The sequence below is a fragment of the Mercenaria mercenaria genome, chromosome 3, assembly GCF_021730395.1.
Source record: "Mercenaria mercenaria strain notata chromosome 3, MADL_Memer_1, whole genome shotgun sequence".
Lineage (NCBI taxonomy): Eukaryota > Metazoa > Mollusca > Bivalvia > Venerida > Veneridae > Mercenaria > Mercenaria mercenaria.
In genome coordinates, this window is record NC_069363.1 from 76133444 (window position 1) to 76203348 (window position 69905).

Below are 69905 nucleotides of genomic sequence, written 5' to 3' on the forward strand. Positions count from 1 at the left end.
ATATGAATTTTGCACCTGATGAGAAGTAAACACAGTTAGTGTGGCATATTTTTCAGTCCATAACAGCTGTACGAGATGAAAATATGAAGCATCATGGGGGTACCTGAGGTTTAAAAACATTCGTAAAATACTGCATATTACAGAACAATTCAAAGGGGAATTATTAAATTCTTTAAGGGAAAATATAAGTTTTAGGGAAAAAAGAAATTGTTTTTGGCCAGGGGAAACAACCTATATTCGACTGTAAAACAGCCAAAAATGAGAAAAAAAGTTACGTTTTTTTTTATGGTTGTTATATTATCTAGGTAGATGATTGGATGGCATTCAAGTACAAGTCAAAACCTCCTGACAGAAACCAATATCCTGGAAGTAGACTTCCAATCTATTATGGACATTGGCTGACACAAGAGTACACATCATTGGGAAAGGATGAAGACTACAATGAATTTGACACTTTGATTCATGCTACCTCAATCTCTAATGCTGAAAAGATATTTGAAAATGGCGGACTAAAGCAACAAGTTGTTGCAGATACGTCCATAACAAATCCAGATATAACATTTTACAGATATGACAGATTGGAAGTAGTAGAGTTTAAGTATATTCATCCAATGTTTAAAACTGAGGTTGTATGGTATGGTCCTTATAAGAGAGAAAATCTTAGAACATCAGAACCAAAAATTGAAAGATATGGAAATGCTGTATTTTCTTTGAAAACTCTTTATGGTCTTGAGGGAATTGTTAGAGAACCGGGTGATTTTAATTTTTATTTTGTTGAGATATTAGACTTCCTAGGTCAATCCGCTTGTCGAATTTTGATAACAAAAAAGGAATATCCTGAGTTATTAAAGTATGACCCATATATAAAAGGGGGACCTTGGTACATTGACGAAAACGGTAAGCATTTTCACCTGACATATATACGAAATGCATCAGGAAAGTATGTTTCAAATACATTAGAATTCATGAGAGAGGAAGAAGAGTCCTTTAGATTGATGTGGTTGACTAATCATGACATCTCTTATAAGCCTTGTCAATCGAAACATCTTAGAAAGGGTGTTTCTATTTCAAATAATGATCGCAGCGATAGATTGAAATTAGCCCTGGGCTTACTGGCCTACAAGATGAAATATAAAAACAATTTTGTTTTACAACAATGGTGTTTCCTTAATGGGGAGGAAGACATACTTGACATTCTGAATGACATGGTAAAATTAAACATAAATTTGTATACAAAGAGGATCCAGGAAGGAAAATATGCAGAAATTGAATATGACGGACCTGATGCTGTGGAATTCAACTGGTTGAAACATCAGTCAGATGAAGATGACTGTTTCGATATAGAGGTAAATGTATATGAATGGCTGAAACCACAGATAGATATGAATGTCTTTGATATCACGAAATTTATTGAATTTCTTCTTATCTTTTACAATGAAAACCTCTCTTTCTTCTTAGTGAATTTTGATATACAGTGGATAGAAATGTTTTTTATGTATATCTTTCCTCGACACATACCAGTTTTCCTAGAAACACTTGTAGGGATAATACAGGAAAACCTTGTTCACACATACAGTGGACACAGTCCTGACTATAAGGAAGTTACTGGGATGCCAGTAGGACAGAATCATTTCAGTAGATTCAGTCTTAAATGCGCTCAAAGACTAACAAATAAAGAAGTCATCCATTGCTGGCTTCCAGATGACTGTACAAAGTTTGGGAATGAAGAAGATTATCAAGAATTTGACACACTTGCACACACTACATCTCTGGTGGATGCGTATGAAATCTTTGAGGGAGGACAACTCATCCAATCTATTGTGTCTACCAAGTCTGTAGTATCTGAAGGATGTTCTGAAGAACTGAGACAATGCAGACATCCATTAGCAGATGTTAAGTTGACGCATTATCGTCCTGGATCACGTGATAGAATGAAAGACGGACATTTTTCTGATCATCATGATGTAAATATCATATTTGCATTGAAAAGATTAGATGACCATGGAGGAATTGTTGACAGAAAAGGTGAAACAATCTTTCATTACTATTTTGTTGAAATAGTAGAAAATGGCGATACTTGTATTTGTAGAATACTAGTGACCAAAAGGGTGTATCCACAACTCTATTTATATGACCCATATAAAAAAGGCGGGCCATGGTATGTTGAAAATGGAAAACATTACCATTTAGTGAAGATACAAAATTCAGAAGGAGAACAGGTTAGCAACAAAGTTGAGTTCTACAGAGAAGAACACAACGAAACATTGACAAGCTGGTTGACCAATCATGAGATACTGTATAACGGAGACAAGAATGAAAGTAATTCAAATGGCATGCTTAGGTTAGCCCTCGGTTTACTTGCCTGTAAAATGGCACAACCTGACAACCCAGTTTTGCTGCATTGGTTTTTGGTAGAAGGAGCCACTGACATCTATGAGGCATTGAAAAACATTCACATAAACATTCAAGCAGAGCTGTCTGACTGTAGAAAGGAAATTGATAGACCTTGTCCAGATCATTTCACAAAGATTATAGCACAGGTTATATCAAAATGTCATTTTGGACAAAATGGTGAAGAAGTATTTCGTCTGTATGATGAAATGAGCAAACATATGGATTTTGACAACATAGATATGACAGGCTTTGTTCAGGGCATCTTGAAGTTTTATCGGAAATTTTTTTTTCTTAAAGAAATGGAACTACACACTGTTTACAAGAAACTGTTGTCATTGGTTAATCCCGAATGTTCATTGTTATTTGTAGAGGAGCTGAAACGGGCACTTCAAGATCATGTATTACACAGAATACACAGGAAAGTAATAGTAAGAACAGGAACAAGACAAAATTGGACAGACTTTTCATATTACATCGAACATCCTAGATCATCTAAAAGCAAAGGCAGCGTTTATGTTCGACACTGGCTTCCCAAGGACTGCACGGACTTACTTCCGGATGACGATGCTGCTTCAGACATGACGTATTACAAAGAATTTGATGTATTGATAAAATCGCCTGATGAAAGGAGTTATTTAAAAAACAGAAAGATCAGAGAGAAACAGTTTGAGCCAGTGTTACATAAGATCAATGGCCTTTCTGTAGCAAACAGAAGAAATAGGTTATATGATGATAGGTGTGAAAGAGAAGGTACACACTATCATTACAAACACCCTTTGATTCATGCAGATGTATATTGTTACATGGCAGATTTATTGGAAAATGTTGAAAATGAATCTAAGAGAAAAGAAAAATATGGAGAGGATACATTTAGAATGAGGTCTGTGTGGGGAAATGAAGGTATATACAGAGAGATAAACCAGTTTAATCATTATTTGATTGAAGTAATCGATTTGCCAGATGAATCTATCTGTCGGATTTTAGCAACGTATTATAACATATATCCAGAGCTGTTGAAGATTGATTCAATGACTAAAGGTGGGCCATTCTATTTGGTTAAAGACAAATATTTCTATCTTGGCATGATAAGAAATCACGAAGGACGAAAAGTTAGAAATAAGATAGAAGTTTTAAGAGAAGTTGGACACAGACAAAGAGGTTATGAGTATGAAAATTGGCTTGATAACCATAAAAGTTTCCGTTAAGGTAACTGATAACAGTGAAAGCAATGATGTACATCTTTTTGCATAAAAACAAACGCAGAGTAAGTTTATTTAGTTGAGCTCAAATAAGTAGCCTTCACCTGAAAAAAAGGCTGTAAAGATGATCTTCAAATCACTCGCCCCTCATCAATCTGGGTTCGAGCCTCACTCGGGGTGTTGAATTCTTCATATTAGGAAACCATCAAGCTGGCTAACGGAAGGTTGGTGGTTCTACCCAGGTGCCCGCTTGTGATGAAATAACGCATGGAGAGACACCTTGGGTCTTCCTTCACCATCAAAGCTGAAAAGTCGCCATATGTCCTGTAATTGTGTCGGTGCTACTTTAAACCAGACAAAATAAAATAGAATAGAATAAAGACAATCTTACATCTGGAATGGACAAATTAAGACTGAATATGTAAATTGGGCTTATTCAGTTTGTAAACTTAGAATTGAATCTGTAAAATAGTGCAGCCAAAATATAAAGTTTAGATGAAGGTATAAAAAATAAACTGTTTTTGATAATCTAACAGTAACACAGAACAGGACGCTTGCCAGTACCCGAAACCTATATAGACACCACTCTCCTTAAGATCCGCTACAGATAAAGAATGAACTAGATGCAGAAAATATTGTTTCAGCCATTTTGACTGATGACAGATTTGGCAAAGTCAGTTAATTTTTGAAACAATTTTTGAGTATACTTAAAATTCAGAAACTGCTCTCAACATAGACGTGTCAGATAAGATCTATGTACAAGATCAAGATTAAATTTACACTTATAAGTATTGCAGATTAAAAAATAACTGCGAAAGTTAAGTGTTTCACAAGATGCTGGAGGCTTGTTAAGCAGAAAAGAAGGCAAAGCTAGTCAGACACAAACTCCTTATGATCAATTTATTTTATAAACATGTCCATATAACTGATGATATTGAATATTAAAAGAGTTATTTTATCTGAGAATGTCATCTAACTGCCCTGACGATGAAGGCTTAATATCTTGTTTACAATTCCACTGTTAAACTTGGGAAGTGATAATTTTGTATAAGAATGGTATGAGTAATCTCAATACTTAGTACAGAGTCATTTAAATTGAAATAAGAGGGGTCGCATGGTGATTAAAATCACATCAATATTGATGTCACAGTAACGATATATTCTGAATATGTTTCAACCATTATAATGTACATCGTTTATTGGTGTCTATTGTTGTTCTAAGACATTCTCAATATTGTGGAATATCTGTATTTGCTGAAAAGATGTTGTATGATTTTAGAAGATTCCAACTGTTCTGAATATAGGGAATTTTGTTATAGAGTGTAAACTGTATCACGAATTCCATGGGATTGAGCGTTAACTTTGAGATAACAAAAATTTGACTGTAATACTACTAGATTAGTTATTTTATGTTTAAATGGTGTTTCACACTTTTTCAAGAAGTGAGTTCAAAATAAGAGTTTCGTGAGTTTCATTTTATATTTGCTCTATTTTGCCAGACAAAAGCTCATTGTATAGGTTTGTAGAAAGCAACTGCAGAAATAGAAGTGTTTGTATATAATGTATTTCAGTACAAGTGACAATGATGAAAAAGGCTTAAATATATAAATTAGTTATAATGTTGTACAGTGTGTATATATGTTTAAAATTTGTTGTAATAGCAGATAGTTGACCATTGGCTTCTTTTGATGGTTCAGATATGTATGTGTTTCTGATTTGCCTGATACTTTTATAATAGGCTACTGCAGAAATAGAAGGTAAGTGCATCCGCAATTTATTTAAGTAAAATTGACGATAATGGAAAATGGTTCAAATTATTAGAATGTTTAATATACGCTAGAAAATTGTACAGTATGTGAACTTGTGTAAAATATTGTTTTATAGCATGTGTGTTTAATTTTGTTACAATTATATCTGCTGAAAAAGGATGGAACAACTCGCACCGTTATTTTATTATGTATTAACTATGTGACTATTTACATTAAACAATATTCAGACTTTTTCATTGTTGTTTGTATCTGACACGGTATTATTTTCCTACTGTGAGAAAGGAAAGATCATTAACGTTAAAACCATTACACATATTCAATTAAAATAACTAGTTATGGACAGTGTCAGGCATTTTTTATTGAAAATAAAACAGTCAAGAGGTGTTGTTGCTTCTTTTTTTAAGAATTTGAATATAAGGATATGATACTAAAGAATTTTAGATTATTCACATATATTGCTGAAGGTTATCATCATTAGTTGTGTTTTTTTCATTTTTCATATTTTCAGCAAATTTGTAATGATTACTGTGAAATCATTAATATTCGTGGGGGACTAATTTTCGTAGATTTCGTGGTTAAGTCAATCCACGAAATTTAATCAAAACGAACAAGTAAAATTCCAATTCAATTTATGTTCAAAAGTTGAAATCCACGAATTTATATCCCCACTTTATTAGTTTTGAAATGGTTTTTTTATCAATTGTCTGTCCAGGTGAGTAGATTTAAAAATATTGAAATGTATCATTAAATTTTGTTATATGAATCAAGTTTAAAACATGATGCCATTTTTATTGTTGAAGCCATTTTTTCAATGGTTTGAGGAAAATTTGTTCACCTTCATATATTTTGTTTGGCTTGAATTAATAGAAATCTATGCTTGAATCAATTATGAAATGCATTTGCAAATTTAGCAAAGTATTTTAAGGCACCATTTCAAAGAAATGAAACTAACTGAATAGTTTGTTTTAATGTTTACAGTGTTACATCTGATTAATACAATCAAACATTTCTATATTGTACTATTTTACATAAATGTATTATCCACCATATATTTATTTGATTATGACTATGTACATATATTTATGTAACATCATATTGTTAGTTTGTGATGAATAATTACATAGATGTATGAACCAATGGTATCGTGTAGATATTGATGATGAATATGTATATAGATTTATATATAGATTTATGAACAAGAATGTAGTAAATTGATTATGAAAATGTGCATAGATATATGAACCAGAATGCAGTAAATTGATTATGAAAATGTGCACAGATTTATGAACCAGAAGGTAGTAAATTGATTATGAACATGTGCACAGATTTATGAACCAGAATGTAGTAAATTGATTATGAAAAATTACATAGATTTATGAACCAGAATGTAGTAAATTGATTATGAAAAATTTACATAGATTTATGAACCAGAATGTAGTAAATTGATTGTGAAAAATTACATAGATTTATGAACCAGAATGTAGTAAATTGATTATGAAAAATTACATAGATATATGAACCGGAATGTAGTAAATTGAATATGAATAAATTACATAGATCTATGAACCAGAATGTAGTAAATTGATGATGAATATGGACCAGAATGTAGAAAATTGATGATGAATATATGTACATAGATTTCTGAACAACCATGTAGTTAAATGATGGTTATTATATACTTTATATAAATTCTGGTGAAAATACTGCTTGTATTTCACAAGTAAATATGAACAGGCAAAAAAAATCCGTATTGCATCTTTTGTATTGTATGTTGCCAGACTATTTTTTATTTAATATGTATGATCTACACAGTTCTGTAAATATCAAACACAAAAGTTTCACTCAATGTATTTTACATCGATAAACAATGGAGATTTGGTTCGTAAAAATATTTAAAAAAAAAACGGCAAACAAAAAGGAGGAGGTATATAATTAAAGGGTTACTATCTAATCTGGGAATTTTTATTCTGCTCTCGTGGACTTTGCTTACATGGATCATACTCTGCTCATGCCAAATACAGCGTTCCAGATCTAGCTACTGCTTTAATAACCCTACTAAATCTTTGAACCGCCATGTTGTTAATTGATGATGAATATGTACATAGATTTATAAACCAGAATGTAGTTAACTGATAATGAATATGTACATATAGATTAATGAACCATCATGTAGATAACTGATGACGAATATGTATATATTTATGACCGCCCATATAATGAATTGTTTATGAATATGTACAAGAACCAGATGTTTAAGATACCATATTGTTATTGATGATTATATACATTGATGTAAGAACCATCATATAGTTATTTTGTGATGAATATTTACATATAGTCATTGCTGATGATACGTTTGGATATTTAAAAAAGTTCTTTTTGCTACTGTCTTTCATTTTAATAAACACTTGGTCATTGTCATCGGGAGCAACGTTAATGAAATAAGACACAAAAAGCCTAATTCTGAGTGTCGTGAACATTATGATAATTTTTTAATGTTTCACAATCTCCCAGAAAACCTTCCTAAAAAAACTGTAGGGATTGTATCCTTAATTCATTCAGAATTACAACTTTGTTATTGTTTGCCAGGCATCATTAGTAAATTTATTGCAGCTAAACCAAGAAATAGATATATATGACTCTTTTAAATATAATTAGAAACTCTAAGTACACAAAGTGTGTTATTTTATGTTACTGATAGCAGTGTATGCATAAAAGGTTAAGATCCCTGACCTTGAATCACTTGCTGCTCATCAATGTAAGTCAAAAGCGAGCGTTGGCTGTAAAATTTATTCTTGTGAGGAAGCCATCCAGTTTGCATATGGAAGTTAATGGTTCATATATCCAAGTGTCCGCCCAAGCTTAAAGAATTTCCGGAGGGGCACCTTGGGGTCTTCTGTCCAAACCAGATCCTGGAAATTTGTTATATGACCAGTAATTTTGATAGTGTTACATAAAACCCTTTATGAATTAGGCTTAAGCATATTTTTACTGTTTTAATGTTTAATTGCTTCAGTTAATAGTATGATTATATTGTTTAAATTCACCATGTCTGTTTTAATTTATCAGTGTTAAATAGCTTCAGTCAGTAGTATGGTTATATTTTATACTCACTATGACGATATTGTCATAGTCATTATGATGATAATGTCAAAGTCATTATGATGATATTATGATAGTCATTATGATGATATTGTTCATAGTCATTATGATGATAATGTTCATAGTCATTATGAGATAATGTCATAGTCATTATGGAAGCATAGTCATTATGATGATATTGTCATAGTCATTTTGATGATATTGTCATGATCATTTTGACGATATTGTCATAGTCATTATGACGATAATGTTCATAGTCATTATGACGATAATGTTCATAGTCATTTTGATGATTGTTCGTAGTCATAATGATGATATTCATATTCATTGTGCTAATATTGTTCATTTTTGGTGATATTGTTCTATATTCATTATGTTGATGTGGTTTAAATTTATTGTGATGATATTATCCATATTCATTGTGCTGATAATGTTCATAATGGTTATGATGATAGTGTTTAAATTCCTTATCATTATATTGATTATATGAACTTTGCTGATATTTTGGGTTGTTTGTTGAAAGTGTAGGTCTGTCTTGTAATCAGATGAAGATCGTATTAAATATTATCATATAGGTGGCTTGAAAATGTAAGATCTGTTGTAGAGCTTCTGTTGTTACCATTTCCACGCTGTTTGGTCACAGACATCTTGTATGCAGTATTTTCTAAAACCAGACCAAAATTCTTTCCAACTTCTGCCATCTCTTTGACATCTTTGGGTGACCTTACAGGACAAGTTTTATATCGCTAGCTTTTATTTTGTCAAAATTACGCACATCTTTACTTAGAAATTTTGATAAAAGTGTTGCATTTATGCAGGTTTCGCAAAAACTGTGAAGCAAAATATTTTATAACTTTACACATGTATTGGGCATCAAAATTTGACCCAAAAGAGTAAGTTATATTACGCTAGATTTCAATTTGGCAAAATTTTGCCCTATTTTAACATAGACATTTTTTGAAAGTTTTGCACTTAAGCATATTTCACAGGAGCTACTTGACCAAATATTTTAAGATTCGTATTATCTTATCTTATATCTTTGACCTTATGAGATGACTTCACATGGCAGGTTTAATCATTTTGGTTTACAATTTTGCAAAATTTTGCCCTTTATTCACATTAGAAAATTTTGTTCAAACTTTGTATATAAGCAAGTGTAAATGGAAAGACTTCAAGATGTTGAGTGCATTGTCATAAGACAGCACTTATTATTTCATGTCTTTTCAATGGTTTAAAGAAGACCTTGCTCATCTTGTAGAGTTAAAAACAAATGACAAACATTTGGTAATTTTCTATATGACATTGCCAGATATATTCAAACTTTGATAATTCAATATATAATTCACCGAAAAATACGCAATATATGTTTCATGATTCACTTATCAATACATGAATTATTTATTATTTTAAATGTGTCCGTTAGTATTTTACTGAATGGTCAGCTCTTTTGATCATTAAAGCTTATTTTGACCAAAAGCAAACTTTCTCTTCCGAGAATTAATAGAGATGCAACTTGATTTGATTTTAAGACCGCCTGCACCAAAAGTTTAGAGTGAGTTATAAGGTTCAAAGGTATAGGTTAGGCAAGCAGAATAAGGTGTCATCGCCCTCAAAGTTTGTTTTGTAATATGCTTTGGTAGTTAGATTCATAAATTAATCAGTGTCGATATTTTCTCAATTTTTGGTGAAAGAAGTGAATATTATTTGCAACGACAGTCGTCTTTTTATTTTGGAGTTTCCTTTACGACATTTTTGAATTCCAAATTTATAATTTGAAAGAAGCTGATTAGAGTTATATTGTCACTGTTTGTTGTTATGGTAAATCATGTTAATGTCATGCTATTCGTAATTACTATAATGTACATATTTCACAAAGAACTTTTCGAATTTTGCAAAACCACATGCATTGTTAGAATTTCTCTCAAAAATTTACTCGCCCAAATGGCGGGTGAAATGTTTCGACATACATTTTCACCATGTTTGGCAAATAATGTAGATGTATATATGGCACTGAAAATGATAAAGTGGGTGAAAATGACAGTAGAATCTATAGTTTCTGAATTATTTCAAAAGTGTTGTGCACAACGGTTTACTACCTTTTGTACAATATGTTTGGATATTCATTAGAATATTTTGCAAAAATCTTTTGCCAGTTATTTTCGGAGTATTCATTTTTTTTTATAAATTTTTGAGAGAAATTATTTTTCGACTGTTAAACGTTTATTTAGTCCCTTTAAATACACGATATATTTAGGATTTTAAAGAGAGTTAAGCCTCATTCTGACTGAAAATAGAGCCTCTCGTGTATCTTGCATTAATATCCAAAAGCCTAAAAGGACAAACCGATGGTGATTATGAATATACTTTAAACTGATATAAAATCGTTTTTGCTTGACAGATTAGTAGGCAGCATTACCTAAAAAAAAATACTGTTAAACCGACAATAACTTATTTATAAGTCATAAATTAGATTTATGTACTCTCTTGATCATCTCAGTATCGTTTAAGGTCGATCCACACCTTAGGACCGGAATGTAGAAGTTTGACGGAAAAGCATGAAATTTGGTTCAGATATAGATCAAGCTCTGTATTTTCAGAATGTGTTTCTTTCTCGATTTTACGTTTGTGCATTTACGTTAAAAGCGCCACCTGGTGGCACCCGATTTTTCACGTCAATTGCTCGTTTTCTGTCATAATTTCAATAATATTTTGGCGATTTTTTTTTTCGATTGCGCATTTAGTTGTCTGTTCCAATGTATTTGACGAAATCATAATGTATTTATTGCATTATAAGACCGTCAGTTTTCCGAAACACTTGACTTAAATGTAGATGTATTAAAATGTTTAGATTGTTATTCATAATTTCATACATGTGTATTGTTTGTATTAAATGATCGTAATGAAATAGCTTTTGTCATCAATTTTATTTGGTTTATTATTATTGAACAAAAAAATGATGAGTTATTGTCATCACTTGATCAGTGTAGGCGTCGGCGTTGCCTGGTTAAGTTCTATGTTTAGGTCACCATCAGTAGTTGACCCTGTACAGCAAGAAACATAACTCCATACTGCTTTTTGCAAGAATTATGACCCCTTTTTGACTTAGAAGATATCAGATTTCTTGGTTAAGTTTATCAGCTTTTCTCCTAAGCTATCAAAGCTATTGCTTTGAAACTTGCAACACTTGTTCACCATCATAAGCTGACCCTGTACATTAGGAAACATAACTCTTCCCTGCTTTTTGCAAGAATTATTGCCCTTTTTGGACTTAGAAAATCAGATTTCTTGGTTAAGTTTTATGTTTAGGTCAGCTTTTCTCATAAACTATCATAGGTATTGCTTTGAAACTTGCAACACTTGTTCACCATCAATAGCTGACCCTTTACAGCAAGAAACAACTCTGTCATGCTTTTTGCAAGAATTATGGCCCCTTTTTGACTTTGAAAATATCAGACTTCTTGGTTAAGTTTTATGTTTAGGTCAAATTTTCTCCTAAACTATCAAAGCTATTGCTTTGAAACTTGCAACACTTATTCACCATCATAAGCTGATCCCGCACATTAGGAAACATAACTCTGTCCTGCTTTTTGCAAGAATTATTGCCCTTTTTGGACTTAGAAAATCAGATTTCTTGGTTAAGGTTTATGTTTAGGTCAGCTTTTATCATAAACTATCAAAGCTATTGCTTTGAAACTTACAACTGTTATTCACCATCATAAGCTGATACTGTACAGCAAGAAACGTAACTCTGTCCTGCTTTTTGCAAGAATTATTGCCCTTTTTGGACTTAGAAAATCATGGGTAGGACAATGTTCCTATTATACAGAAAAGCAGATGAGCGTCAGCACCCGCAAGGCTGTGCTCTTGTTTATATATCTGCTAACGCAACAGTGTAATGCTTATCCCGAGTCTAAATGCACTGGCATACGTATCCTGACCCCTGTAACAGTGCCATGCCCATCATGTGCCTAAATGCAGAGAAACACATATCCTAACTCTTTAATATTGTAATGTCCATTCTTATCCTAAATGAAGTGAAAAACATATCTGGACCCTGGTGCATTGTCTAATTGCATGTAAATATATTATTCTGACTGCTAACAATGTCGTGCCCTTTTTTATTCTAAATGCAGTGAAACACATACCCGGACCCTAAGCATTGTATTACACCTCCTAAGTCTAAATGCAGTAAAACAAATATCCCGATACCTGTTATAGTGCTGTGCCCATACTGATCCTAACTGCAGTGAAACATACCCTGACCATATAATATTGTTGCACCCATCCTAAGCCTAAATGCATTAAAACATGTACCCCTACCCCTATAACATTGTTGCGCTAGTTCTGAGACTAAATGCAGTGAAACAAATATCCTGACGGTAACGCTCCCAGAGACTAAATGCAGTGAAAAACATTCTGACCTCTCATATTGTTGCGTCCTTGCTCACCCTAATGCACGGAAACAGATATTCTGACCCTGTACACTGTCGTGCCTATCCTTATCCTAACTGCAGTGAAATAAACCCTGACCATGTAATATTGTCGCGACCATCCTAAGCCTAAATGCATCGAAACACGTATCTTGACCCCTATAACATTGTCGCGCTCATTTTGATTCAAACTTCAGCGATGCACATATTTCGAACCCTGTAACATTGCTGCATCTATTTTGAGACTAAATACAGTGAAACGCATATCCTGACGGTAACGCTCCCATCCCGAGACAAAATGCAGTGAAAAACATTCTGACCTCTAATATTGTCGCATTCTTGTCACCCTTAAGGCATTGAAACATATATCCTGACCCTGTGAAAATGTCGTGCCAAGCCTGAGCCTAAATGTAGTGAAACACGTATCCCGACACCTGCTACACTGTCGAGCAAAACCTGAACCTGAATGCATTGAAACACATATCCTGACCCTGTGAAACTGTCGTGCCCCGCCTCCGATTCATGTGGGGAAGTTGGCAGTTACTTGCGGAGAACAGGTTTGTACTGGTACAGAATCAATAAGCACTGGTTAGGTTAACTCCCCGCCGTTACATGACTGAAATACTGTTGATAAACGGCCTTATAAACCCAACACAAACAAAAAACAAAATAATATAGTGAATCACGTATCCTGATACCTGTTACATGTACCTATCTTGACCCTTACACATTGTGCGCCCATCCTGATCCTTAATATAGTGAAACACAACCTAACCATTATAATAATGTCGGGTCCATTGCTGATCATAAATGCAATCAAATACATGTCCTGACCCAAATAACATTGTCGCGCCCATGCTGATCCTAAATGCCGCGAAAAATGTATCCTGAGCCTTGAAACAGTATCGTGCATCCTGATTCTAAATGCTATTACATACGTATCCTGACCGTGTAACAGTGACGCACTATGAAAAAAAATCAGTGGAACTTTGATTGAAGTTGTATGGTTCGATAGGTACGATAATGAAAACGCGATGGCACGATGATGAAACAACGATTGTACAATGGTGAAAATACGATGGCACGATGATGAAATCGCGCTGATGCGATGGTATGATAGTGAAATGTCGATCTAATACCGCGGTTTCGTCATCATGCCATCGCGTTTTCACCACTATACCACCGTAACATTGCGGTTGCATCATCGTGCCATCGCGTTTTCACCATCGTGTTAGCGCGTTTTCACCATCGTACCATCGCGTTATCACCATCTTACCATCACATTTCCACCTTCCGGTGGTCATGCACAGTGATACAGTATATGTGTCCGTAAAATACAGGCTTGATAAATCTCACTTTCACATTGCACTATATATGTACCTTTTACAGCCTTACAAGAATAGGCTGAGTTTGAAAAAAAATCATGTGACTATTACACCCAGCATTTTATTTAATTTCATGCATACATGAAATACAAAGGACATTGCCTTGAAGATTTTACACAGTTTTAATGAACTAAGCACTGAACATTTTGTTAATCATTTTGCAAAATAGCAAATTCTAAATGTTAAATTTCTTCTCACAAAATACATTGAGATACCTTCATCTATTGTTGACAAAAATACAAGTGCACGGAACTACGCATTTATGACCTGAAAACTTAGTACGATGGCGAAAACGCTATGGAACGATGGTATAAACGCGATGGTACAATGGTGAAACCGCGATAGTACGATGGTGATAACGCGATGGCGCTATGGTACGATAGTGATAACGCGATGACACGATGGTGAAAACGCGACGGTACGATGATGATGAGCAATGGTGAAAACGTGATTTCATTATTGTGCCATCGCGTTTTCACCATCGTACCATTGTTATTTTATCATCGTGCCATCACGCCGTCGCGTTTTCATCATCATACCATCGTGCATCGAAGTTAAGTATTGAATAAAATGTCACAAATAAAACGAAAACCCGTAGTCCTTAATACATGTACTTTCAAATTATTTACTTTCAGTACTAAATTTACAAAATATGACGATCATGAAAACATTACAAATGTTAAAGGGAATTAAAAAAAAACAAGTTCGACTGATGATTCAGGAAAGGGAGTACAAGGAAGGGAGTACAAGGTACAAGAACGGTGAAAACCAAAGAACACTTAACATTTTGGAAGAGTATTTAGGGAATGCTGTTTTTGTTTTATTCGTATGTTTGCCCAAAGTCACAAAGCTCAGTAGAACATCACTGCATTGATTTGTGTGAAGTGTAGGGGAGCATATCGTCACCACTCGTCGATTCAATCATCTTATAGTTACAGCCATTCGGTGGGTTAATTATTTTACCTTGTCAACAAATCTAGAACACAATTTGATTTTTTCATTATGATTATACGCCCATCCGCTAGGTGGCTATATTCACCCAGGGTGACTAACTCAAAGGTCCCTTAAGTCCTAAGGTGGTCGTAACGTCACATTTTCTTACTCGTAGGGATTTTTTTCGATTTACTCAGTCTTTTCATAAGATATGAAATGGCTTATGTAATGTCGCATCTTAAGGTAAGAAAGTCGGCGTGTTATCTATGTCGTAAATCACTCTCTTATTAATTTTTCATTTATAAACTAACTTTTCCTATTCCATTCCTGATGCTTTTAAAATCGATATGCAGGTAATTTCCAAAAATTATTTAGCAATGACAACTTATTTAGTCGAAATGGATATAGAGATACGAGTATAAATTTACTGAATATTTGCAAAAATTTTCAAATGACCACAGAAAATGCAAGTCACTTTGTGAATTATTGGTTAATATTGACTTTCCTATGTACATCAAACATTTTCAAAATTATTTCAACGTCTATAGAATATTGAATGTTTTCGGTCAATATCATAAGTTGATATTTCATACGTAAGTTATATTTACTGATAATTTCGTCTTTCTGACTAAAAAGCTTTGCGCACGGTTCAAATATGCGATTTGTTCACATGTGTAGCAGTTGGGATTAGGTAAGAGTTAAGGGAAATTCCTATAGTTTTTTATGCGCATCTTTCTGCGCAGCCGACACAATCTATGGAAAATTGAAGTGAAGTCAACATTTGTTAAAACCTGTGACAGACAATCTTAAATATGAGGAATCTTGAATAAAATAACATTTTTAATAAGTTTTATCAGTAATCAAATGCTGATTCTGGTTTATGTTGTATTGACATGTATCATCATGCCTGACATGTAACTTGCCATTTTTTGTGGCTGTGTTTTGACAGCGCATTTTAGTACAAAGACAGTGTTGTTCATATAATATTAGACAATTGACTTTGTATTGATTTGATAAGACAATATCTCCTTTCAGATTATTAAGTATTAAGAAAATTAAGAAAAAATTCTATGAAACTGTTTTTTTTCAAAATTTAAAAAAATATTTTTCACTAGGGGTATTTTTCATTGAAAAAAGTTCACAAAAGTGAATATGAAACAATACTTTTTTTTTCATTTGTACCAATTATTGTAATGATATCTTATTACAAATATAACTATGATATCAAATAAGTATATAATAAAATTTGTAAAAAGAATAAACCTTGTTGCATATTTTGGTTGGTATTTATAATAAAGCAGAAAATTACGAAAATGTTGAAAAATCTCTGGAAGTTTAAGCAACATTGGGTGTGTTCAAAACAATTTTTCACGAAAACAAGCCTGGTGACCCATTATTTTTATTTGTTCATTGTTTTCAGCACAAATTTTCCTATCATATATACGAATTTGAAAAAAAAATCTATGAAAGGAAAAAAACTATAGGAATTCTCTTTAAGATGCAGTTACCCTAACATACACATTGTTAGATCCATTTGGCGATACGCAATGTGCCTGTGCGAGTCTTGGCACAATAGAATATATCATAGAACAACACAGTGTTTCAGTGACGCAAATATCTTGAAATATTTCGAAGCATAACTATATGTCTACTGTTACTGTTGATTTAAAGTTGTTTTGCCCTTGTGTGTATTGTATAGAACAATTCACACAACTCTGACATTTCAACATATTAAGTTTGGATTGAAACTCTATAGATATTCTTACATTAAGAGTAATATTCCTGCTTCTGGGACAACAACTCGAATGGTCGAGCATTTTCTGTCTTACGGACAGCTCTTGCTGTAACTTTTAATAGCATGGAAGTACTAAAATTTACAAAAACTGGTATAGAGAAACTTAAAAGGCAGAAACGGTTCATGATAAAGCGTCTCCAGAGACCTTTACAAAGGACAGCAACAGCAGAAATCCATTTTCTTCTTGGCATAGAATTAACCAGTCTAAACTGTAATAGACAAGAGACGATTCTTAACATTAGGTCTCCTTCATACAGGATACTGGAAAATTAACACGGATGCTAGTATACTGTATACATAGTATTTTCAGTTGCAACACCAGGACCAGGATTGAACGTGCGAGCCAGAGTGGAATCCATTACCTCAATACATCCAGAGAGCAAAACCAGTTTCCAACTAACCCACTTGTCAACTCCTTTCATAAGACCGACAAATATAAAATAAAATGAAATGAATCCAAAAAAGTAGACCCTTTTTGAAGAAGATTGCACATTCCAAAGTTCACATGAACTGGATTAAAAAAAGATCTACAAAACAAAAATAAAGAAGTCGAAAGCGTGCTTAGATCTACTTGTGAAAAAAATCTCTTTCCTCAAAAATGTATCATATATATGTCTCATATATACACCCACACAACTAAACTTTAACACACGATCACATACAATGTCCAGTATTACACTATGACGTCATAACACACGGAAACAGTACAAATTAGCCAAAAACTTAATTGGATGATTGTCCTTGGAATAGATCTTGTCATCTGAAATTAAATTTGTTGTAAACTTGTTTAAACGGTTAACTGTAAAATAACTGTAACAACTGTACATATTTTTTTGTTTATTTGTCTACGCTTCTTTGTCACAGTGGGAACACAGGAATTTGGCTCACCTCCTTATGACCCTTACTTTTGTACGGAATGACAAATGCACTTAGTGTTTACTTTGGTAACAATTTCTAAAACCATCACGTTGGACCAAACTAACAAAACTGAGAGTTGTACATCTTCAAAGTGCCTAAGATGTAAACAGACTACAAACTCCACAAAGCTCCTCTCCAATTCTGAGTTAGATTCTTCACTGTCACTGACCAAGTTATAATGTGATGGCCAGGGCACTGGGTCCACACCTCACAACATGTTGGTTGGGGTTTTCTTAGTTTGGGTCATGATAGGCTGTGTCTTCTTTGGTTTTTTTTTTCTGAGGATTCTTTTGTTTGAGACAGTTCATGGACAGACATTTTCTTCAACACATCTTGGTTAATTTGCTTTCTTTAAACTATCATGGCTTTCTTGCTTTAACTCTTTTTTTTCACTCTTCACATGTTTCAATCTTTTCTTCTCTGTTCAAACATTTTCACTGCTAACCCATAACTAGTTTCAACTGTAGCAATATTCTCCTCACTTACATTTATCCCTCCTTCAACTTTCTCCTGGTTATCGTTATTCTTGAATACTTCTGCTGGCCGTAGATATTCTCTTGGTGAAAAAATACGTTCAATGGAAATACTTCTGTGGACCTAAATCCTGAAATAATGTTGTCAGGTAATGTTGTCTTTGTGAAGACTTTGCATCCAATTTCACAATCATTGTACATTCTTATGGTAGCAGAGGACTCCTACATCAGTTTATGACAACGTACATTGTATATATTTAAATGGGCCATAACAACATACATCCATTGTCCGAAGCAAATGACTGGCATGAGCAGGCAATATAAACAAAACTATACCATTCTTCCTTGCCTACTCTGAAAGACCTACTGAAACATGGAACTTGTGTCCATCCATAATGAAAAGAATCTTCTGGTCACCCCTGGCTGGCACAAATTTCAGAAAAAGATTTTCAAGGTAGTGTTTGAATATAACGCTGTTGGACCAGCAAGTCTCACAGTGCCTTATTTCCCTTGGGAGGCTCCTTCCAAAAACTCTTGACGCATACGCTTTCCCGGGAAAACAAAAAAAGGGGGAATAGCTACTCCAGTGGCACTTCCGCAACCAAGAAGAATTATTGTCTTTTCTGCCAGATGTCATTGCAGAAGGACAATAGGCTGAGCTGGCGACTATGTAAGGTGGTTTGTGTTTAATTTTCACTCCCTTCTCATCAACATTAAATATAAGATAAGGCTTATTAGTCAACTCAAGCTCCAGTAAGGTAGCTGCATTGTTATCATAATAGTATTCACAAACAACTTTTTGGGATGCCATCTTTGCTCTTGCATGTTCAGGAACTCTAGGTTTTAGCTTTGGCCATTTTTACAAGAAACCACGTATCCATTCATTATTGAGGAACTGTCCTTAGAACGTTTACCAAGTTGTACTGCATAGTATGGTGCAATGTCAATACACTCTTGCCGGGGGTATCCGTAACCATAACCAGCCATAGTTTTAATTTTGTTGTACTAACTTGTCTTCTTCAGCAAGACAAACCAATGGTGATTTCCTTGTAGACACGGTGTCTGGATGAATATTTCCCAAAATCCTGCGCCTTTATATGTTGTTTCGGGAATTCTGTATAAATGCTGAAAGGTTTCCTGACTACTATCCCTGTAACCTTCTCTAGTATACATTATCTTACTTCATATTAGTAGAAAATCTTTGAAGACTCTTTTATAAAACCATTTTATATATTTTAATAATGTTTGACTTTTTTGTTTTCATTGTTTCTACATTTTTTAAATATTTTTATTTCAATCTAATTCATGTCACATAATTTCAACATCACTTGCTGCGTCTGTTGACGACCCTTCAAATGCATCGGAATCCGAGTTAAGCTTAATGACCACCGGTGCTAGCAGTTTCTAACATGCAATGTTTGATTAATTTCTTAGCTCACTCGAAGTGCTCAAGGTGAGCATTTGTGTTCGCCCTGTATCCGTCGTGCGTCGTCATCGTCCATCATCAACAATTTGACTGTTAACACTCTAGAGGTCACACTTTTAGCCCAATCTTAATTAAATTTGGTCAGAATGTAAGTCTCAATAAAATCTTGGACGACTTCGATATTGTCATCCGCGGTCAAAAAATAGGTCACCAGGTGAAATCAAAGAAAAAGATTGTTAAAACTTAGAGGCCACATTTATGATTATATCTTCGTGAAACTTAATCAAAATCTTAATCTTGATAATCTTTAGGACAAGTTTAAATCTAGGTCTTGTGTGATAAAAAACTAGGTTACCAGGTCAAATCAAAGGTTAACACTCTAGAGGCCACATAATGATCAGATCTTATAGAATCTTAGTCATAATGTTAATCTTGATGATCTTTAGGTCAGATTTGGATCAGATTGGGTCAAACACTTGGTCACCAAGTCAAATCAAAGGAAAAGCTAGCTAACTCTCCAGAGGTCACATTCATAACCATATCTTAATGAAACTTGGCCAGACTGTTAACCTTAATGATCTTTAGGTCAAGTTAAAATCTGTATCAGGTGGGGTCAAAAACTAAATCACTAGATCAAATCAAATGTAATGCTTGTTAAGTTGTTAACACTGTACAGCCCACATTTATGCTAATATATCTATGAAATTTGGTCAGGATGTTAATCCTAATGAACTTTAGATCAAGTTTAATTAAATCTATGTCAGAAAATAGGTCATCGGGTCAAATTAAAAGGAAAGCTTGGTAACATTCTAGAGGCCATATTCATGATAATATTCTTATGAAACTTGGTCAGAATGTAAATCCTGATCATTTTAGGTCAACATCAAATCTAGGTCAGGTGGGGTCAAAACCTAGGTCAACCGGTCAGATCAAAGGAAAAGCTAGTTAATTAACACTCTAGAGACAACATTTATGAACATGTCGTAATGAAACTTTGTCAGAATGTTAATCTTGATCTTTATTATTATCAAGTTCAAATCTGGGTCAGTTGGGGTTAAAAACTAGGTCACCAGGTCAAATCAAAGGAAAAAGCTTCTTAACAATCTACAGGCCACATTTAAGACCCTATCTATATGAAACTTGGTCGGAATGTTTATCTTATTGATTCCTAGGCAAAATTTGAATCTGAATTGTGTCGGGTCAAAAACTAGGTCATAAGGTCAGATCAAATTAAAATTTTCTTAACGCTCTAGAGGCCTCATTTTTAGTTTGAAAATTATGGGAATTAGTCAGAATTTTTGCCTTGATGACCTCTAAATTAAGTTCGAATTTGGGTCATGTGGGGTCAAATACTAGGTCACCAGTTAAAATTAAAGGAAATGCTTCTTAACACTCTAGATGCCATATTTATGAACATATCTTCATGAAATTTGGTCAGAATATTTATCCTGATGACATCTATGCCAAGTTTGAATCTGGGTCATGTTGGGTCAAAAACTAGGTCATCCGGCCAAGTTTGAGTCTTGGTGGGGTCAAAAACTAGGGCGCTCAGTTAGATCAAAGGAAAATCATTTTAACACTCTAGGGGCCACATTTTTTATTCAATCTTCATAAAACTTGGTCAGAAAGTTTGTCTCCATGAAATCTCAGATGAGGTTGAAACTGAGTCATGTGGTGTCAAAATCTTTGTCACTAGGTCAAACATGTTTGTTATGGTATGATACTCTGGTGAGTGATCTGGACCTCTTGTTTAAAATGTTATTTACGAAGGCTCGAACCTCGAAAAGCATAGTTTGTTAAGCAGACGCCATATCCTTTGGGCCATGCATTCGTTTACATTTATCGGTAACTTATACCGCTTTACTATGTATTACATATATCTTCCTACCCTTTTATGGCGATTCAACTATCCTGCATAAATTAGTCAAGGCTCAAAAAACATGGTAAATCCATAGTAAAACTTTTTCCCACGTTGCAATGTATGACGTCATAAATATCGCGAGACACGCGAGATAAATGTCATTTATATCTTAATATATTTAAGTTTGGACCAAATCGATTTTTTGACCCTGCAGGATATAGATCAGGGTAAAGTTTTGTACATAATTTAATGTTAAAAGGCGTTAGTATGAAGTTTTGAAATTATATTCAGGTTAGATGTTTTTCATTCGTAAATTGGATATAACTTCCTGGAAGAGAGGTGCTTCAATAAATATTAAAGGAATATACCTGTAAAGAAGAAAAAAGAAACAAGGTAGGATCAAAGAATTGAAGTCTACACCTTTGTTTTCATCAACAAAGGATCTTATAAAGCCATTTCAAATATATATTTTGAAATGGCATAATTTTCATAAAAATCCCAGGGACATGTTGACTACTATAATATTTGAACATGTTTTTGATATGAAGTATATAGACTGAATCTATTGCTTGACAATTGTTATAAGACTTCAGCGCCCTAATTTAATACTACAACTAATCTGTCAATAAAGCATGTACTGGTTGGCGAGATAACCCCGGCAAATAAATCACATATTTTTGGCAATGTTTTTCTCATCTGTGTAATTATATTTGATAGTTATGCATATCAAAACAAACTTCAGCTTGTCAAAATTGCTTTAAGAAAACCAGTGGTTATATTTTTGAAAAAGGGCATGATACAGTAAGAGGCCCCGAATGGTTACCTTACAGGGGCGTAACTGGGCCTATTTTGAGAATACGCAGGATTGCTAGGGGGTTTCGGGGGCATGCTCCCCCGAGAATTTTTTTTTCTTAGAATGTCTCTGGTGCGTTCTGGTGGGTATCCAGATGACGAATTTCAATATAAAAATAATACAATTCACGGTAGCAAATTTGATTTAATACCTATTTTTTTTATCTTAAACAGCCGATATGAACCACATTATTATAAGTGACCACTAGATCTAACATATCAAGTAATGCCCAACTGAATAGTGCTCAATGAATCTACGGCACAGTGCTGAAAATCATCAAAATATGCAGAACATTTTTTCCAATAAAGACAAGAGTTAATTAATCGTCAGCATGAAAAACACAAAATTCCCCTGATTGACTATAGATGGCTATGGTGGACGGGTTCGTGTCGTATCAATTGTCAGTGCGACATTTTCTATTAACATTGTTATATATTCAAACATGGAAGAGCCAAACGTCAGCTTTTCCTGTTCGCAAATATGTCAACATGTTCTGCACTAATATTTTCTGCTCTTTATAAATGTTCAAGAGTCCTAACCCAGACAACCTTTATGTACTCATTGTACTGCGCAGATAGGTCTTCACCCTTCTCATACTGGAGAAGGATCTCTCTGTGGTTACATTTGAGTCTGGCATCACTAACGAAATGATCAGACATTTTCGGATGCTTGGGTACATATCGGACGCATACTCCAAGCTTTCAGCGAGGTCTCCTCAGTGCATCCAATGTCCACCAAATGAGCCAACATTCCCTGAGAAAGAGGCCTTCGGTGACCTATACTGGCAGGTTGACACTGTAACATTGGATCACTTCTTCTTCGCATTGTTCCTGTGAAAACGGACGTGACACCTTCAGGCCGAACGGGTCATTGTCCACAGAGGGTACTACTTTAAGGTCCCCGAAGGGCTATGAGTATACAAAACCGTAGCCCAATACCCAATGGGGACGTTGTAGTATGCTCAATTGAAAAAATACTAATAACGCCTGCAGATACAGTGTACAGATACGTATGGAATGATATTTAGGTAAATATTACACAATGCCTGCTGACTGTTACAATTTATTCACTGACACTCCCATTGTGCTTACTGGTATAGTAATCATGCATGCTGGCACCATGATACCATGCTTGCTGACAATGATACCATGCGTGCTGGAAGTTACAACTTCTTTGCTGCTTAGACCCTGATGTCTATATCATAATTTCATTTGGCAAAATGACAGTGTCGTGTACCGTATTGGAATATTTCAACATGTTATGGTTATACTGGTTAATCTGTAATGCATCCAAGAACAAAATTCACGAAGTGGTCAACCAGTAAGGAAAATGTAATCAGGCACTAGGCAAAATAGGAGTAAGCATAATGTCATTTCAAAAGTATATGTCACATTTTGATAACAGGGGGCGCTATGTTCAAGTGGTCGTGTTTTTCCGTACTTTGAATAATTATTTGCCGGAAAGATTATCGAGGATATCCGAATATGTATAGAGATCTAACAATAGTTTCTTCCCCTTTTTGCAAATCGCCATTTGTCTTAACTTTATTATCCCCCGCCGATGAAATCGGGAGGGGGTATTGAAATGGCGTTGTCCGTCCGTCAGTCCGTGCGTCCGTCCGCAGCCATTTCTCAGTAACTAGCAGGTAGAATTTCATGAAACTTGAAATATACATGAACCAACATACTGCGATGATGCGATGATGCTCGTCAAGTTTTTTTTAGATCTGTCAATGTCCCTTAGAGTTATTGCCCTTGATTAATGAAAAATGCTCAAAAATGTCCGTCCGCAGCCATTTCTCAGTAACTATCAGGTAGAATTTCATAAAACTTGACATAAACATACAACAGCATACTGCGATGATGCCCGTCAAATTTTTATCGGATTGGTCAATTTTCCTTAGAGTTATTGCCCTTGATTTAATGAAAAATCTATATCTGCAGCTATTTCTCAGTAACAAGCTGGTAGAATTTCATGAAACTTGAAATAAATATGAACCAACATATACTTCGATGATGCCGTTCATTTTTTTTCAATTGGTCAATTTTCCTTAGAGTTATTGCCCTTTAATTGTTTAAAACTCTACAGATTTGTACATAACAAACCAACCCATTGGTAGAATTTCATTAAACTTCTTTCATTCTTTTCCATGAACATTTAGTATAAATATGTGAAGTTTTGTACCCACACCTGGTCACCACCTTGCCTTGGTCACATCCCCCACCCCCTCAAAAAAAATCATTCCTTTTTATTTATTTCTTTTTCAAACCTTCCATGAATATTTATTAGCATGCAGAGTTGTACCATTCCCCCACCTCACTCTGCACTCGGTCTTGCCCACCAACCCGATCATACGTCCCCATCCCCCACCCAGGGTTTTTTTTTTGTTTTGTTTTTTCCATTTTTAATTTCCCATCAATATTTATAATCAACAGGTGAAATTTTGCACCCTCACCCGGTCACCCCCGCTGCCCCCACCCCCCACCCTACCCCACAAAAAAGCATTCATTTTCTGTTAAATGATTTTGACGAAATTATTTGCTTCTTAGTAACATCCTTAACTTTTTGCCAGAAATATTTTTTGCCATTCCTCACCTCAAGCCCTTTCGGCGGGGGATACCAATTCATCGAATTTGCTTGTTTATTTTTAATGTTGCGTTTATTTATATATATATATATATATATATATATATATATATATATATATATATATATATATATATATATATATATATCTTTATTTACGTCTCATTCTTGCATACATACATTTCATACAATTACATTATAATAAAAACATAAAATCATATGCAAGACCATTCTATTATAGAATTATAAGAGACTAAATTAAATACTACACATGTCACAAAATTCTATCATATTCTATCATATTACTATTATTGTATTAAGAAAGATTAAAAAAAAAAAACTTATTTACAAGTGACGTGTTATATAAATGGAAGACTTACAGTTTGAAATTCCCGAGATTTCACAAATTAAACTGGCTGTTAAGGACAGAATTTTGCAGACTGCTAATAATGTGTCAAACTGTCATTTTGAACATGTAGAATATGAACTTGAGTCAGTGATGACTGTTTTGACACTTAGCCAAGAGCTAATTAAAATCCGTTATAGGCCGGATATTCCCGTTACCTTTCGTGCCCGTTCGTGAAAACTGCAAACTTGCGCCCCCTGGTATCAAAATGTGACGTGCAATGTTGCACTTTGCATTATGCTTACTTTCAACTTGCTTAGTGGCTGATTGCATCTTTCATATTGTGTGGTCACATCGTGTATTTTCTTCTGTGAGCATTGTAACTGTGCAATGTTGCTTATATACAGTCCCGGCATGTTGAAATATTCCAATACGGTACACGGCACTGTCATTTTGCCAAATAAAATTATGATATAGACATCAGGGTCTAAGCAGCAAAGAAGTTGTAACTTCCAGCACGCATGGTATCAGTGTCTGTAAGCATGGTATCATTGACAACAAGCGTGGTATCATTGTCAACAAGCGTGTTAAAGGTGCCAGCATGCATGATTACTATACCAGTATGCACAATGGGAGTGTCAGTGAGTAAATTTAACAGTCAGCAGGCATTGTGTAATATTTACCTAAATATCATTCCATAGATACATCCGTGTTGAACAGCTGATTAAGGGCAATAAAAATAAATTTTAAATATTTTCGAAATCCATCTTGCAGCGATAATTTTAACTACCATTTAATTCATATTTGAAATAAGGCAAACATTTTTTATTTTTAGTTTTAACGATTTTTGTTTTGGAAAAAGTTAGGGCAGAGGAAAAAATCGATTGTCCTCGATTGTAAAGATATTTTTGCAGAATCTCAAACGCAGCCCTGTTCAACCTGAACTGAAACTACCAACAAGACAACACACTCACAAAATGAAATAATGATTATTGAATCATACTATAGCCACATCTCTGTTCACAAGGCAAACGCTGACAGCCAGAGGACAGACAGCGGGTGATCACAAAAGCTAACCTGGTGTACCCTGTGCTCAGTTGTTCTCAACATGTTCGAAATATGCATTTTTATTGTTCTTGTATTTTTATTCAAGTAGGCTTGTAATTGCTCAGCAGTGTATTGTGCCGAGTAGATACTGGTTCAAATCCGGCTATAGCCCATTGCCTTTATATGTTAAGTGATTAAGGTCACTAATTTTATATTTTTACACAATGTCATACCATCAACTGTGAAACAAGGTTTGAATCACAATACTCAACGAACCCCATCTGTGAAACAAGTTGGCAGATTAAAGTTAAAGAATATCATGATAGTTTTTTTTCTCACATTAAAATAATTTCCTTTGACTTTAAATAATAAGATAATCAGCAGTAAAAAATACACTTATCATATACCGGTAGTTTACATTTTTGATGATTTAAAGATGATACATTAACAGTGTACCCCTTTTAAATGAAAAAAAAAAACTGGAATAGAACTTTTTTTGCAGCAAATGTGAAGGAGTCCGGACATTTCTTGTTTTATTATACCCCAATCTATATCCAAATACTTATCTTTTCATGTATAATCAGTATGGAACCTGTTTTCTAATATTCCTGCCCTTAAACTGTTGTTTGAAAACAAAAATTAGAAAAAAACTTCACATTTATTAGGTACCCAATACTAAGAAATTCAACATAAAAAATAAGTTTACCATCTATGATCACTGTGTGTGCATAATTTATGGACACTGAGCTTTTTTTAATCTCACTTTTTTCACTTTCCTAAATTTTAGGACAGGAGGGTCGGTAAAACTAAAGTAAAAACAAAAAAATACTGGCCTAAATTATTCTTGAAGACATTAGTTAAATCAAACACTTTGTGTGTGTGTGTGTGTGTGTGCAAAGGGGGGGGGGGGGGGAAGGAGATAACAGTTCTTAGATAAATTCTCCCGCTGATACTTTTCTTGCTAGTTAGCAATGATTTTTCCCTGTTTACAACGTGGGTGTTTAACTCGGGGGATATTTTCAGTATTTTGGCGGGCCCTTAGTATACTCAATGCAATGTCTTGCTCCCCACACAAAATAATCGTCTCTAAAATACAAGTAATTATCTGTCTATTATTTAAGAAATAATATATCTCATTCAGTGATTTGTCGTTGAATAAATCATTGTTTGGAGTTCAGATGCGAAGGAATTATTTCACGAGATTCATTAAAAATTTGCCCGTTTTCAATCGGTTTCTTTTCCAGCGCGCCGCTATGCCGTTTGACGCCATGACGCAATAATTGTGACGTGAGAACAGTGATTTGTTGTATAATAATTCACTGTTTTCTGCCTTCTTTGTTTAATAGGAAAATGAATCGGATCGTGTTAGAATCTCAATTATTTCATGATACTGCGACAAAAGAGTATTTTCATTGTCCTTTCTGTCCCCCTTCATAACAGCCAAAAAGTTATCTGCAGCAATAGATTGCTGAACATGGTAAGGATGTGGTAGGTTCTTTAGAGAGCTTCAAGCTTATTACGTGAGTTATGCTCACCAAATAAGTAGTTGACGCAGTAGACTCCTTAAGACAACAACTTGTAATCCACAAACCACAAAGCTTGCTGGATTCGAACCTCAAACACATAGATTCGACAAACGAGTGCTCCACCAAAATCCCTATGGCGGCTATACGATTGCACAATATATTATTGCAGTGTTTAACCAGTTGCTGAACTCACCGTAACAGTTTGCTGCTTCTTGGAAGTTCAATTTCTAATGTTTACATGTTAATTAACACATTATTGACATACATATAATTAAATAAATGCATTTGTAGCAATTCAAAATTATGGCAGATGTTCAAATAATTTACTACCATGATGTGGGATATAATTATATCGATCTAGATCTAACCAGAAGAGATTCTACATCGTTCTAAGTTAACTTACTTATACGGGAAATCAAAAACATGGACTTGCTTCCATTCGTGAGTGAGTAATGCCACGTTTTCTCTGTGCTTTAAAAAACGTCAGCGTAAGGCTGCGAAGTGCCACAGTCAGCAATTTCAAACATTCGCGGCTTGTTTACATGTTACATTCGGAATATAAAGCGATACAATCAAGTGTTATAAACCGTGACACGAAGTAGGTCTGCGGTCGACTTTTTTGTGAGGGACATCTTTTCATTTTGAGATAAAGAACTCGAAAATTCAGCTGTGATCGATAGGAATTTAATGCCTAACCCCCCTTAGGCATTGATTTTTAATGCAGATTTTGCATTTTTAGACTTTTTAATTTTTGAAAATGCGATTTGAAAATGACGCACGTGCGTATTTGCGTATGCCTAGTTACGCGCCTGCGGCTTAAATTCATATTTGTACCGTTGGTGTAAAAAAAAAATTTTTCATTAAAATTATAACCGGTAATATGTTACCGGTAAAATTTATAAGTTAACAGTGGTTTTATTCAAATTTAAACACATGTTATTCAGTTTATTTACTTGTAAGGTCTGCATAATCAATGGCTTAGATGGGAGTAGTTTAGTAAATCGCTAGATCTAGTTAAATTTCACAATTTTCACTTATACCACACCCAGATTGATTCTTCCAACTCTATGTTGGATGTCTGCTTAGTTTTAGAAACCCTCAGCTGCCCTCACAAAACAGCAGTTTGCGCATGCGCACCAAAAGCGAATCCTCAGTGCGCCTGTAGTCGTTAAGGTATAATTACTTGCTGATTTTGTCAAGATTTTTCAGTAGCTGCAGAATTTGAATGTTTTAGTCAAATGATGAACTTGATTTAAAGGAGCGTTGGGTTTAATTGCTTTTATTATGAACCATGAACCAGCAATGGTATCTATGAGACGTTGTTATCTCGAATACCAGTGTGTTTATATATAAAAAGTGTCAAGTTTATTTTTGGATTTTTTTTATTTAAAAAATGAAGATTTTCAAGTACATTATTAGAATGTTTTCTACAAAAATTACTTTTCACATTGCAAGTTGAGTTTATTGCATTGTCTTGATATTTTAATTAAGTTGGTTTCCATTCAGATGCCTTGTTACTTTGACTGGTTCATTGTGAAGTTTTATAATGATAGAGTAACTTACATAAATAAACTGATGAAGATTTGCAAATAAACATATTTAAGGTAATTTTATCACTTTCTTATTTAACTCCTTCTGCGAGTATGCGAGACATACTCGATAGTCGAAGTAATGTGATCACACTCTGTCTTGTTGGTTCCCTTGTAAGTTTTAGTTCACCTGTTCTAGTGGTTCAGGATGAGCTGTTGTGAGAGTTCTAGCTCACTTGAGCACAAAGTGCCGGAGGTGAGCTATTGGGATCACACAATGTCTGTTGATCGTCATCCGTGTATACGTCTATAGTTTTGTTTATATGGCATCTTCTCTGAAACCTTGAGGTAGCAGTTGATGAAACTTGGCCTGGATGTTCCTTAGATTGTATCTCATGGAGACGTCGGGTTGCTATGGCAATGGAAAAGTAAAACTTGAAAAATAATCTCAGATACCACTTGCGGGATTTCAAAGTATTTAAACAGAATTGTTCTTTAGATGACCCTCTTTCAAGATTATTTCAAATAATTATGATTTGTCGAAACACATGGCCTCTAGAAGGCGTAGTCAGTTTCCCTATATGTACAGTGAATTGCTTTAAAAACGCAACATTTACATGTATATAGATCCAAATATTTCCTTCTCTGGCTTATATTTAAATAATATTTCTTAAGACTTTTGCATTTAATTATGTCCACAAAACTTTTATAACGACGAACAGCTTATTCGCAGAACTGTATGCTTTATAAGACACACACTCCAGGAATGAAAGTCACAAAATGACACAAGATTTATTAGAATAAGGACTTCTATCTGATATTAACAATTGTGTCAAGTAACATCAAAATCCCTCAATGCATGAAGAAGATTTGCTCCGGACAATGTCTGTGGACGCCGCCCGCCCACCAGGGGCGTCCCCATTATACGTCCCGTTTTTCAAACGTGCGTATAAAAGTGTTGACATGATCCATGTCAAAATCTTTTAAAGACAAAAAGTTTTTTAGAAGCGACAGTTTGAAGAGAAGACATGTTATCATTATAAAACCTTGTATATCAGATAGAATTTATCGCAGACCAGAAATCGGGATTGAAACAAGAAATGAGTTCTTCCATTTTCTAGTTTTGTAATATCAGAACTTATACCCAATATTAAAACTATTATGAATAGTGAAATAACGCACAGGTAGTTACTCGTATGGCAGTTTTGTATTACATTGTACTGACGTCATTCAACTGATATATTTTCAACCCATTTATTTACTTTCTTTAATATTGAGTCGCACATAAACAAGGAAACTTTTTCAAATATAGAAAAACGCTAATTTTATGTCTGTGTGTAATACTGTTGTCATTGTATGATATATATGCAATAAATCAATGATTGTAAGTGTGAATAATAAACATGTCATCTACAGAAGTTTACATCATGGTTTGAATATCATGCAATATTCTTACTTTTTCCTTCATATTTCGGTTGATAAAACTGGAAATAATTATTGACAATGTTAAGAGAGTGTCTGTCTGTCAGTCTAATATCTGTATCTTATGTATTATCTTACTTCATTAGTCAAATGGGAAAGCCGTATTCAGTATTCATATATCATTACAGTATATCTATATCTTATGTATGTGTTCAATCCGGATAAGTGACAATCATCTACAAGTATACACTCCATAATATAGAACTAAAAGCTAGAGTCGCTGATAAATACCTGGGCATCACACAGAGTAAAGATCTCATTTGGTCAAAACATATTGATAACATCACAGCAAAAGCAAATAATTCACTTAGATTCATCAGAAGGAGTGTCAAAACGAACAACAGGAAAGTAAAAGAAAAAGCTTACAACACCTATGTCCGCCCACAGCTTAAATACTTCTCTTCTATAAAATGACACTAAAATTTACATGTCTTCACTTGGTACTGGCAGTTTTCCACAAGACTGGAGGACGGCTATCGTTGCCCCTGTATACAAAAAGGGCCCACGAAGCTAAGCCAGCAATTACATGCCTATTCTCTTACTTGCATTGCTTTCAACTGATGGAGCATGTTTTAGTATCAAATATTATGAATCATCTAGATAATAAAAATTGCAGAAATCCTTCCAACATGGCATCCGCTGAAAGCACAGAAATTGTTTTTGATAACAATGTAGCTGGTAAATAGACAGACCTAATAGTAATGGATTTTAGCAAAGCGTTTGACAAAGTCGATCACAATCTTTTGGTCTACAAGCTATTTTAATGAGGTATAGACGGAAAAACATCCATGTGGATTAAATCTTTCCTTCAAAACGAACACAAAAGGCCACCAATCAGTATACTACCTGTGGTGTCAGGGGTATCCCAAGTGTCTGTCCTTAGGCCTCGCCTTTTTCTTACATATCAGTGACCTGCCAGACTCACTTAAAAGCAGCGTAAGGCTCTTTGCTGATGATACATTAGTTTATCTCACTATTAATAACATGCATGATTAGCAGGACCTCCGTAGATTAGAACTTTCTGAAAAGACCTGGTCCATGGAGTTTAATTCTGATAAGTGCGAAGTGATAAGAATATCAAAAAAAGAAAAAAGATAAAAAAATCATTGCTTTTCCCTATAAGTTGCATATCCATGAATTAAAATGCTAAATATTTAGGAGAATCACCAGTGAGGACTTCAGCTGGAAATCACTTACAAAATGTAACAAACAAGGCAAACAAGACCCTAAAATACAGAAAAGAAATATTCAAACAAATATTAAGTATAAAAATTAAAGAAACTCCATATAAAACATATACAAATGTATTAACCCATAATTGGAATATTGCTCAACTGTTGGCATCTATGGCAAAAAAGTCTAACCGTTATGAATTTGAAAGAGTACGGAGGGATGCAGCCAGATATGTTCTAATCTATGACTGCAGATCAAGCATCACAGAAATGTTAACTGTACTTAAATGGCAAACATTAGAAACAGTGAGAAATTTCACTTACCTAATTATTTTATATAAAATCCATCATTCCATTGTTTTTGTAGATCACCTGTACCTACTAGTCTCTAGGGACCTTAACTTTCATATCCCTGCTCTCGCACACATTATCACATGATCTGTTTTTCCTAGAACCATTAGACTCTTGAATAACCTACCACATCATGTAAAATCCAGTGCTACTCTTAACGAGTTCAGGAGTGGCCTAGATTACTGATGTTCTAACCTGAAATATATGTTTTTATCATCTTTTAACCATTAATTTGTGATATAGTAGTACTGATTTAAATATTTTCCATAGCGACTTAACCATCAAAGTGTCGACCAGACAGTCGCCTCCCAGTCATAGTCAGTTATTGACTGTGGGGACAGATGTAGATGAATTGATTGTTCGTACGGGACCGTACAAAGAGCCACGCTAAATCTATTTTAAGAAATACAACAACAACATGTCTAGCACTTCTGTGTCGCATTGTCCGGTAAACTGCCTTTACTTTTATTAAACAACGGGCGTAATTTGATAACATAAATGTATTTTTTGTAGAAATGGCAGAGAAAAGCAAAATATTTGTAAATTTAATTTCTACATTTATCCGCCGTCTTTACGCAAAATCCTACCACGACCAATCAGCCATTGTTGTTTTCGACGTATTACAATTTTGGTCACGTGACACTGTCTTTGTTGATTTACGGAAATTGGCGAAGCCTGGCGGGTTAATAAGGGACCCGCGGTCTAAATATTTATAATATGATTTTATATCCATTCGTATCTTAACAATATTTGGCCATCCAAGTCAGACTAACGGGCAAATGTGTTCATTAGACTATTTTCTACGAATCTACAAAGTTATTGCTTTCTTTTAACGGTGATTTTGAACAGGATTATAACTTTAAATATTCACATTAATTCCATCTGAACGTCAAAAGGTGTTGCGTTTTTCAAGCGGTTCAGTATATATAACTTTAAAAATCTTCTTGACAAATATGGATTGTATGATTTCAAAATACATGTAATTTAATACTGGTAATAATAACATTGTTTCTTGCTTGACCCTCTTCCAAGATTTTAAGGATTTTTCTGATACGTCAAAAACATATATACTTTTTCTTATGTGTATATAGTGGGAAATTTAAAGAAATCTTATCAGAAACTGTTTTTTTTTTCCAAATTATTTCACACAAATGTTCATTTGGTCACCCACTACCAACATTATTCAAGTTAATAGTATTCAGATTCGTCAAAAGACATGGCCACCAGAGGGCATGGTTACTTTTCCTTTTATATTTAGAAAGGCTTATAAAGGAAATCTTTGTCTAAAACCATAATGCACTGAGCTAAGATATATGGCATGTTGCGTTGTGCAGTGTTCCCCTACCAAGAATATTTGAATAAAACCTCTGTATTCAAAATTGGTCCTGACCAGAGGATCACTTCTACATAGACTTATATAAGAAAACTATGAAAAGTCTTCTTATCTAAAACTTCCAATGCCTAGAGCTTAGAAATTTGGCATGTAGCAATTTTGTAGTGTTCCTCTACCATGTTTGTACAAATCACACCCCAAGGGTCAAAACTGGCCTCGCCCTTTGGTCCACTTGTATAACATTGACTATTCAAGGCCTAAAGTATATATTTTTTGGCATATTGCATAGTTTAGAGGTCTTCTACCATGAAATCATGTACCACTTTGAATCAGATGGTGAATATTTTTTTTTAAAAGCCCTCTCTTGTTTTCAGCTGGACTACTCGAATAATGAGGAAGGCTATTCCACTTGTTCTGGCTTCAGCATTCACGTTAGTTCAAGGTTTTAACTAGGGGTTTCAAACCTGAAAACCTAGTTACTAGATCGGCGATGTTGTTTGGTGGGTGGGCGGATGGGTTAATGGATGGATGGGCGGCATCAAGATTTGGTTTCCGTTCAAAATTTTAGATAGATTGGGTTGATATATTGGAATGAATCTTGGCCTATAAGTAGCTTATAGGAAGACTATGACTGGGATTGAATCTGGGGTCAGTGGAGTCAAGGTCAGGGTCACTTTTCCAAAAAAAAAAAGATAGAAAAGTTTCCGTTCAATAACTTAAGTTTCGAGTAAATAAGTAGCTTAGATAGATTGGGTTGAGATATTGGAATGAATCTTGGCCTATAAGTAGCTTATAGAAAGACTAAGACTGGGATTGAATCTGGGGTCAGTGGAGTCAAGGTCAGAGTCACTTTTACAAAAAAAATAGATAGAAAGGTTTCCGCTCAATAACTTAAGTTTCTAGTAAATAAGTAGCTTATAGTAAAACCAATGCTGGGATTGCATATGGGATCAGAGGGATAAAGTCAGTATAACTGATTTAAATTGCATAATCAGAAAATTCCACCGGGGCACATTGGTCTAGAGCGTTGGGCAAAAGATACATTTTATACTGTGGAACAGATGGATCACGATTCAAATCCCACTTTTTTTCTTTTGCTTTTGTGATAAAATGTCATTTTAATACCATTGAGTCAAGGCGAAGTCACAGTTACTAAAACAAAGATTTGAATACATGCTTTTTTCTGGAGTCATCTGGACGATGGTTTCAGGTTAATATCTTTAGATTGATATACTCTCTCCAAACTTAGAGTATAGCAAGTTTATTATGAAGAACTAGCTTTGGACTGTATTATGGGCAACTTTGCTAAAGATAGAGAAAAAAACCATTCTGCACCAAAAATCTATCAAGGAATGACATATATCAGTGGATATTTGTATGTAGGTTGCTTAAGGTAGTTCTGCACGTTTGATAAACCGGAAGTGATGGCGCAACGTCATTTATCCGGAAAACGTAGAATAAAGCCTAGATTCGGCGTACGGAAATAAAAATAATTTTATGATTTAATCGAAACCTGTGAGTAAATTTATTACAATGGCACTGTTGCTATATTTCTAAAGTCAAAATATGATATTAAAACATATGACACGTTAAAAAAATTCCAAATAATGTCTTAAAATTAGCGTAAAATGTTCGGTTCACTTTATTCATGGTCAAATTTCTCAAAAATAAGCACACGGACCTATACATTTTATTTCACCAAATTATAGGCCATGTGTTTATTTACAACTGTGAGAAGTTTCATCTAAATCTACATTGTAGAAAAAATTCTATTCGCGAAAATGTTTTGAAAGTTATGATTTTCCCATAGACTCCCATTATGAAATATTGCGTATGGTCCAAATTTTTCAAATCAGTCTATCAAAAAATCAAGCACACGACCCTATCTTTTTTATTTGCTGAATTTTCTAGGTATATTCTGAAGTTTTAAAAAATCAGAGTTTAATCAAATTCTACATTGTAGAAAAAATTTTGACCCAAACGTGCAGAACTACCTTAATACGAACAAAGGGTTAGGCAATTACGGTCAAGGTCACTGTTAGATCAAAGTTACTAAAGTTAGTTTGTTACTAAAATAGAAAATGTTTGAAAAACCTGTTATATCTCTACCTGCAGTTTTTCCAGTTATGCCTCTTTATAAGTTGGAAATTCTGGTCAAAGTTTTTCAAAGAGTACAGTACCATAATTTAGCCTTTGTACGAGGGCTGTTCAAAAATAACGTAGACTTTTGCTGTCAATTGTGAAATATATCGTTGTAATTCGGAATCTTTCTGTAATTTGGTCATACATGTTTTGTAACATGTTTGCTGATAGGCGAAGCGCGTCGAACGTTTTTATTACCATAGCTACGCATGACCGGCGCAGTTGCGTTTTGATCTGTCGTGATTTGAATTCGATTGCGAATGTTCGCACTAATAGTATACATGTTTGCCCCAAAATATGCCACAGAGCAACGACACGTCTGGGCGACATGTACCTAGAGTATTGCGTCATTCCAACGTGGGAGATGGAAGAAAACAACGTTTAAACTAAGTGAGTATTACTGTTTATAATGCATGTAATGTCATCATCGACTCGCATACAATATAACACAGTTGCTTAGTTATGGCAGACGCCAAAACAACATACAGTCATCTGTGTCTTTATCTTCAAGTGGTACAAACGATGCTCAAATTGTCCAGAATTGCTTAAAAACAGCGGAGATGGAGGGAAAAAACGGACAAACTGCGAATGGACGTTAACGCCAATGAATGTCGCCGTAGATAAAGACCAAGTACTCACGTTGAGTACCCTGTCCGAGATGAATGCCATAAGTTTTTAGTATAACAACACATCAACTTATTATGACTGAAATATTGTCCATGATAACTTATAAAATAATTTTTACAAATATGAATTGATGCAAACTGAATGTAAGCATCACAATGAAGGCACCACGTCGTAAACGTTGTTGAAATATGATCGCCGTGCGCCGGGTTCGTGTAAGTGACTGTTTTCGAGGAGGCGTAACTCCTGAATGCGTAGTCATAATCATGTCAAATTTGCAGTGCAGTTAGTTGAAAGATTACAAACCATAATGATATATTTCTTTTTTTTGTTTCATTTAAGTATATAAGAGCTGGAGAAAAAAGTCTACGTTATTTTTGAAGATGCTACATTAAAACATTACACTCATTTTCAGATAAAAAAAAGATTACCACATCAAATTTAATCAAATAATTTTTACATGATTGTTAACTAATTTGTCTTGAAATTTAAACAAATCAGGTTTAATTCTTCGCATACAAGTGCTCTCTCCAAAGTCAATAATCATCACTGAATTGAAACTTTATAAAAGATATTGAATTGAAACTTTATACAAGATATTGAGGTAAATGAAATAAAAGGTGCAAATCCCATAACACTGGATCATATTTTGGTAAAGTAATGCCCCTTTTTGAACTTTAAAATGTATGTCAAAGTTTTTCATAGAAATAACCGTCTCTAAAATTAATACAGATAATTGGTTGAAACTTCACACAGATGAACAAGACCCTCTCCACCATCACACACAAAAATCAATTACCCCTAAAATATCCCCCATTTCAGGCTCCAGACCAGAAAAAATTACCCTTTGCAAGTTATATCTTACCTATAGGTGTAATATAAAAACCATAGTTATGAACGGGAAAATCTACTAATCCATTTCAATCGCACATTTCTCAATTAAAACGTAAAAAGGGAATTAATTCCAAAATGAAGTATTTTTATTAACATTGGAACTTGTAAAATTAAAAAAAAATGAATTGGGATCTAATAAATGTACGTTAAAGGCAGAATAAAGTGCATGAGATATGAAAGAAACACATTTTAGATAAACACATTAAAGGTGTTGACTGACAATACAAACAAAACTAATGCAAAATGTTTACTTAAAACCAGTTTACCTCTGGAAAACTCAATTTTAATTAACCCTTAAATTGACTGAGTTCATTTATATTCTCTCCAAATAACCCCAAGTTTTGCTTTCGTGTTTAGCCTATTCGGTGTCTGTGTCTGCAATTCGTGGATCGGTAGCATCTACTGTTCATTTACCGGAACACCTACACTATATATGTTATGTTCAGGCATATTGAAATGTTCTTTCGCCGGTTTTGTATGTTTTAGCAGTATACTTCATGCTCTCGTAATCTCTCTTTCAAGGATCTTGACGTTTCACCAACATGTACAATATAGAATGGAAAATATTAGGAACATGCAGACGTGCAGGTGGATCCTGGTTTGCACTGGTCATAAAGGCAGAATCTCTTGGCTCCAAGGCTAAGATTTAAAGATTTTTGAAAATAATAACTTTTGTTAAAATTTGTCAATTTTGTTTGTTTTGTTTATTTTTCCAGCAGGTGTATTACAACAATGAAGTGGCGAAGTAAACAAGCATGTATGGAGAGATGAACTTCCTAAGTCTCAGCACAACAGAACACCATTTTGTTAAGTCTGTGACACAAAAACAGTAGAACAGTAATGGAAATGATGGAGCAGAAAAGGAAGGGTGTTTCTGGTGATGGTTCGATCTCTGTAAAGAAGAAACAGAAAACTTTTGGAGCTGATAATGATGAACAAGTGGATGGTGTATTGGACTCTGATACACAGGGGCAACAGAATTTTAAGAATTCGGAGCAAGACATTAGCGCTGGGCCTAGGAAACAAACCGAAACTGAAGAATATCCAGTAAGTCATTATACACTAGTAGTCTGAAATATAAAGTGAGTTTGAGCTCAACTATTTGAAGAATATGGAGAGCTATACTTCGCACCCCAGCGTCGGATTTGGTTAAAGTTTCTATGAAATTTATGGTAATATCTTGTATTCCATCAAAGATATTTACTTCAAACTTGGAACACTTGTTTAACGGTATCTAGGCAAGAGTACATAACTCTGTCAAGTATTTTGGCTGAATTATGGCCTTATTAGCTCGATTTTTCAAAGAAAAGGAGAGCTACTGCACTCACCTCGGCGACAGTGTCGCCGTTGATTAAAAGTTTTGATAAAGTCAAATATCTCTTTACTATCAGAGCTTGAAAGTTAAAATAATAATTTTCTATCATAATCTACAGCAGGATAAACAATCCCTATAACTTTGATTTGAATTTTTAAACTTTGAACACTTGTTTATTATAACAGTCTCTAATGTAGGCAAGAGTACATAATTCTGTCAAGTATTTTGGCTGAATTATGGCTATTTGGACTTGGAAAGTGGTTTAGACTTCATGCAAGTCAACATTTTGTATCAAGTAACACCTATTTGACATATGTCTTTGAAACTTTGAACGTTTATTTTATTAGTCTCTATATGTAGTGTACATACCTCCATCAAGGATTTTGTTTTAATTATGGCCTCTTTTAACTTACTAATTTGGTAGTTTTTCATACCAGTCCATATTTTGTGTAGACTGATTGACAGTTGGCTTTGAAATGTTTCATTTGTTTATTATAACAGTTTTTACCTGTAGAAAGAGTACACAACTCTATTGAGTACTTTGGCAGAATTTTGGACCTTTTTATGCCCCTCCCCCGCCCCTTACGTAGATGGTGGGGTATATTGTTTTTCAGAAGTCGGTCGGTATGTCGGTTGATCGGTCCGTAGACCAATCAGTTTCCTGATGATAACGCAAGAATGGGTGGGCCTAGGTAAGTTGATAGGGAAGCTGGACATAACAAGCAGATGGCCCTATTGATTTTGAGATCAGAAGGTCAAAAGTCAAGGTCAAAATGACCCGGAACAGTTAAACAGTTTCTGGATGATAACTCATGAACTCTTTGGCCTAGAATCTTGATAGTTGATAGGGAGGTTGGTCATGACCAGCGCATGACCCTAATCGATTTTCAGGTCAGTAGGTCAAAGGTCAAATCACAGTGACCCGGACCAGTTAAATAGTTTCTGGATGACAAGTCAAGAACGCTTGGGCATAGTATCATAAAAGTTGATATGGAGGCTTGCCATGACAAGCAGATGACCTCTAAATATTTTGAGTTCAGTAGATCAATGGTCAACATCATAGTGACCCAAAACAGTTAAACAGTTTATGGACAATAACTTGAGAACGTTTGGGTCTAGGATTATAAAACATAAGAGGGAGTTTGATCATGACCAGCAGATGACCCTAATTAATTTTGAGGTGAGTAGGTCAAAGGTCGAGGTCAAAGTGACATGGAACAATAAGACCGTTTCCTGACGATAACTTGACAACGCTTGGGCCTAGAATCACGAAACTTAATACTGATGTTGACCATGAGCAGCAGATGATCCTCTATTAATTTTGAGGTCAGTAGGTCAAAGTTTAAGGCCATAGTGACCTGAAACAATAAACGGTTTTGAAAACGATGGGTTTATGATCACGAAACTAAGGGATGTTGTCCATGACCAGCAGATGACCCCTATTGATTTTGAAGTTAGTAGGTCAAAGGTCAAGGTCACATAGGATTTTTTAGCCAAATAACTAGGGAATGCTTTGGTAATAGATCAGATTTGATAAGGATGTCACTTATGACTGATAAATGACTATAGTTATTAATCTATGTTTCTTGTCCAATTACTGTATGCATCAAGTGGAGGTGGCATTTCGTTTTCTACAAGCTCTTGTCGGACTTGACATTGGTTAAGTTTTCGTATACAAGTCCAATTTTTGTCAAACTATTTGACATGTGTCTTTGAAACTTTGAGCACTTGCTTATCATCATGATTTCCATCGTTTAGGCATGAGTAATAACTATTTTGGCTGAATTATGGTCCTTTTTGGACTTGGAAATCAGTTCAACTTTTCCTACCAGTCCATATCTTGCCAAACTTGTTCGTCATATGGCTTTGATCTTTTATCACTTGTTCACCATCAGAACAGTACTTACATATGTAGGCAAGACAACATAACTAGGGCAAGGACTATAGCTCAGTTATGGCTTTCTTTTACATAGAAATTAGTAAAGTATTTAATAATTAGTATTTAATTAATGTTTTGATAACTTTATCTTACTCCCTCTTATTACTTAATTCTTTTGAAACAAATAAGCTATTGTCCAATACCTTCATCTACAGTTGAGTCATTTAAAACTCCAGTGACTGTTCCAGCTTCTTCAGATGTGCCCATTTTCACCATCCCGGGCGCGCTGTCTCCTGCGACAGCTCTTGTTTATACCCCTGAAAATGAACTTCATGTTCCGGTGATGTGTGGGGGAGGAGTTGGGGTGGTAAGCATATATAGGAGTCCTCTTACAGTTTGTCAGTTGCAAATGTTTTCTACACTTCTTAATAGATTCAAATGAAACTTTATACACATGATCAGCATGAAGTGTAGATGTGTGTTTTTCTGGGCTGGACAAGTTGGAGGCCTCCATGCATCACATACACACATACGATTTTCATGCACACTAAGTTCATAATATTAAAGGGATTCTTTTGTTAATAAAGTCTGAAACAGATGATTATCATGAAGTGTAGATGTGGTTGGCATATTTTTCTGGGATGGACAATGGTAGGGCCACTATGCCCTACGTAAGTTTGTGGCAGAAACTACATCAACGATTTAAAACACATTCCAATGAAATTTTTAACATATGAGCATGCTAATCAGACCTGGGGTCAAGTACTTTAAAATGTGATTATTGAAGTTACAATTACGTTGTGTTCAATTAAATTACATTGCATGAATTTTAGCATCACACCGACTAAACTGATTTCTATTATTTCAAAATTGAATTTAATAATTATGCACAAAGTTAGCATACAAGTCTTAACATGTGTATCTTTGGGAGAACATCACGCAGTCCTTAATATTTTGATATTGAACTGGAGTAAAAGCAGCTGATAGTTAGCCCTGAATATTAGATATACGAGGGGTGTTCAAATATGAATACAACTAGGTCAATTTTCAGAAGTGCTTAACAAACAATGCCAAAACAATTATCTCAATCCTTCAAAATATTCACCACCAAGTGATATACAATGTTTCAGTCTTTTCAATTTTTAAAGGCGTTTTCATAATCTTTTCGAGGTATACTGTTCAGACACTGGAAAATAGCCGAACCGAGATTTTTGCGCGTTTAATATTTTCTTCCAGCAAGGTGTTTTTTGAGCCTCAGAAATAGGAAAAAGTCACAAGGGGCAAGATCTGGCGAATAAGGAGGGTGAGGAAGCTCGACAACCTTTTCCTGTTCCAGATATTTGCGTACAATGGCCGCTTTATGTGACGAAGCATTGTCATGCAACAACTTGACACCACGGAGACCAGTTGCTGGTCGACGGTTTGCGAAATATTTCTTTAATCTATGAAGGACCTTGCCTTTATTAAACTTGGCATTTACAGATTTACCTTTTCGTACGGCAATTTGAATAGCAGGACCTTGATTTGTAAAGAAAATTACATACATTACCTTTTAGACGCTCGTATAGCGTTTTGCTAGGCAAGGTCTTTGGATTCCTTTGGTTGCCCATATTTTGTTCTGTATCTTTCGCTTGTGCTCATAAAAGTGAACCCACGTCTCATCGCCAGTGATGATATTTGCGAAAGATCGATTGTTGTATTTAGGAAACTGTTTCAACAATTGTTTGGCGATTCTTATCCGAGAAGTTTTTGCTCTTTTGTAAGGAGATGACTGTTTACTAAGAATACAGCGTTTCTTGACATAGGACCGTATTTGGTCAGTGAAAGGAGAACTTTTTCTAACCATTTTAGCTTTAGTGTACACGAGTAGATAGTGTTAATGGAGCTATTGTCAAAGCTAGACTGAACGGATTTAAACATGTATTGTATCAATGGAGAGCTTACACAACCCTCTATGCGATACGTGTACCTATGTTGTGCAAATCGTGGTTAGAAGCGAGATATTGGCCTAGTTGCATTCATATTTGAACACCCCTCGTAAGCATTTGGATACAGGAAATGCATTTGAAACCAGGTATTTCTGTGAATTTCTCATGTGATACCAAGGACTATTTGAATTAGGCCTGTCTAGGGATCTTCAACAGTGATAAATTTGATTCTAATCAGTAATCAATATTTTTTTCTATTTATACCTGAATACCGGACATTATTTATAGTATAAAATGAAAAAAGAAACTTTTTCAGTTTCAATGATTGTGATGTAAATGTAAATTCAGCCCTAAGTTTTATCACAAACATATTAAATCAGAAAAAAATTAAACTATATACACAAATGTACTAGGCTTTTTAATTTTTGCTTCAAATAAAATCGATATAATAATGATGCAAATGATAATTTCGTATCATGATTTGAATCTTTTCTTTAAAGACATAGTGACATACATATTAAAGATAACCAGTTAATTCTAATAAGACAATAATCAGAATAAAGGAGCTATGTCCAAGGTAAATTCACTTACCGTAATATTCTATTGTTATATTTCATAACTATGAAATGCAAATTAGCATGTTTAAAGACGCGCCGCAAAATAATTGCATTCTTTTTATTTCCTTCATGGTAATTTTTCATGCTCTGCATGAAGAAAATGAGAAATAGCAAGAATCTAGTTAAAAATTGACAGTGTCATATATAAGACCGAAACAATGTGTTTAATGTCTAAATATATTATAAAATTAATATATGAAATTCAATATAAAACTATACTGAATAAAGAATGACTGAATAAGTTTGCAGATTAATTTGTGAAAACACATTTATTCAGACAAGGCCTCAATTACCCATCTGTCATCTTGTAGAATAGCTATATTATACCAGTATTTTCAGAATGATTTGCACGAAGTTCATGAGGAAGGAAAAAGTAGGTCACTAGGTCGCTGCGGGTCTTTAAGGGAAGTGAATAATTTACTTATATACTATTTGTTCAGCAAACTGAATTAAAGCATGTGCCATGTAATTGGAAAGGAATTGAATTGTATTAATTGCAGTTACATTTTTAATTACCCCAGGTCTGATGGTAATATGAAGATGTGCATAACATATATTTTCAGGGATGGGTAGAGATGGGGAACACTTTCTCAAAAATCATTTCTTTCTTTTTTTGAAACTTCATTTATATGATCACCGGGAATGGCAGATGTTTGTTATAATTTTCAACAAAACATCTTAGGATTGTTTTCCAGGGACCCTTCCTGGAATCCATTCCATGCAGAACTCTGGTTTCTATGGCATTTGAAAGGCAAAACTTGAACTGGATTTCAAATTAATTTCACAGAAATGTTGCACAGCTTTTTCTACAAAACTTCATAAAACTTTAACTATTGGGTGGTTTAAAACATGGGAGTGAGGCGGATTTTCTTAATATGCATTGTGTGAAAATATTGAAACCTATACACTTTCTTCCGCAAAACCTTTGAACAAACAAAATAAAACGTGATCTTAACGTTTTCTTGAAAATAGGCATTATAAGAAAATCCTTACCAATCCATTAAAATGCCTTACCAGGTAGGCCTTTCCTTTCATTTGCTGTTATTTCTGTGCTAAAGTTATGGACCCTCCGACTTCTACGCCTATAACATCTTTAATTACCAAAGGGAAATGCCCCCAAATGTTGAGATAAGTTTTTCTTACATAATACTGGTGTCCTCCTCTCAATGGCTTTAAAATTAGTTGGCAGGAATGTTTCTTGCGCCTCTACCAAACTGTGCAGTTATTTGAGCTTTCAAACTCATGACCTTGTTGTTAAACTGATATTTTCAAGGCCAAGGTCACACGGCTCTTCTTTTTAACTAGGTAATATCTCTTATATCTCGTGAGTAATGGTTTTTATTCTGAACACAGTTACAATTACACATCTTAATTGTTTTGACATATATTGTAAAGTCAAAAGGTCAAGAAGAGGTTAATGTCTTATCCCCTGCAGAAGGTGTAAGGATATAGTTTTTGTTGTCCGGACGTCCGTCTTTCCGTCTCTCCGTCCGGAGCCATATCTAGGAAGTGGTTTGAAATATTTAAATAAAACTTCATATACAACTTACAGCTTACAACTATGGGGGAATCCGGCACGTCATCAAGTTCCAGTTAGATTGACAAAGTAACACAAGAGTTATGGCCGTTAGTAGCTTTTAGACTAGTGTTAACTATATAGGGTAGTATAAAAATGGCAGTTTCTGCTTCATTACTTGTGACATATTTGACCTAGAACTATGAAACTTGAAAAGAATTTAGATCACTATAATGTGGTAGTGCACACACAATTTTGTCAAGATCTATTTAGTAACTTCAGAGTTATTGCCCTCTAATCGTTTAAAAATCCACATATTTGTACATAACAAACTAACCATTTGGTAGAATGTAATTAAACTTCTTTCATTATTTTCCATGAATATTTATTATCAACATGTTTAATTTGAAAGAATGTTCCCATATAGACAATACAAAGCAAACATGACATTAGAAAGGGGACTTTGGAAACTCTACCATTCTTGTTTTATCGGGAGTTTTATAAAGTCAGCAATTTTTCACGCCTGCATATAGGTCATGATAATGTGGTGTAATCTTTCCATATTTAGATCACTATAGATATGGATGAATATACTGAATTTGAAAATATTGTGTTCTTATTGTATATATGTTTGTTTTTATTATCTAGATGGATGATTGGACAGCATTTAGATACCTGTCAATCCCTCCTGAGAGAAACTGGCCTGGTAATATAGTTATATATAAGCACTGGCTTCCAAAACAACACACATCATTAGGAAAGGAAAAAGACTATGATGAATTTGACACTTTGATTCATGCTACCTCAATTTCTAATGCTGAAAAGATATTTGAAAATGGCGGACTAAAGCAACAAGTTGTTGCAGACACGTCCATAATAAATCCAGCCATAACATTTTACAGATATGACAATGTCAAAATGGAAGTAGAGTTTAAAAATTGTCATCCAATGGTTGGAACTGAAGTTAAATGGTATGGTCCTTATAAGAGGGAAAATCTTAGAACATCAAAACCAATTATAAGATACGGAAATGCTGTATTTTCTATGAAAACTCTTCGTGGTCTTGAGGGAATTATTAGAGAACCGGATGATTTCAATTTTTATTTTGTTGAGATATTAGACTTCCTAAAGGAATCTGCTTGTCGAATTTTGATAACAAAGAAGGAATATCCTGCGTTATCAAAGTATGATCCATATAAAAAGTGGGGACCTTGGTACATCAACGAAAATGGTAAGCATTTTCACTTGACAGAAATACAGAATGCATCAGGAAAGTATGTTCCAAATTCATTAGAATTTATGAGAGAAGAAGAAGAGTCCTTTAGATCCATGTGGTTGGCTAATCATGACATCTCTTATAAGCCTTGTCTTTTGAAAAATCTTAGAAAGGGTGTTTCTATTTCAAATAATGATCGCAGCGATAGATTGAAATTAGCCTTGGGCTTACTGGCCTACAAGATGAAATATAAAAGCAATTCCGTTTTACAACAATGGTGTTTCCTTAATGGAGAGGAAGACATACTTGACATTCTGAATGACATAGTAGGAGAATATATCGAAAAGAATCAAGAAGAAAACAAGGAAGAAATTTGCTACACATACAAATTGTATAAATGGTTGAAACCGCAAAATTTTGATATTACAGATTTTGTTCAATTTCTTCTTATCTTTCACATGAATAAATTCTTCTTGGTAAATTATCCCATAAAATGGGACACAGTGTTTTTTAACAAACTTTATCCTCGAGACAGACCAATTTTACATGAAACTCTTGAAGTGATGATCAAGGAAAATCTGTTTCACACACACAATGGACAAGATCCTGGCAATAAGGAAATTACTGGTATGTCAGCAGGACAGAATCATTTCAGTAGATTAAATTTCCTATCCACTCATACACTTCTAAATGGACGCGTCATCCATTACTGGCTTCCAGATGACAATACAAAGTTGGGGATTGATGAACAGTATCAAGTATTTGACACGCTTACACACTCTACATCTCTGGTGAATGCGTATGAAATCTTTGAGGGAGGACGACTGGCCCCATCTATTACATTTGCCAACTCAAATGTTAAATTGTCACCTTATCATCCTGGATCGCGTGATAGAATGAAAGAGGGACATTTTTCTGATCATCATGATGAAAACGTCGTATTTGCAATGAAAAGATTAGATGACCATGGAGGAATTGTTGACAGAAAAGGTGAAAAAAACTTTCATTACTATATTGTTGAAATAGAAGACCATGGTGATACTTGTATTTGTAGAATACTAGTGACCAAAAGGAAATATCCTCAACTTTGTTCATATGACCCATATAGAAAAGGTGGGCCTTGGTATGTTGAAAATGAGAAACATTACCATTTAGTGAAGATAGAAAATTTACAAGGAGAACAGGTTAGCAACAAAGTTGAGTTTTACAGAGAAGAACCCAGCAGTGAAGCATTATTGACAAGTTGGTTGACCAATCATGAGATCTTGTATAAAGGAGACAAGGATGAAAGTAATGGGGAAGGCATGCTTAGGCTAGCCCTAGGTTTACTTGCCTGTAAAATGGCACAACCTGATAACCCAGTTTTGCAACATTGGTTTTTGGTAGGAGGGGCCATTGACATCTATGAGGCATTAGAAGACATTCATAGAAATACTGTAGAAGAGTTGTGTGAATGTGGAAAGGAAATTAATAGACCTTGGCCAGATCATTTCACAAAACAAATAGCAAAGGTTATGTCAAAATGTCATTTTGGACAAAATGGTGAAGAAATATTTCGTCTGTATGATGAAATGAGCAAACATATGGATTTCAACAATATAGATATGACAAGCTTTGTTCAGGGCATCTTGAAATTTTATCAGAAACAATTTTTTCTTAAAGAAGTGGACCTACAAACTGTTTACAGGAAACTATTGTCACTGGTTTATCCCGATTGTTTATCTTTGTTTGTAGAGGAGCTTGAACGGGTACTTCAAGATTATGCATTACACAGAATACACAGAATACACAGGAAAGTGAGAAAAAAGAAAAATTGGAAAGGCTTTTCATATAACATCAAGCATCAAAGATCATCTAAAAACAAAGACAGCCATTATGCTCGACACTGGCTTCCAAATGACTACAAGGACTTACTTCCGGAGGATTTTAAGGCTTCAGATACAGAGCGTTATTACAAAAGATTTGATGTATTGATGAAATCGCCTGATGAAAAAAGCTATGATAAAAACCTTCAGCCGCTGCTGCATTTTATAGATTGTCCTTCTGTAGCAAACATCAGAACAGAATTACTTAACGAAAGTTTTAAAAGGAAGGGCACACGTTATTCACACCCTTTGATCGGTGCAAACATATATCGTTACATGGCAGATACATGGAAGAATGTCAAAAATGAATCAAAGAGAAAAGAGAAATATGGAGAGGATACATTTTGTATGTTGGATTTGTGTGGAAATGAAGGTATTTACAGCGAAAAAGGTGAATTTAATCATTATTTGATTGAAGTACTTGATTTTACAGATGAATCTATCTGTCGGGTTTTAGCAACATATCATAAAACATATCCTGGGCTTTTGAAGATTGATACAGAGACTAAAGGTGGGCTATTCTATAGGGAGTTTGGGGAGAATGTCAAATATTTCTATCTTGGCATGATTAGAAATCACGAAGGTTGTAATGTTAGAAATAAGGTAGAAGTTTTTAGAGAAGTTGGACACAGAAGTAATGAGTTCGATAATTGGTTTAGAAACCATCACAGTTTTAGGTAAGGTAACTGATTACAAAAGTGTGATACCGGTATATTTTATTGGTAGAGTTCTATGCAATTTTTAAGCACATCATTAATGGCATGATATTTCAGGCAGATTGACGGAAACTGTGTAAAAGCAATTATGTACATCTTTGTGCATGAAAACAGACACAGATTTAGTTAAATTAGCTGAAATCAGACAAACAGCCTCCACCTGGAAAAATACTATAAAGGTAATTTTACATCTGGAATGGACAGGAAAATTGAGACTGAATATGTAAATTGGGCTTATTCAGTGTGTAATCTTAAGAGATGAATCTGCAAGAAGTACAGCCTAAATATAAACCTTAGGAGAAATCATGAAAAATAAACTGTATTTTGTTCATCTCACAGTAACGCACAGCAAAACGCTTGCCAGTACCCAACTGTCCTACAGAAATCATTTTTCTTAAGCACTAATACAGACTGAATTAGATGCAGAAAATACTGTTACAACAGTTTTAACTGATGACTTAGTTGCTAAAGACAGTTCATTTTGAAACAGATTTTGAGTACTTAAAATCCAGAAACTAGACTCAGCATTGACATCATACATAAGATCTGTGTACAAGATCGAGATAAAATTAACATTTATAAGTATTACAGATAAATTCAAAATAGACAGCGAAATTTTTAAGCAGAGGCTTGTTAAGCAGAAAAGAAGGTCAAGCTAGTCAGAAACAAACTCTTTGTGATCAATTTATTATATAAATCTGTCCAAACAACTGATGATATCAAGGAATGTTAAGACAGAAGTATTTTATCTGAGAATGTCGAGAAATTATCTAACTGTCCTGATGATGAAGGCTTAATATCTTAATTACGAAACTTCGGAAGTGATACTTTTGTATTAAAATGGTATTAGTGATCTTAATATCTAGTACAGAGTCATTTCAATTAAAAAATAAAAGGGGTCGCAATTGGTGATTAAAAATGATATCAATATTGTTGAAACAGTAACGATATATTTTGAATGTATTTCAACAATCATGATGTACAACCTTTATTGGTGTCCACTGATGTTCTAAGATGTTCTCAATATAATGAAATATCTGTATTTGTTGAAAAGATGTGGTAACAAAGCAGAAATTTCAGAAGAAATCGACCATTTTGAATGTAGGGAATTTTGTAATAGAGTTGATAGCGTGGAAACTCAGTATCACGAATTCCAAGGGACCAATCGTTTACTTCGAGATAACCAAACACTTGATGTAGGTGTTTTTGCTAAAATGGCGGTTTAACAGGACTTTGAACATTTTTTTCAAAGATACTGAGTTTCACTTTATATGTGCTTTATTTTGCCGGATAGAAGCTCATTGTATAGGTTCGTAGAAAGTAACTGCAGAAGTAGAAATGTATGCATCCGTAATGGATTTCAATAAAAATGATAATGTTGTAAAATGTCTTAAATAAATAGAATTTATTTTTAAAAGTTAGTAAGAATGTTGTAAAGTGTGTATATTTGTGTAAAATCTTGTGTAATAGCAGATAGTTGACAATTGGATTCTTTTGACGGTTCAGATGTGTATGTGTTCTATTTTGACTGATAATTTTGAAATAAGCTGCTGCAGAAATAGAAGGTAGATGCATCCGCAATACATTTAAGTAAAATTGACGATGGTGGAAAATGTTTTAAATGAATGAAATGTTTAAGATTAGTTAGAAAATTGTGTAGTATGTATACTTGTGTAAAATCTTGTTTTATAGCATGTGTGTTTAGTTTTGTTACAGTTATATATATGCTGAAAAAGGAGGGAAAAACTCTCGCCTTTATGTGTCATGTATTAACTATATGACTATTTACATTAGACAATATTCAGACTTTTTTTATTGTTGTTTGCATCTGACACAGTATTATTTTCGTATTCCGAGAAAGGAAAGATTATTAATGGTGAAACCACCTGTACAAATTACACATATTCATTTAAAGTAACTAATTCTGTACAACGTCAGGCATTGTAGTAAATGTAAATAAAACAGTCAAGCCGTGTTGGTTTTCCTTTAATTTGAAAATAAGGAAATAATACTGAACGGTTTTAAGATATAAACTTATATTGTTGAATATTATCATCATTAGTATTTTTTTTTTTTTTTTTTTGCAATAATGGCACATCTTGGTATTTTTATTTTTCATATTTTCAAAAAACTTCTAAGTATAAATGGCGACTGTAATGATTACTTAATTAGTGTTCAGATGTTCTTCTTATCAATTAGCCATACAGGTGAGTAGATTTAAAAATATTAAAATGCATCATTTGTAATATGAATCAAGTTAAAACAGAATACCATTTTTGTTGGTGCATCCATTTTATAATGATGTGAGGAAAACATGTCCACCTTGATGTTTTATTTGACCTGTATTAATAGAAATCTATGCTAGAATTAATTATGAAATGTATCCAAAAGAATGAAATTGTAAATTTAGCAAAGTATTTTTAGGGCAACACTCTGAAGAAATGAAACTAATTGAATAGTTTGTTTAAATTTATCTGAATAATATATTCTTTAGGTGAAACGTTTCTATATTGTACTATTTTACATAAATGTATGATCCATCATATATTTAATTGATTATGACTTTGTACATAGATTGTATGTACTACCATATTTTTAGTTGGTGACAAATATGAATGAAAGTATTTTTAGGGCAACACTCCAAAGAAATGGAACTAATTGAATAGTTTGTTTAAATGTTTAAAGTGTTATATCTGAATAATATATTCTTTAGGTGAAACTTTTCTATATTGTATTTTACATAAATGTATGATCCACCATATATTTAATTAATTATGAATATGTATATAGATTTATGAACCAGAATGTAGTAAATTGAGGATGAATATGTATATAGATTTATGAACCAGACTGTAGTAAATTGAGGATGAATATGTATATAGATTTATGAACCCGAATGTAGGAAATTGACGATGAATATGTATATAGATTTATGAACCAAACTGTAGGAAATTGACGATGAATATGTATATAGATTTATGAACTAGAATGTAGTTATTTGACAATGAACATGTATATAGAATTATGAACCAGAATGTAGTAAATTGACGATGAATATGTATATGGATTTAGAAAGCAGAATGTAGTAAATTGAGGATGAATATATATAATTATATAAATTTATGAACCAGAATGTAAGCAATTGACGATAAATATGTATACAGATTTACGAACCAGAACGTAGTAAATTGACGATGAATATGTATATAGACTTATGAACTAGAATGTAGTAAATTGACGATGAATATTTATATAGATTTATGAACCTGAATGTGAGAATTTGACGATGAATATATATATATATATTTATGAACCAGAATGTAGTAAATTGACGATGAATTTGTGCATAGATTTATAAACCAGATTGTAGTAAATTGACGATGAATATGTACATAGATTTCTGAACCACCAGGTAGTTAATTGATGATTGTTATATACATATATAAATTCTGTTGAAAATACTGTTGTATTTCACAAGTAAATATAAACAGGCAGAAAAAAATCCATATTGTACCATTTGCATCGTATGTTGCCGGACTATTTTCATTTAATATGCATGACCTGACACAGTTCTATAAATAACACACACAAAAAACTTCACTCATTTCTATTTCAATATCAGCAAATAATGAAGATTTTGTTCGATAGAAAAACAACAAACAAAAAGGTAGAGGTATATAATAAAAGGGTCAAAACAACTGTAGCTATTTTGGGATTTTGTATTCGGCTCTTGTGGATTTTGCTAAGACGGATCACACTGGGCGGTTGTGCGCCTCTTTAGATCCGATCTTACAAAATCCACTCGAGCCGAATACAGCATCCTACATCTAGCTACTGCTGTAATAACCTTATTATATTTATGAACCACAATGTAGTTAATTGGTGATGAATATTTACATAGATTTTTAGCCACCATTTAGATAACTAATTATGAATTAATATTTAGTTATATTTATGAACCACCATGTTGTTACTTGATGATGAATATGTATATAGATTTATTAGCCACCATGTAGGTAACTGGGGATGAGTTATAATGTGCATATATTTATGACCGATCATATAGTATATTGGTGATGAATATGTACGTAGATACATGGAACACCATATAATGAATTGGTTATGAATATGTTTAAGCCACCATATAGTTAATTGATGATTATGTATATTGATGTATGAACCACCATATAATTTATTAGTGATGAATATGTAAATGCAGTCTGAGGGATAAATGGCCATTTTGTTAATTGATGATGAATGTGTAATGATAATAAGACTTTACTTAAAATGAAATGTAAAGAAGTTCATTTTGCTGCCATCCTTCATTTGAATAGACACTTGATAGGTCATTGTCATTGGAAGCATACTTAATGAAATAAGAAAAGATTCTGATACGTTCGTGAACATTATGATACAGGTTTTACAAACCCCAGAAAATCTTCCTTAAGAAAAATGCTATTGGGATTGTATCGTTAATTCTTTCAGAATTACAACTTTGTTAATGTTCACCAGGCATCGTTAGTAAATTAATTGATAATCTTATGTCGTAGATAAGCCAAGAATTAGATTAATGACTGGTTTTAGTATAATTAGAAACTCTAAGAATACAAGGTGTGGTAAATATTGAATCTCTTGCTACTCATCAATGTAAGGCCGAAGGCGAGCTTTGGCTGTAAATATATTTTATGTGAGAAAGTCCTTCGGGTGGCCTAAGGAAAGACAATGGTTCTTATACACAGGTGGCTGTCCACCCGTGCTTAAAGAATTACCGGAGGGGCATCAGATTCATTCTGATGATATTGTTCATATTCATTACATATGGTGATTGTTCATAATCATTATGATGATATTGTCTGATGGTATTGTGCTGATATTGTTTGTATTTGTTTGATGATTGTTCATAGTCATTATGATGATTGTTCGTTGTCATTATGTTGATATTGTTCATAGTCATTATGATGATTGTTGGTAGTCATTATGATGATATTGTTCATAGTCATTATGATGATTGTTCATAGGCATTATGGTGATTGTTGGTAGTCATTATGATGATATTGTTCATAGTCATTATGATGATTGTTCGTAGTCATTATGATGATATTGTTCATAGTCATTATGATGATTGTTGGTAGTCATTATGATGATATTGTTCGTAGTCATTATGATGATTGTTGGTAGTCATTATGATGATATTGTTCATAGTCATTATGATGATATTGTTCATAGGCATTATGGCGATTGTTGGTAGTCATTATGATGATATTGTTCATAGGCATTATGGCGATTGTTGGTAGTCATTATGATGATATTGTTCATAGTCATTATGATTATTGTTCATAGGCATTATGGTGATTGTTGGTAGTCATTATGATGATATTGTTCATAGTCATTATGATGATTGTTCGTAGTCATTATGATGATATTGTTCATAGTCATTATGATGATTGTTGGTAGTCATTATGATGATATTGTTCATAGTCATTTTGATGATTGTTGGTAGTCATTATGATGATATTGTTCATAGTCATTATGATGATATTGTTCATAGGCATTATGGCGATTGTTGGTAGTCATTAAGATGTTATTGTTCATAGGCATTATGGCGATTGTTGGTAGTCATTATGATGATATTGTTCATAGTCATTATGATGATTGTTGGTAGTCATTATGATGATATTTTTCATAGACATTATGATGATTGTTCATAGGCATTATAGTGATTGTTGGTAGTCATTATGATTATATTGTTCATAGTCATTATGATGATTGTTGGTAGTCATTATGATGATATTTTTCATAGGCATTATGATGATTGTTCGTTGTCATTATGATGATATTGTTCATAGTCATTATGATGATAATGTTCATAGTCATTACGATGATTGTTCATAGTCATTATGATGATAATGTTCATAGTCATTACGATGATTGTTCATAGTCATTATGATGATAATGTTCATAGTCATTATGATGATAATGTTCATAGTCATTACGATGATTGTTCATAGTAATAATGGTGATTTTTCGTAGTTATAATGATGATATTGTTCATAGTTATTGTCATGATAATGTTCATATTCATTGTTCTTAACTTGTTTATTTTGATAATATTGTTTTATATTCATTATGATGAAATAATTATCCATATTCATTGTACTGAATGTTTATATTCCTTATCATTATACCGGTTATACGAGTTGTGCTGATATTGATAGACCTTGTTTGTTTAAAGTGTATGTCTTTTTGTACCAGATAAACATCGTATGAAATGTTATCATAGGTGGCTTGAAAATGTACGACCTGTTGTTAAAAACCCAAACAAATTTACTTTTTAGCTCCATTATTTGAATTATTATAAATAGTAGAGCTTTTGTTGTCACCATTTCCTCGCTGTCAGGTCAAAGAAATCATGTAAGCAGCTTTTTTTCTAAAACTACAGAACCAAAGTCTTTCAAACTTCTAACATATCTTTGGCATCTTTGGGTGACCTTACAGGATAAGTTTCATAACCCTAGCTTTTATTTTGTCAAAATTATGCCACTTTCTCACTTAGAAATTTTGGTAAACGTTTTGCATGTATGCAGGTTTCGCAAAAACTGTTAAGCCAAATACTTTCAAACTTCACACATGTCTTTGGCATCAAAAGATGACAATATAGGGCGAAATACATAGCTCTAGCCTTTATATTGTCAAAATTGTGCCTTTTTTTCTTAGACATTTTGATAAAAGTTTTGCATGTATGCAGGTTTCGTAAAAACTGCTTGGCCAAATTCTTTCAAACGTCACAAATTATCTTTGGCATCAAACGATGACAATATAGGGCGAGTTACATAGCTCTAGCTTTTATTTTGTCAAAATTATGCCTTTTTACTTAGAAATTTTGGTAAAAGTTTTGCATGTATGCAGGTTTTGCAAAAACTGCTGGGACGAATACTTTCAAATTGCACACATGTCTTTGGCATCAAAAGATGACAAATATAGGGCGTTAAATAGCTCTAGCTTTTATTTTGTGAAAATTGTGCGACCCATTTTCACATAGACATTTTGTGAAAGTTGTGAATGAAAGCATATTTCACAGGAGCCATCTGATCAAATGTTTTCAGATTCTTCACTTATTTTTGACATTATGAGATGACTTCACATGGCAGGTTTCATAAATTTGGTTTACATATTTGCAAACTTGTGCCCTTTATTTACATTAGACAATTTCTGTACGCTAGTAAAGGTGGATGGGCTTCAAACAGTTGAGTGCATTGTCATTAGATAGCTCTTATCATTTAATGAATTTTCAATCGTTTTAAGAAAAAGATACTCATTGTGTTGTTAAATACAAGTGAAAAAAGAGATATTTTTCTCTGTGAAAATGCTATTTAATTGAAGAATATGTAAGATATATGATTCATGCATTATTATTCACATTCTTTTTCACATAGTCATGATACATCTATTACCTATTCCAGAACTAAATGTGTCCATTGTACTTTTACTAAATGGTCTGCTATGATAAACTTCACTGCTTTATTTTCATGTAAAAGCAAATTTTCTAAAACTCTTTCTAGAAGTTATGGAGGCAGCATTGCCGCTCAGTGAAACATGCAGATTTAAAACGAAGCATGATTTGATTTAAGCTCACCAGAACCTAACGTTCAGGGTGAGCTATGAGCATAGACGGATGGTCCATTTTTCATCAAAATTGATCTGTAGCGTCTTGGCATAAACATCTCTGTTTTTTTTCGGACGGTTTTACTGAAGCCCTTTTATGGGCAGCCTGAGCCGATATAAAGAAACACCTTTAGAAGAATTTTACCAAACTTTATAGCGTCTTGATATGAACTTTTCTTAAGTTTGTTCAGACGGTTTTGGTTGACTCTTTTTAGGGTCCAACAGAGCTAACAATAGAAGTACCTAATTAACTTCTTCCCATCCCATTTCTGGATCTTCACCAAACGTTGTCTTTATCTACGGACTGATATTGTGTTTTAATTTGCTCGTGAACTACTTCATGGAACTTCACCAAACTTGGTCTGCAAAATTCTTGGATGGCATGGTCCTTTCTTAATTTTTGTCAAATGATTTTGCATGATCACTTTGATGGTTGGCCAGTGCTAAAAATAGAAATAAAATAACCCTTTTTTATTAACTGCTTCATCAAACTTAGCTTGTCCTCCTTGTATGGACCTCAAGTTTATTCAAAGGTTCAGCTTTGCACCTTTCAAAAGCATTCACAGCTAAAACAGAGAGACCTTTAAATGTATTTTCTTAAGCCGCTTTATTTATCTTCTTGGCATGTTTGAATTGTTTTGTTGAAGTTTATTTAAGTGGCTCCATTTAACTCGTTTTGAGAGCCGCCAGAGATAAAGAAAAGAAAAAACAAACAACATTTAACCATCTCCTCCTTATCAACCACTTCAAGGATCTTTCTTAAACTTGGCTTGCATCATCTGTTTATGGACCTTTTCTCAAAGTTTGTTCAAATGGTTAAGCTTGATTACTTTTATGGTTACCACTGCTGAAAATAGAAAACCTTTAAAATACTTCTTATCAGGAACCGTTTGATTTAGATACTTTTTTCCAAATATACAGTACAAAGTCATACAAACATAAATGTATTATTTATTGCGAAGTAAGCTACAAGTTTGTATTAAAACGTCTTTCCCAACCATGACCCATTTTAACATTTGTTCAATAAACGTGTTGTGTAAAGCAAAGTTCAGAGGTATAGGTCAGGCGAGCGACATAAGGTCTCATCACCCGCAAAATGTGTTTTTGTAATATGCTTTGGTAGGATGTCAGATTCATAATCATTCAGGGTCGATAGTTGCTCATTCTTTTGTGAAAGAAGTCAACATTTGCAACGTCAGTCGTCTGTTAATTTTGGAGTTTCCTTTACAACATTTAGGAATTCAAAATTGATCTTTGAAAGACGCTGATAAGAGCTATATTGTCACTGTTTGTTGTTATGGTTATTCATGTAAATGTCGCATTATTTGTAATTTTACAATATGGTACATATCTTAAAGAAAACTTCCCGAATCTGGCAAAACAACCAGCATTGTTAGAATTTCTGTCATGAAGCTACTCACCCAAAGTTTTGGTGAATCTTTTCATCATTTTCATTTTCACCAAATTTGGCATATAATGTATATATGACACTAAAAAAGGATAAAGTGGGTGAAAATGAAAGAAAAAATTTAAGTTTCTGCATTATTTCAAAAGCGTTGCAACGGTTTTACTACCTTCTGCACATTTTTTGGTTATTTATAAGAATATGTTGCAAAAATCATATGCAAGTTACTTTTTGAGTACATGTACTCATTTTGTAGATTTTTGAGAGAATTTTTTTTTTCTCCAATAATTTGTTGGTCCCTTTAAATCAACGATATATTTCTTTTTTTATAGTTTTCAAAGACAGGAAATGGAGCCTCTCTTGCACTAATCTCCTAAGTCTAAAATGACGAACCGCTGGTGACTATGAATAAACTTTAGATTAATGAAAAGATATTGTTTTTGCTTGACTATGTATTAAAATGTTTAGATTGTTATTCATAATTTTACGCGTGTGTATTGTATTCATTAAATAATCAAAATGTATCGTTTTTTTAATCGATTTTATTTGGTTTATTTAAACATCTTCCTACTAACGCTGCAACAGTCCCATGCTTATCCTTAGTCTAAATGCAGTGGCATACTTGTCTTGACCCCTGTAACAGTGCCGTACCCATCCTGTGCCCACATGCAGTGAAACACATATCCTAACTCTGTAACATTTTGGTGTCCATTCTTATCCTAAATGGAGTGAAAAACTTATCCTGGCCCTGTTGCATTGTTGCGCCAATCAAAACCTAAAAGCAGTTAAACACATATCCTGATCTATAACATTGTCGTGCCCTTGCTGATCCTAAATGCAGTGAAAATATATCCGGCCCCTTAACATTTGTGCAGCCTTCCTAAGCCTAAATGCAATGAAACACGCATCCTGATACCTGTTATAGTATCGTGCCCATCCTTGGCCTAATTGCAGTGAATTATACCCTGACCATGTAGTATTGTTGCGCCCATCCTAAAATAGAAAAAGTGGAAACTCCACAGGTCGCTCAACACGACAAATACGAAAATGTTGCAGGCTCGGTTTGATTGAGCCTGTTCATGGACGGTAGTGGAAATGCATGCTACCGTCCACGCCCTCTATCCCCAGGTTGAGCAGAACTCAACATTTACACATGCTAAAAGAAGTACAAAAAGCAATTTAGAGACATCCGCAGATCCAAATTCAGTGATACGTTGCCGAGTCCATCCTGATCCTAAATGCAGTGAAACATATATCCTGACCCTGTCACATTGTCTTGCCCAGCCTGAGTCGAAATGTAGTGAAACACGTATCCTGATACCTGTAATAGTGCCGAAACACAAATCCTGACTCCCGTTACATTGTATCCTATTGCGCCTATCCTGATCTTAACTGCAATGAAACACATATCCTGACCCCTGTAACAGTGAAGTACCATAACAAATTCAATGGAACTTGGATTGAAAATAGTATTATTGACAGAATGTGCGTAGTGCAAGTACAGTTAAGGTTTCTTACAATCAGTTTCAAAGCATCTTCTTTTTAATATTACAAGGAGCATAAAGAGATTATTTAGATAAAAAGAGCAAGAACCGCGATACTTTCAAATTATTTCATTTCTGTACTAAGATTACAAATTATGACAATACAACAATACAAATGTTAAAGGAAATTTAAAGAAATTTCGATTGATGATTCAGGAAAGGAAGTGCAAGGCACAGGAACTGTGAAAGATAAACCAAAGAACTAACATTTTGGAATAGTAGACAGTTTGAGATTTCAACCTTCGCCTTCCCCTTCAACGTCTCTCATATATACTTTGGGTAAAACGTCACCGATATGCGTGTATTTTATTTATATCAGACGTTGCTACTAAAGTTTTCCATGTAATATCAAGTAAGCCTAAGACTTCCCTTTATTACTATGTGAAATAAAAAGCTTTGTTTCAGGATTTCTGCTTATTATGTTATTCGATTATCCATCTGTATAATTAGACTAAATTTGATGCGGAACACTATCAATAAGTATACGAATAATGAAGTTTTGTATTGCTAATAATTTTAACTAAATACATTGAATTGAACCTGAAAGTATGAAGTTATCAACTGATTTTGAGAAGCATTGAGATTTTGTTCAAACTTTAACTTCTACGGCATAGTTGTGTACCCAAGCGGTATCGATTATACTAGATTGGCCTTTTTGCCGTATGAAGTGAAGTTTTGAACGTCCGAAGATGTGATATCACGAAAGTCAAAACTTCAGTCTGTTTTTAACTACTCTGTCCACATACTCGTCATCAAAGATTGAAATCAGGATGGTGGGACATGGCATGACAGTCATTTAACTTGAAAAATAAATAATAACGCGCGATTATCATTTGGTGGAACATTTATTTTCACTACCAGATAAAAACAATCCGTTTCTGTCTGACACTTTATACGACACTTGCGTTTTAAGTATAAACATAAAATGATACTAGTAAGACGGAAAATTCTTTTGAGGTATCAGACAATTTCAAATCTATAATATGATGACGCGAGAAGTTTCCTGTGTCAGACCGGTATGGGATAACTCCATTCTTTACATGCACGGACCCAGAGCCTGGCAGAGAGCCATTGTGGGTTAATCCCCCCTTTGATTTTTACATTTTACAAAGAAAATCGGTCTTGAAACTCGGTGTGAACACCGCCCCCCGCCCCACCCCACCACCCCTGAAATGGGTGACCCCCTGTTTAAAGTTGGTGTCCCCTAGCCGAAATTCCTCGATCTGCACATGCTTTACTTATAAAAAAAGTATTTTCAAACAAATACATATATATGCCCACATGTTATTTTGTGCGACAATTTCCGCCTCCGCCTATCATTTCTTGATTGTTTCGCTAGACACATGGTGACTTAGCAAGATTTTATTGTGCTGTCAGGGAGTTTGGCATTATACAGGGTCATTTAGAGCGTCGTAATGCCAACACGTATAATATCACGAGACTATCTTACTTTTGTTTTAATTCGCTTGTTAAATGTATCCATAACATATGTATATTAGCTCATGTTATCAACATAGGTTAGATTTTCATCAGGTATATTGTTTATGAGTGTTTACAAGTAAAACGCGTCTTTTAAGTAATTTTAAACTTTTGTGTTTCGGCTTTATCGCATATATTTAACTTAATTTCAAAGTATTTCCACAAATGCATTTGCAATAGTTGGTGTTGCATGTTTTTGTTTGAAAAATATTAATTGTATACTGTCATCATTTTACATAAAATCTAAATGTTTGGAGCAACACCAAAGAGTTTTTACATTGTTCACATTATTTTGCTTTTTTAACGTAATCGCACTAATATCCATGCGATAAGTATATTAATAGAAATGTTTTTGTTTAATTTTCATTTTAAAACCTCTTGTACAGTCCCCACCCTTTAGACAATTTATATCAAAATGCACGGAAAAAACGATCATAATTACGGATAAATTGAATAGGCGGATTAAATAAAGTAAGGTCCATTCTAAAGATTGAAATCTCAAGGAATTTTTATCGAACTTCATCTTCATACGTTAACTTCGCAAGAGACGTTGAAGGGGAAGGCGAAGGTTGAAATCTCAAACTCTCTAATGCTTATGGGTATGCTTCCTTTTTGGTTTTATCCGTATGTCTTTTCAGAGTCACAAAGTCACTGCATTGATTTGTGTGAAGTGTAGGGGAGCATATTATCACCACTCGCCGATTCAATCATATTACAGTTATTGCCCTTCAATGGGTTACTAAAAAACTTCATCAGCCCGTCTCGAATACGATTTGATTATTTCATTTTGATGATTATACGTCCGTCCGCTGATCTGAACCCACAATTGTATACTTAGGTAGCTTTAGTAACAATAGGTAACCGTACGTTTTCTTTTATGTCATTCATTCCGTAAGCTTTTATGTGGTATTTTCTTTTACGTGGCTAAAAAAACAATAAGGAGAACAAGAGTAGCCACAAAAATACGCATTTGTTGGAACGTCCGACCATTTGTTCGGTCGTAAATTGATAGAAAACTAAAGAACGTATTTTTATCTCTCCAGTCTTATTCGACGCCGCCCTGAAGGCGGTGTCGAGTATATGGGATACACTTTTATTTCGGGCCCTGTAAAGATGGTAACGAATAGTTTCGGAGTGATAAACTGAACACAATGAATAGTTTGTAAAACGATCAACGATATTGCACAATACATTTTAGTGAATAAACAAAAAAATGGCAAAAAGAAAACATAAAAAATGTACGTAATGCAACTTATTATGTGATTTAAAACAATGCTATCTGTCTTTCCTCTCCTTATTTGTAGAGCAGAACATATTTTTTTTTTATTTACAGTTTCGTCAAAAATGTTGATCCGATTTATTGATAAGGGAGGTTACTCTGTAAGTCAAGATTTCTATTTCTATTCTTAGCATGCCCTACTTACCTATCTCATTTTCTATAAATAAAAACACACCGCAGATATACCATACTGTAACGCGTGAATCGCCCAGACAAGGAAGCGTTCGTGTATTTTACAACTTCGAAGAGAATATTAAAAAAAAAAATATGGAAAATTACAATTTGCCTGCATAAAAATTCCTTGAAAAAAAAAAACGTATTTACAAAGTAAATAAAGGAATCAATAAGCATAGATATGTTGAAATGAACGAAGGAAGTGCCGCTGTTAACTTATTTTTAACCTTTTTGTCTTATTTTCTTTGTTGATAGGTACAGTGATGTAATTTCAGAATGCGCACACTTTTGCAAATTCCTATTTCTATTTGTTTTTTTTTTCTTTTTTCTTTCTGTTTTTTTTTTTTTTTTTTTTTTTTTTTTTTTTTTTTTTTTTTTTTTTTGCTTATGTGTCATATAGATCTACTCATTGTTTACAGATATACACTGTCAACTAAGGTGTGTAATAGGCTAAAGAGCATTTGGCTGAATTTGTCAGTGACAAGTTAATACTTCTTTAAATGTGGTTAGATCGAAATATCAAAAGCCATGGGACCATAACTTATCAAAGCATCAGTGACTTTAAAATAGATTTCCTTGTTGAATTTATATGTTCATGATTTATATGATAGTCAGTTGCTCTGGTTTATTATATTTGTTACTTGCTTCTTTTTTTTTTCTTTTTTCTTTTTAATTTAATAGATAGTTTTTGTATTTGTCCATTCCTGAAAAAAATAATAATAATAATAATAAAAAAACATTTTCATTGAAATATTTTTTTACATTTTGGCAGTGGGTTATTATGCTTGCTAAATTTCTTGTAATATTAGATTTGAACTAGACACTGACATACCCCTTTGTAACCTTTAAACAGTTCAACGGGGACTTCAATTTTAAATCGTTCGTCCGAAAAAAAATGAATTCTATGATATCTAAAAGTATTAAGAAAAAATTCATGCTTTGTGAATAGGGGCAATATAGAGATTATTTATGTTATATCATTCTTTTCTTGGCCCAAATTTTTGGTTGTTTTTTGGCAAGGGAAACAGAAAAATTGCTGTGTATAATCTGCATTCTGAAATCTATAATGTAGGTGACTAAGGTCCATAAAACTTCAACTGAAAATAGAAAAAAACTCATTACATTACTTTGATAATAAAAATAATGGTTTCTGTGAACCACAAACTTTGAAATAATTTCAACCATTTCTCATTTCCCAACAAACTGCATTTCTGTGAAACTTCATACACACGCTCCTGCATATAAGAACTTTGCACAGGATGTGACCTTAGTTAGTGAAAAATTACTTTAATTTTGTATGAAAAAGGGACCACCTACTCGCAATGTTAATGTCATTGCAGGCGGGAGGATTTGTATTGCATGGTAAAACTTTTCTATCATGTTTATTCTTCATGTTTTAAACAGTTTATAACATATATTGTTTTATGTGCTAATGTTGAAAAACTTGTAGCCAGTCAGACTAATAAAGTAATGATTAGGTGATTTCTCATATTGCAATAAATGTACTTCAGACACAACACTTGGCGGCGTCTTTGATGCTTACATCAATGAATTTCCTTGTTTTGTTATGAAGGCCATCTTGATGTTTGCATCTTGAGATATTTCATATTTTAGCTGTAGTGTGATATACATTGATTGTTACAAGAATTCTACAACTTAGCCCGGTTGCTTCTTCATACGACAGGTAGCATTGAAGAAGTACGTTCGCAGTTGCTACAATCTTAACACATCCCCGTAAGATAGTGGATTCCCTGACTTGAAATAGTTACACACTAGAAAAAAATGAAATTTTCTACGAAAAATGACTGACAAATCATTACATTTGATATTCAACAAAGTTAAAAAGAGAAGTGCAAAAAAATGCATAGTATTCTCTTTATTTTGTATTTTCTGTACTTGTATCATATTGTGTTATAAAGTATCATCATATATTGAAGAACAAAACATCTTAGATTTTTTTCAAAGATTTTATTAGATTATTTCAAATTGAATACAAAAGAATACAGTTATTTTGTGGTGCGTCTTTAAAGATAGGACAATTACTAATGTAAAAGAGTCCCGCCATTTTCATTTTTATGCACTTTTCATCGTAAGTCAGACTCCATATACGAGGTTGATAAGGTATGATTAAGTTATCGAAATAGCGTAACCTTGGTGTCGTAAATAACCTCGTAACTTCAGCGAAATCGAATTAAGAACGTGAACGTTATTTGTACTTCATGTAACTGCTTTCATACTTAAAATCTTGTTTTATTTTTTATTTAAAAGAGTGTATCTATACAAGGAAAAGTTATGACCGCATTGATTGCAAGAGAAAAACTCGGGGTTTTGGAAAGTCGCCAGATGACATAAACTGCTTCGACATGACTTCAAGCTCAACAAAACGAACAAACAGACAAATAAATAAATAGCCAAATAAAATAAAATAATTATAATAAAAAAAAACTTCTGTCTGTTCGCAGTTGTTTTTCCTAATTAAAACTTCTGTCTGTTCGCAGTTGTTTTTCCTAATTAAATTGGAAACTAGGTTGTATGTCCAAGGAGCCCGGATTTATAAACCTCATCAGAAATGTTACAGAACTATTCAAATGAAGTAAAGTCAGTTTTCGGTCCATTTATTCCTGTAAAAGAACCTTTTGAATAACATGTTTTCAACTTAATTGATCTTATCGTAAAGATTAATTGCGTTCTACATTTAATGTTGGGGTTACAGAAGAAAAAAACCCGATTTCGTAACGTCAAAAGATAATAAAAGGCCTACATATGTTTCATCAATCTATAATATGGGCTTTCGTAATAAAAGAAAACGGGTTAAAACATAAAAAAAACAGCTGGTGCTGTGAACAATATAAAGAAACAACGTAAGAAGTGTGTATGTACTTACTGAATTCACTTTCCCATTACCAACATGGGTTCAAAATCTCGCTTGGTGTTTAGACTTTTACATGCAAAGAAGCCATCCCGCTGGCTTACGGAAGGTCGATGGTTCTACACAGGTGCCACCCATGCTTGAAATAATGCCAGTATTACTTTTGAGGCATTTTGCTATCACCAAAAAAGTCGCCATATTTATTTGGTGAGACTCGAAACCTAATGAAAAACAATAATAAAGATCTTATATAATTTATACCTCAAAAAATCCTTAAGCTCGCATTCTAAAAATATCAGGTTGGTAAATTAAACAGATGCTGCTTCTTTATTTAACAACCCACAGATATCTTAACGTTTTGTAGTGAGTTCAATCTGTTTAACATTTCGGAAGATTTGCTTTTAAAACACGCTTATTTCTTAGAATATAACTTGTATTTTCCTAAAGAGCTGTCATTGATTCAATTTAAAAACATATATACTTTGTTTTTCTAAAAGTAGCCTTTAAATGTTTGAGAAACACTCCTAAGTTCAACTTTGTCTTAAGCTTTATGGAACTGGGCCCTGATCAGCAGTTCTTGATTACTGACTATCTCCATTTGGCTGTATTGCTACGGTAAACAGTTCTGCCAGTTCAACAGCTCTTTTTGTTGTGCTTTATGCAAGAATCAAATTCATTCGATTACCTATATAGTGGTGACAAAGATGGCAAACTAAAAATAGATTATTCACGTCATCATCCGACCCATACTATAACACAATGTGCTTTACTCTGGTAGGAATATCGCATAAATTATTTACTCTATCTCTGTTTTCATTTAACGTTTTCGGCTTAAACGTAAACGGTTGCCCTACATCATCATCCACACCAGGGGTATTCCCGCAACAAAATATGGATGATCATCATTACAAAACTATCTCATCGCAGCTACAAACGCACGTGAAAGACGTTGTTGTTTGGACAAAAACGTTACTGTGTGGGCAAAGACGTTATTATGTTGGCAAAGGCGTTGTTGTTTGGGCGAAAATGTTGTTGTATTGGCAAAAGCGTTGTTCTATGGACAGAGACGGTGTTTAGTGTGCAAAGACGTTGTGTAGGCACGGACGTTGTTGTATGGACAAATGTTGTTGTGTGCGTTGTGTAGGTGAAGACGTTGTTGTGTGGGCAAAGACGTTGTTGTGTAGCAAAGACGTTGTTGTGTGGCGAAGACGTCGTTGTATTGGTAAAGACGTCGCTGTGTGGCAAAGACGTCGTTGTATGGAATAGATAAAAACCTTATTGTGCGGACAAACAAATTGTTAAGTGGGCGAAAACCGTTTTTGTTTTTGCAAAGACGTAGTTGTTTAGGCCAAAAGTAAGAATGCCTTTTCAAGTTTCATCCTTTCTTTTTCAGTTTGTTTTAGTTTTGTGTTGTAGTTTTTTGAGAATGGGGTCAATTCTTCGCAAAATGATTTTTTTCATAACGAGGGAAATTTCAGCTCACTGGACTGTCTGTTAAATGTAATTACCTGAATATCTATTACCATGCTATGTCGACTTAGTAGACGTATTATAAGTATACTTTATTCAGTTTATGTAACACATTTGATCAAGTTGTTTCAAACATTCGGAACAAATTATTATATTGTTGTCAGCCTAACACCTATTTGAAAAAAAAATGTATTTTCACCAGCCAGCATAATCCTTACTTGAAGAAAGTAGTTTTGTCAGCAGTCTAACCCCTATTTAAAGAAGATTTTATGCATTTATGTCGGTCTAACACCTACTTGAAGAAAAAATTATCCACTTGATAATCTATCCGCATGCCAAAGCCTTTCTTTACAATACGGCAAAAAGAAAAAAAAATAAGATTTCATTATTGTAAGGCAATTCAGCGTCTGTCTGTTCCAACTGCTTGCTCCATTCATATTATCAGAATGTCATGTAAGATTGCTTCTGTGATAAGGAAACATGTGGTCATAGTTACCCATCACATATCAATTTAGATACAAGCATGATCATTAAATATCCATAAAGGGACAGAAATACACACAACGCAGATGTTTTTTTCTTTGATATACATGTTGAATTACGTGATAACAAAACAATGTAGATAACAGATTTTATGAATTGTCTATTAAAAACCACAGAATATATAACCACATGATGAACAAACAATGAATTGCGAAAAAAAGTATAACAGAGTTTTTTAGTACGCCAAGACGTGTAAAATGTCTTTTCTCTGTTGCACCCAGAGGCCAGAATCCTTTACTGTGATCGCATGTGTACAAGATTTAGTTAAGCAAAATATGGTCACAGGAAAATCCCCTCCGCAAGGTCTATATTGACATTGCAGGCTAATATTTTGACATGTTTGCTGAACACTGATGTTAGAACAATGTTCTAAATTGGTTTAGCTATGTTACAGAAAGCGTATACTTTCGCGAACTAGAACAGTGGTTGGAACAGAACATGACCGCACGACGGATTCACAGCTCATACCTGTTCATTTTCTTTAAAATAAAATATATTCGTATTTTTCTAACTAGATAATGTCAGTTTAAGTGACATCTAAATTAGGTGTGTCCTTCAATTAGGCTGTCTATTTAGGTTTATCGTATAACTAGACTTGTAAGTACTTTTTGTCCTCTAACTAGACTTGTCAATTCAAATGCCTTCTTTCTTTTTGTCCTATGACTAGACCTGCAAATTCAAGTGCCTACCTACTTTTTGTCCTCTAACTCGAGTAACTTCTTACTTTTAGTCCTCAGTTCAAGCGCCTTATTACTTTCTGTACTAAAACCAGACTTGTCAATTTAGTACCTTCCTATTTGTGTGTCCGTTAACAAAACTTGCCAGTTAAAGGACATTCCTATTTTTGTCCTTCAAATAAACTTGTCAATTCAAGTGCCTTCCTACTTTTTGTCCTTTCACCAGACTTGTCAATTCAAATGCCTTCTTACTTTTTGTCCTATGACTAGACCTGCAAATTCAAGTGCCTACCTACTTTTTGTCCTCTAACAAGACTTGTCAATTCAAGGGCCTTCCTATTTGTGTGTCCGTTAACAAGACTTGTCAGTTAAAGGGCTTTCCTATTTTTGTCCTTTAACTAGACTTGTCAGTTCAAAAGCCTTCCATTTTTTCCGTTAACTAAACTTGCCAGTTCAAGGGCCTTTCTATTTTTTTTTTTTTTTGTCCTCTAACTAGACTTGTCAATTCAAGGACCTTCCTATTTTGTGTCCGTTAACTAGACTTGTCAGTTCAGGGGCTTTCCTATTTTTTGTCCGTTAACTAAACTTGCCAGTTCAAGGGCCTTTCTATTTTTTTGTCCTCTAACTAGACTTGTCAGTTCAAGGGCCTTCCTATTTTTGTCCGTTAACTAAACTTGCAAGTTCAAGGGCCTTCCTATTTTTTGTCCTCTAACTAGACTTTTCAGTTCAAGGGCCTTCCTATTTTTTTTTGTCATTTATCTAGACTTGTCAGTTCAAGTGTCTAAGTTTTTGTGTTTGTTCTCTAACTAGACGTGTCAGTTCAAATTGCTTCTTGTTTTGATGCGTGCTTCGACTAGACTTTTCAGTCAAATCGCATCATAATTTGTTTATACTGAAACAAGACTTGTCCTTCAGGCGCCTTCCTGCTTTTTGTTTGTCCTTTAATCAAACTTTTCAGTTCAAGTGCCTTGATATTTTGACACGCCCCTTTACTAGACATGTCAGTTCAAGTTCGACATTACTTGTCCAAAGTAGGATACCACTACTTGAACTAACAGTCTAGTTAAAGGACAAATCAAAAACAGGAAAGCACTTTGCCATCTTGAATAAGAATGGATAAAAGAATATTGCACGGAAATGCGTCATGTGATATGCAATATAAATAAATAACACATGTTGAAAAAATGTTTCCCTAAAAAAGCATACAGAAAAGTTTTAAGTATATATACTTCACATTTTTCTACTTGTATTTTGGTGAGCAGGAGGGGTATAGTGGATTAATTGATAAGACATTTTATCCTCAGTATAGCATGTTCAGTTATAAATACGAAACTTCTAATAGCCTGTCAATATTTTGGCAATATCATTTATACTACAAATGGTACATTTATACAATTATTACACGTTTCGCAAAATATGTTTGAAAATCTAAATAGGGAGATGTAATCAATGTGATAGATCAATAACATTTTGTGTACAATAAGGTTCTTTTATGTACAATAATCGCCACTTTTGTTGGGTATAATAAAGAACTGTTTTATACTTATAAGGTACTTACTAGGAACATTTAGGAACATGTTATTCACATTTCTCCTAACACACATGACATTTTATATGAAAATGCGATATACTGAAGAAAAAAAAAACAGCTTGTAGAGCCATAAATGTTTTTAATTGTCTGTTTAGCTCATTATTGTTTTATCGTTGCCTTTATGTTCTTAAAAGGTTTAGTAACAGATGTTTCCATAAAAGAGACTTTGACCAACGTTTGTTCGAGATTTTAGAATACAAAAGGGTGAACGACTCTAATAGCAAAACAACTTATATCGAAGTATAACTATCTTTTGTGTCAAACTATCTCTTTCTGTTCGGCAATGCCACTCATATGCTACCTTGCTTACTTTTTATCTTCCTTGATCAAATTTGTTTGTCCGATGCACAAGTGCCGAGGGGACATCATTAAAACTGCATAAAAACGGTGGGGGATATATCGGGAAGTATTGTGTAGTGGAAACATATCTTTACAGTGTTTCAGATTTTGATTTTAAATCCTTTCTGTAATCCTTTTTGTTAAGGTCAACTTTATTTAAATCCTTAAGACAAATACCTTTTAAAGTTTGCATAACTTGTTTATCGTCATTAGATGAGAACGTAGGCAAAGAATCATAATAATGATATGCA

General features: G+C 33.9%; 1 protein-coding gene across 1 annotated transcript; it reads left to right on the plus strand.

Annotated features, from left to right (window-relative positions):
* Positions 1–21864: 21864 nt before the first annotated feature.
* LOC123524340 (uncharacterized) lies at positions 21865–56309 on the plus strand. Its single transcript, XM_045302461.2, has 3 exons — positions 21865–22078; positions 38287–38617; positions 45474–56309. Exons 2-3 carry the CDS (start codon positions 38411–38413, stop codon positions 48585–48587), a joined length of 3321 nt encoding a protein of 1106 aa, XP_045158396.2. The 5' UTR covers positions 21865–22078; positions 38287–38410; the 3' UTR covers positions 48588–56309.
* Positions 56310–69905: the final 13596 nt, after the last annotated feature.

Coding starts and splice junctions, on each gene's coding strand:
- LOC123524340 (XM_045302461.2), top strand. CDS start 38,411: ATGGAAATGATGGAGCAGAAAAGGAAGGGTGTTTCTGGTGATGGTTCG. Junction 38,618..45,473: donor CCGAAACTGAAGAATATCCA/GTAAGTCATTAT, acceptor TTTATTATCTAG/ATGGATGATTGGACAGCATT.